This window comes from Typha angustifolia, chromosome 1 (genome assembly GCF_048772165.1).
Source record: "Typha angustifolia cultivar Huaian chromosome 1, ASM4877216v1, whole genome shotgun sequence".
In the NCBI taxonomy this organism is placed as follows: Eukaryota; Viridiplantae; Streptophyta; class Magnoliopsida; order Poales; family Typhaceae; genus Typha; species Typha angustifolia.
Window position 1 is genome coordinate 5707371 of NC_133239.1, and position 72089 is coordinate 5779459.

The following is a 72089-nucleotide window of genomic DNA, read 5'->3' on the forward strand; positions in this document are numbered from 1 at the left end:
TTTTTTCACTATTTAAAGTCATCAATCTCTTTTGTACTATCTCTCAGTCACCTTGCCTTCATCTATAAGAATTTACAGACGTGGATTGGGCTGGAGATAAAGCTCACTGTCGTTCAATTAGAACTTACTACATTTACATGGGACAAAACATAATCTCATGAAGTTGAAGAAAAAACCTACCGTTGCCTGCAGTTCCACTGAAGTAGAATAAAAAGGTTTTGTCAATGGTGTTGCTGAACTACAGTGGCTTTGTTACTTGTTATTTGAATTGGGATTCACTCAACAATCCATTGCTATCCTGATAATATTGATGCCGCTTACTTATCATCTAATTCCGTCTTTCATCCTTGCACAAAACATATCGAGTTGGATTTTCACTTTGTTAGAGAATAAGTGTCAAAACAACACTTGGGAGTATGGTTCATTTCTAGTATAGAGCATATGGCAGATGTTCTAACAAAACCTCTCTCTACAGTTTGCTTTGAATTATTACATTCTAAACTCAATGTTACACCTCTATCATTGAGTTTGTTGGAGGCGTATTGAAGTTAATGGTAAGACTAAGTTTTCTAAATTTGATTTATTCTCCACTTTAGAACACTTCCTAACATCGCATAATTTCGCTGCAAGGCTGGAGTGAAGCCTGTCACACTAACTTCTTGCAATGAATGACAAGCTATGAGCATATCAAACCAGAAATTCCACCCAACTAGGCTCACTAGATCCTGTGAAAAGCCAACAAATTTGAGATTAGCACAACTAAGTGGATGGTTTGTCCCATCAAATCATGGGACTTGTAGAGCTAGAGTTCTTGGTTAGTGTAAGTTGTTCAAAATATTTATAAGTTAAATTGTGGGATTTTCTCCAAATATTTTAGAGAGGTTCTCATTCACAATTGACTGAATATAACATCGCTCCATCTTTTTTCATATTAGCCACGAAAGCGTCGCAAGGAAGGCCCAAAGAATGGTTCTATTTTCAACGATAAGATCCCCATCTTCAGAAAATTATATTTGTGAGAAAATATGGAAAGGGATTAATAGATATGTACTACATGACGGAATAGGCAATCTTGGCAGAGATGAAATGTATGCCAAATCTATTTGTCACCATATATTAAAAATGAAAATCATGACAAAAAGATAGTAGTTAGCGAACTGCATAGAGTTGAAAACCAAGTTAACAGGGGGGACACATTTTTGAAAAAGTAGCGTGCTTTTAACTATGTCACTTGGGTTCAGCTCTAAAAAACAATGAGAAAACTATTGGTACACGTTAACTGCCTAACTTTGTAATCATCATTAATTTTAAAAGGCGTTACATCCTTTTTAAGAATAGAACCCTCAAATAAATAATCTCAGATGCAGGAAGATATAGATAAGGAGAAAGGACACCTCCTTGGTGAATCCCCCTCTGAAGCACATTAGTCTTCTCAGCGAAGTGAAGATAAATGATTTACATGTGTTGCTGACGGGTGGCCACATGAATGTTATTTCCATGAACAAATTAGTGATATAGTTTAGAATTAAATGCATGCATACACACTCTCATGTGCATAAGTCTAATGCAGCTTACCAAGGTTTAGCTGTCAGGTAAAGAGGATGCTTCCTATGCACTGTAAGCCCCACTTCCTCCTCTAAATCCAAGTTTTCCTTTCTCATACCAAATGGCAACTCCCAGTCAAAACAATACAAAAGATTAGCCAACACTAATTCAACTATAGCTACTCCAAAATTAATGCCCGGGCAGCTCCTTCGGCCAATTCCAAATGGTATAAGACTAAAATCTTGCCCTCTAAAATCCACATCATTGTCTATGAATCTCTCAGGCCAAAAATATGTTGGATTTCTCCATGCATTTGGATCCATTCCAATGGCCTTCGCGTTGATGAAGACTCTTGTTTTACTAGGGATTGTGTGTCCTTTAATCATGCAATTCTCTATGGTTTCTCGTGGAATTAGCAGTGGAGCAGGTGGATGTAATCTCAAGGCCTCCTTGATGACTAGCTTCAAATAGTTAAGATGTTCGAGGTCATGTTCTTCTACTTTCCCTTTATTCCCAATAATACTTCGCACTTCTTGTTGTGCTTTGGCCATCACCTCTGGATTTCTCATGAGCTCGGTTATTGTCCATTCTAGTGTTGCTGACGATGTATCACTTCCAGCAATGAATATATCCTGCAATTGGAATGAATTATAATAGCATTTCTTTCATCTAAGCCACTATATATTTTTCACAATTCACGAAGTTGATCTAATGGTGATGTGAAGGACCCAAAATACTTGTAATCATCTAAGCTATCTTAATTACAGAAGCGTTCCTGGTTCTGTCAAGTAAAACAGTAACTTATGTGGTCAATTCAAATGAAAATTGCCATTCATGCATAATTTGGAATTTGTACTTAAACAAAACGAAAGCTGTTTATATGCTTTGAAATATCTAAGACTAATTATAAGTTTGTAACTTTAGATAGTTTTTGACTGTTCTAGATGTGCATCCAAACAATGTACCCTATTAATTTACTCCACTAGTTGAGTTTTGGTTCACATGAATGCCATGCAGGATATTTATACATATATACAAACAATTAATGTATGAACCAGCAATTTTATTTAATATAAATTACTTTTTCCGTAAGCAATTTTAGGTACATGTAGAAAGAATAACACTACCATACATATAAACCGCTCAATAGTGTAGTAATTGCTACATCTACATTTTAATTCCTAAAAGTACTACATTGAGTAAGCAATTTTTGTTAAACAAAGTCATTATATCAGAAAATGATTCTCTTTACCCTGGAAAAAGTTCTGGTGGTACCCTAAAAGGAGTTCGTTACTTACGTGGTGGTAAGGTGGATTGGAAGTAATCTAGTCGGGTATTACCATGAAAAAAGTTCCCAACTCTACCATTCTGGGTACAAAATTTGGTACTACAAACTTCAAATATAGTTGAATTGCACTTTGAGAAAGAAGACAATTAACCTTTCGTGCTCCTACCATCCAGACTTTAACGTTCACCTATCCCCATGGCTTTCTCAGACAGGGAGAATGAATGAAAGAAAGAGAGACGAGGAAGACAACTAGCTAGCTTCTAGTCCTAAGTAATTAATTGTAAGAGGAAATTAAATTTTATTTTACGTGGTTAGATCGCTTTTTTAATATAGTTATATTCAAACTAATTTTTTTTATAGTTATATTCGTACTAAAATTATAGGAAACGATGCGCATGATTTACTCAATTCAAATCCTTTAGCATACTGTTAGAAACCTAATCCAATCACATGAAACTAAAATTTTAGAGAGAGAAGCATAGAGAGAGAGAGAGAGAGAGCCACACCGTTAGGATACCCTTGATGTGATTCCTGCTACTGAAGGTGCTCCCATATATTGGGTCCTTGTGCAGCCTAAGTAAAACATGAACCAAATCCTCTTTCTGAGCCTCCCCCGCCCTACTTGCATTACTATGCTCCTCAATTACTTGATCATAGAACTCATCCAACTCTTTAAAGTTCCTCGCCAACCTCCCTCTCATACCACTCACTGCATCTATCCACCCTAACCATGTGAAGTAATCTGCCACCCAGAATCCTCCCAACAACTTCTGCGTCTCTATTAGTATCCTACTGAATCTTCCACCACTTCCAACGTGATCTCCGAACGCAACGCGCAGTGTTATTTTATTCGTCAGAGATATCAACATCTCACTGAAGTCGAAGGGAGCGTTGGAAGAAGACATTCTTCTGATGTTGGTGACTAGCAACGCGACTTCCTCTTCCCTTATGGCTCGAAAAGATTGTACTGATTTCACGCTGAGCAATTCCAAGACGCATATTTTTCGCGCTTGTCTCCAATACTCGCCATAGTTTGAGAAAGCTATGTCGAGGAAGCTGTAGGAGAGCTTCGATGCGGCATACAGTGCGGGCCGCCCGGAGAATGAGATATCGTGGGACTTGAAGACCTCGCGAACTGCGTCGCTGGAGGAGATGACAAGAGATGGGATGGAGCCGAGTTGGAGAAACATGAGATGGCCATGCTTGATGGCGAGCTCATGGAGAGAGTGGTGAGGATAGGAACCGAGTTGGTGGAGGTTTCCAATAAGGGGAAGCCTCCTTGGTCCTGGGAATGGGGGTGAATTCTGTTTCTCACTAGCTAACTTTCTAGAGAGAGAAATGACTAGAAGAACAAAGAGTAACACTAGAAATATGGGCAAGAAGAAAGGACTTTGGAGAATCATTTGTGGTTATATATGGTTCGGATCGTCTGAAGGAGTTCTAGTGAGAGAGAACGGAGAAGAGAAAGATAACTAAGAAGAAGAGGTCTGCAGCCTGTAGGGAAGGATGGAGAAGAGAACAAAGATTATAACTTAATTTATTGAAAGATATAATCATGTCTCAAGGTGAGAAGTGCCCATACGCTAGCTACTTGTCCTTAGGCCAGAGCATCACGTAACCATTTTTTCAAACCAATTTATTATAGACCAAACGTGGTACTCTCTTATTCCTAACATTTTATAATAGTTAGAATATTTTTTCATTGATTAGATTAAAGTTATCTTACCAAGATTTTCTTATTGATTAAGATAAAAAATTTCTAATGAGATGAACGTTTATTTTTAATTTAGTAACTTATAGCCAAAGCTTGATAGGAGCTAGCTAGGCTATATACACTAGATTTGATCCTTAAGCTTATTCACACAATTCAAAAAAATCATACCATCAAACTAGAGTGTTTGAGAGTTTAAAAAATCCAAAGCTAACTCGAGAAAAATCATAAGTTTTGAAGTGTGAATTTGAACACTAATAGCTGGAGATATGATAATCTTTTGAGTATTTAGTTTTCAATCATTTATAGAATTTAATTTCATAATTTAGATCATATTTTTTTATTCTAACATTTGGTATTAGAGCTAAGTTTAATTTTTGCCTTGGTGTTTATGAATAATATCTATGTTTTCTCTATTTGCGGCCAAGATTTTTGTCATACATTAAAGTTTCATTTTGAGTTGGTTTTGATGCAAAAATAAAGTTAGAAATCCTTAAGACATTGATTATATATATATATATATATATATATATATATATATGAGAAAAAAAATTGCATCAAAACATTGAATTTAAGCCGAGTTTGGTGCTGAAATTTTCGGGTCTAAACTAGGTCTGTGGAACCTGAATGAATATTGAAGATGGTCATAATTTGTAAAAATGATATTTCCTATCATTTTGTGATAATACAATTTATTTTCTGCTTAGGAAAATAATTGCTTTGAGATTTATTTAATTGCATAATTTAATTCTTATGTATTATTTTATATTGCTCGCATATGTTATTTATTTATGCTTAGAATAATATATGTAATTTTAAGATGAATTAAATTGTGCAAATTGATTGATTATCCTCATTAAGTATTGCATGGATTAATTATTTATGTTCTAATTTAGTACATACAATTTTGAGATGAATTTTGAAATTATTTAATATGCATAATATACGCAAAATAGAAATATTATGGTACAACTTTAAAATTTTCAGAAATTAAAAAAATAAATGTCTTATAAGTGATTTATATGATTTTATTTGATTAAACGATAGCCACAGGGTCTTTAATTAAATAAAATTATATTTTATAATTTTAAAGATCAGATAAAGTATTTTAGATATTAATTATAGTTAATTATTTAAATATAATAAATTTTATCCCACAGGAATTTTTATTGTATTTAAGTAATTAATTATGATAGAATATCAAATTATTCATAACTTACTCACGAGAATTATGAATTAAGTGATAATTTGATAGATTTATTATAAAGTTTAATTTAAAAAATAGAATATATCAAACTATGCTCTAATATACTCATAGAATTATGAATTAAGATAGTTTGAGAAACTCTATCATAAAGAATAATAAATCTTACTGAAATAAAATTTAGCCCACAAGCAAATTTTATGTCATTTGATTCATTTTTTTATAAGTGTGATTTACATTGGTAAAACATAATATTATTTATACCTTAATTTAACATAAGCATGTAATATTAAATGTGTAACAACCCAGCCCTAAAAAAAAATTTTAAAAAAACCACGACGCGACCGGCACGAGGTCGGCAGGTGAGAACTTTTCTCACCTGCCGTGGCTGGCTTTGGGTGCACCATGCGCACCCAACTAAGGCCAGCTGGGTGCTGCGGGGCCCGCAGCCACGGCCAACAGCCCCCCACTGCTTCTCTCTCTATTTTTCTTCTCTTCCCTCTCTCTTTCGGTCTCTCTCTCACTCTCCTCTCTCTCTCTCTCAAACATTCTCTCTCTACTACCACCGCCTCCTCCACTGATGACAGTGAGCCTCTCTCCTCCTACTCTCTCTCTCTCTCAGGTTCGTCGGAACCGAGCCACCGTTACAAATATATATATATATATTCAGTAATATAATTATTAGCTAATTATAATTAGTACAATTAATAGTTATTACATTATAGACACCTAATTGTACATATTATTTACATATGGTATTACTTGCATATAAAAGATTAATACTTAGCCCAATCAATTATAGTCATGAGATTTATAAATATACCCTTCATTATATATATATAGTGAAGGGTATATTTATTATTAGCTAATTATAATTAGCTAATAATTATATTACTATATATATGTAACGTATTTCTAGCACCTTATTGATATATATACTATTTTGTATAAAAATAAAATACTAAACTTTAATAATTATTTTTATATGACTGGATAATAAGTATTTTACCTGTATTTAGCGATTATTAATGTAAAGAGTAAGAACCGCAAACATTAACTATAATTAGATTTTATCTATAATTATATTTTTATAATTATATATAAGCCTCTTATTATTATTTTTTAATTATATACTTAGACTATTATATATATATATATATATATATAAAGAAAAGAACAAATATTTTATTCTTATTTTATAACTAGCATTTTATAATAATGATACGATCTCTCCTTTTGGCTAAGGTTCGATTTCTTCCAATTCTGAGATCTGGATTAGATTTGGCACGAAACTTTGTAAATAGATCCCGAAAGATGCCACCGTCGGATCGATGTGAAACTTTGATATATTGTAGCCCCAAAAAAGAGCTTTCTAACAAATCAAGTTTTAGGCGAATCAGATGTGGGAATATCGAGATATAATCCAATTAGTGTCAGGGTAGTATGATTAGGATCCGTGGATAGAGGCACGAGATCCTAGATGATGGTGGTTGGAGGCGAATCGGCGTTAATGGGGTGGCACTGGTGAAAAGTGGTGGTGGAATGGTTATGGTTGATGGAAGGGTTAGGGCAACTGTTGGATAGATTGGAAGAAGGGGTAGGAGAGGGCCGCCTCTAAGGGTCTAGGGTGATTGGCCGGTCGAAGGAGGTTAGAAGCGGCGTCGCCGGGGATTGAGAGAACGAGAGCGAAGAAGACGAAGGAGGTAAGGCAAAACTCAATTCTTCAATAATGACTCTCTGATTGCCATCCACATTCCTTTAGAGGCTAACCAAACAACTCAAAATTAACCCTAAACATATATTTTCACTGACCGCGTTCGAACGTGCCCGATCACGTTCGAACGCACCAAGTTCGCTCTTCTCTGGATTTGTGAACGCGATGCAGGCATTCAAATGCGCGACCGAACGTGCCTGTTTCCCGCTTATTTGGGTTTGCAAACGCAATGCAGGCATTCACAACGCGTTCGAACGCACAATGTACACTCTTACAACCACGTTCAATACCGCGTTCACAACCGCATTCGAACGCACTCCACCAGCGTTCGAACGCGACTTACAGAAAACTTATTTTCTTAGGAATTAAACATTAAAACAAGAAACAAAAATACTCCTAAAGTGTATCTATGCTCGAGAAGACATCAGTGAAGTTCGAATCGTATCAATCCACCATGCTTCCACAACCTTGTCCTCAAGGTTTGAGATTTGGGAAGCAATCCATGATCTAACTCTAGCTCCCATGTAGACTCGTTAGTAGGTTTGCCCAACCACTCAATCAGCACTTCAGTCTCCAATCTGGATCCATGGCGTCTTCTCCTGCGGCCTAAGACTCAGATCGATTCAGTGGGGCTATTTTCCTCCATTGGTTCGGGCAAGGCCGAACCCACCACATGGTTGGACCCGATCTGAGCCTTCAATGCCAATACATGGAAGACCGAATATATCTTGGTTCCTTCAGGTAGGTCCAACAAGTAAGCTACTGGACCGATTTGTTGTAGCACTCGGTACAGACCATAGTACTTGTAACCCAACTTCTGGTTCCAAATTGGCCTCAATGTGGACTGCCGGTACGGTTGAGCTCAAATGAACACCCATTGATCCACCTCAAATTCTCGTTCACGCCGGCCTTTGTCATGAGTTTGCTTCATGCGGTTTTGGGCTATTGCTAGGTGAATCTTGAGCCGTCTCAATGTTTCATCTCAATTGGCAAGTTCCAAGTCAAGCTCAGTTCTATCTCCCACCGCGAGTTTATCATAGGTACGCAAGACCAGGGGAGTGCGCCCATAAACCGCCTCAAAGGGGGTCATTCCAATGCTAGAATGATGAGCGATATTGTATGACCACTCGGCCCATGGAAGGAATTTGACCCAATCCTTTGGTCGGTCTGCTACAAAGCATCACAAGTATTGTTCCAGTCCTCGATTCACCACCTCGGTTTGTCCATCCGTCTCTACGTGATAAGTTGAACTAAGGTTGATTCGTGTCCCTTGCAATCTGAAGAACTTGGACCAAAACTCACTAATGAAGATGCGATCTCGGTCTGACACAATCATCCTAGGCATCCCATGCAAGCGCGCCACTTCCCAAACAAAAATTTCAGCAACCTTTTTCGCTGAAAACGGGTGAGACAATGCTATGAAATGAGCAGCCTATCTACCACAACAAACACCACCGATTATCCTCAGACCTCCAGCAGCCCTTCGATGAAGTCCATGGATGCGATCTCGGTCTGACAACAAACACCATCGATATGTCCTTCGATGAAATCCCCTACACTGGCTCTCTGCAGATCTGAGAAAAAAAGAAAAATAGGTGCTGAGAAAGATACGAGCTCACTTGCATCCCTTACACTTGGAAGTTCATTCAACTGTTGATTTCCATCCTGCAGAACTCTCTGGTCATTTCTCCAAAATGTCATGGAGAGGTTTGTAAAGTCAAATGTCATGGGCCCCAAGCTTCGAAGCTATTGGGTCCCCAAAATAATATTGGCACCTCGCAAGGCCAACGGATAAAGATCCAATGTGAAAGTTTGACTTTGCACCTTCAATTCCACACCTCCACAATAAAATCTGCTCGTAATGTGGTGCCATCTCCAATCGTCACATCGAACCCTTTCGTGGGTTCCGACTTGAGCCCAATCTTCCTAAGAAGTCTCTTGTCAATAAAATTATGGGTGGACCCGATGTCAATCAAGATTCTCACTATGGTTTTTTTGACTATACCGTTCACCTGCAAAGTCTTTGGCGCAGCTGTGCCCAAATAGGCGTGGAGGGAGATTTTGGCTATCATGTCCTCCACGGGTTGCTCCTTAGCTTATTCTCCTTGATGTCTAGCCACACCTTCATTTTCAACTACAAACTCATCCTCCACATCCTCCAATCCATCTATTAGCATCACCGATCCCATTGGTTTAGCGCAGTGATGCCCGGGTACATTGTGCATAGGGCTGCACCGACAAATGTGAGGCCATATCGGTATCCACATATGCAAAAGCAAGTTATCTCAAAGATGGTATCTGAGATGTTAGAGCAAGGCCTCAGTCAACCAAGTCATAGATCTTACTAATCGCCCGTGCTATTGGTGCAAAAAAAGGATGAGACATGGTGTTTTTGTGTTGACTATCGGGCACTAAACGCTCTTACCGTTAAGGACCAATACCCTATTCTGGTTATAGAGGAGTTACTAGACGAGCTTGCAAGAGTGACTATATTCAGCAAGCTTGACTTGAGGGCTGGGTATTATCAAATTAGAGTTCACTCGACGGATATGCACAAGACTGCATTTCGGACTCCAAATGGGCATTACGAGTTTTGTGAGATGCCTTTTGGTCTCACCAATGCTCTAGCTACTTTTCAAGGCCTCATGAATGATATATTTTGACCTCTATTGTGAATGTATGTATTGATATTCTTTGATGACATTTTGGTATATAGCAGGACTTAATTGGAGTATTAGCGGCATTTAGAGAATGTGCTGAATTTGTTGAAGCAAAACCAGCTAAAGATCAAGAAGACCAAGTGACTACGGAGAGTACAACAAGTGGAATATTTAGGTCACATCATCTCAGCGGAAGGTGTAGTGGCGAATTCTGATAAAGTAGTATGTATGTCCGCTTGGCCTATTCCTACCACGACCACAGGATTGCGAGGATTTTTGGGGCTGACCAGATATTATCACCAGTTCATCGCCGAGTATGACAAGATCGCTACTCCTCTCACTTCTTTGTTGAAGAAGGACTATTTTAGATGGACGGATGAAGCCACTACAGCCTTTGAAAAATTGAAAACAGCAATGACGATTGCCCCCGTTTTAGTGCTATCGGACTTCACCAAAGAGTTCATTATGGAATGTGATTCGTTGAGAGTTGGCATAGGAGCTATACTAATGCAAGGAGGACATCTTATAGCCTTTCTTAATAAGGCTTCATCACAAAAATCTCAGCAATTATCGACTTATGAGAGAGAGATGTTGGCAATTATGCATGCGATGATAAAGTGAAGACCTTATTTGATAGGTAGGCAATTCATTATTCGTACCGATCAAAGGAGCCTTCCATACCTTATGGGACAACGTATACACACTCCAACACATCAGAGATGGGTCACAAAATTGCTGGGTATATTATGAAATTCAATATAAGAAAGGAACAAAAAATAGCGCAGCAGATACATTGTCACGCCAACCCGATACCGTTGAGCTTGCATCCTATTCTTCTCCCACTTTTTCTTTTCTTAATGAGCTGAGGTATGCTTGTACATCTAATCCAGGTGTTTTGAGATTATTACAGGAGGTGACGGATGATTCGGAGCACCATCTAGAGTTAGAGAATTCAGGTGGTTTGTTGCTGGACCGTGGATGCATTCGGGTGCCCACAAATGATAGATTGCGGCAGAAATTGTTAAAGCATTTCCACCAAACTCTAGAAGCTAGTCATGAGGGTGTTTCAAGGACTTCTAGGAAGATATCACAGAGTTGCACAAAGCCAGGATTGAGGTGGGATGTGAGGAGTTTTGTCCATGTTTGCAAAGTTTGTCAAAGGGCTAAGACAACCACATTGAAACCAGTCGGATTACTTCAGCCTTTACCTATATCAGACCGTGTTTAGGAAGACATTTCTATGGATTTCATAGAGGGTCTTCCATTGATAAATGGTTATTCCGTTATCTTTGTAGTGGTTGACCGATTGAGTAAGTATGTGCACTTTTTGGCATTATCACATCCATTTTCGGCCAAGTCAGTGGCTGAAATTTTTGTTAGAGATGTTGCTCGGTTACATAACATGCCACGCATGATTGTCTCGAATCGTGATCATGTATTAATGAGTGACTTTTGGATAAAGTTTTTTAGATTGCAAGAGACTCGATTGAACTTCAGTTTGGCCTACCATTCACAGACGGACAACCAAATTGACAGGTGACCTTGCATCCGTTGCGAAACCAGAAATTAACACATTGCTACTTAGGTCCGTTTCAGATGTTAGAATGTATTGGTCCGGTTGGATATTGTTTGAAGCTGCCAGAGGGGTCGAGAGTGCATCCTGTCTTCTATGTTTCATTGCTGAAGAAGCAAATTAGAGATCATTAGGTCGTTGGATCAGTTCTACCGGAGCCATTGGAGGATAGAGATCGTACAGCCAGTTCGTGTATTTGCTAGGCGCCGACGACGACATGGTCCCAGATTAGAGATGGAGATTCTAGTCGAATGGTTTGACAAGCCATTCGATGAGGCGACATGTGAGTTGGAGACTAATATTTTAGAGTGTTTCCTTAACTTTTCACCTTGAGGATAAGGTGGGGGAAGCATGGTGGGCTAATACATTTAATTAGGGTATTTTCTTATTCCATTAGTTATATATTTTTATTATAATAAAATTCCTATAGGTTGCATTCGAACCTGAAAGGGGTCGCGTTCAAACGCCCTTGCGAATGCTTGCATTAGGTTCGCAAAAGTAGAGAACGCAAAATGTGCGTTCGAACGTAATCGGGCGCGTTCGAACGCCTACATCGCGTTCGCACATACAGAGAACGCCTTTTGTACGTTCGAACGCAATTAGGTGCGTTTAAACGCGATCGGCGGGAATCTTCTAGAATTAGGGTCAATAATTATATTTTGGCTTGTTGGCTAGTCTCTATAAATATGTGGATGACAGCTAAAATTATTATGCTATTAGATTATTAATTTCTTCCCTCCTATCTTCTCTCTATTCTCTCTACCATAATCTTCCTCCTCCCTCTTCACCAATCTATCACCTCTACCATTGGCAACGTTTCTCCTAACTTCTAATCTCTCTCGTTTATCAAGTCCTCCCTCTTTCTTGGGATCTTAACAACTTCTTCCCCTTCGTCTTTATTTCTTAAACAACATCAACTATCCACCCTCATCTCCATTATCATTTATAACCCTAACATCCACTTCACCTGTCACCACCACCATCATTCTTAATATATCATGTTTTCATCCTAGTTGTAATTCGAATCTGCAAAGGGAGTAAATACGGTAAACATAGATCAGTGAGATACGGATCGATTTCAATTGGTTTCTTAATTTACTAACTATAGGAGAATATTTGGTGAATATTTTTCTTTGATTGCGCAGACTGTTTCCTGCAATAAATCCATATCTTAAAGGAATCGTTCCGTAGCTTATCAATTTGTCTAATTTATTAGATAAATTTGTTAGACTGTTTAAGGAGCCAAACTAATGGCAGACCATTGCATAGAGATTGTGCTTGGGGCTACACCAACAAATATGAGACCATATCGGTATCGACATGTGCAAAAAAAAATTATCTCCAAGATGGTAATCGAGGTGTTAGAGCAAGGCCTCAAACAACCAAGTCATAGCTCTTACTCATTGCCCGTGCTATTGGTGCATAAGAAGGATGGGACATAGTGTTTTTGTATCGACTATCGGGCACTAAATGTTGTAACCATCAAGGATCTTTATCCCATTCCGGTCATAGAGGAGCTACTGGACGACCTTGCAGGGGTAACCATATTCAACAAGCTTAACTTGAGGGCCTGGTATCATCAAATTAGAGTTCACCCGGCGGATGTGCACAAAATTGTATTTCGAACTTCAGATGGACACTACGAGTTACGGATGATGCCTTTTGGTCTCACCAATGCTCTAGCTATTTTTCAAAGCCTCATGAATGATATTTTTTTATCTCTATTGCTAAGGTATGTCTTGATATTCTTTGACGACATTTTAGTATACAGTAGGACTAAAATGGAGCATTGGCGGCATTTGGAGGATGTGCTGAATTTTTTGAAATAAAACCAACTAAAGATTAAAAAGTCCAAGTGCCTATGGAGAGTACCGCAAATGGAGTATTTAGGCCACATCATCACAGCAGAAGGAGTGACAGTAGATCCTCAAAAGGTGGCGTGCATGACCGCTTGCCCAATCCCTACTTCAATCACAAGATGGCGAGGATTCTTGGGGTTGACCAGGTATTATTACCGCTTCATCGCTAAGTATTGCAAGATCGCTGCTCCTCTCACTTCTTTGTTAAGAAGGACTATTTTAAATGGACGAATAAAGCCACAATAGCCTTTGAAAAACTAAAAACAGCAATGACAACGTCGCCTGTTCTAGCTCTACCGGTCTTCACCAAAGAGTTCGTTGTGGAATGTGATGCATCGGGAGTTGGCATAGGAGCTGTACTAATACAAGAAGGATGTCTCATAGCCTTTCTCGACAAGGTTTTATCATAAAAATCCCATCAATTATCGACCTACGAGAGAGATGTTAGCAATTCTGTATGCGGTGATAAAGTAGAGGCTTTATTTGATTGGTATGCGATTCATTATCCGAACCGATCAAAGGAGGCCTTCCATACTTTATGGGACAGAGTATTCACACTCTGGCACAGCAGAGATGGATCACAAAATTGCTGGGGCATAATTACAAAATTCAATACAAGAAAGGAACATAAAATAAAGCAGTGGATGCACTATCGCACCGACTTGATACCGCTGAGCTCGCTGCCTTTTCTTCCCTTATTCTTGACAAGCTGAGATATGCATGAACATCTGACCCAGATGTTATGAGATTGTTATAGGAGGTATTGGATGATCTGGAGCACCATCCGAGGTTGGAGAACTGACGCGGTTTGTTGCTAGATTACGGATGCATTCGGGTGCCCGCAAATAACGGAATGCAGCAGAAATTGTTGAAGCACTTCCACCAAACTCCAAAGGCTAGTCATAAGGGTGACTTGAGGACTTATAGGAGGATACCACAGAGCTGCATGTGGCCAGGACTAAGGAAGATATGAGGAGTTTTGTCCGTGTTTGCAAAGTTTGTTAAAGGGCAAAGGCAACCACATTAAAACCGGTCGGATTACTTCAGCCTCTACCAATATCGAGTAGTGTTTGGGAAAACATTTCTATAGATTTCATGGAAGGTCTTACGTTGGTACATGGTTATTTTGTTATTTTTATCGTAATTGATAGATTAAGCAAGTATGTGCACTTTTTGTATTGTCACGTCTACTTTTAGCCAAGTCAGTGGCTGAAATTTTTGTTAGAGATGTTTCTCGGTTACATGGCATGCCACGCATAATTATCTCGAATTGTGATCGTGTATTTGTGAGCAACTTTTGAATAGAGTTTTTCAGATTATAGGGGACTCGATTGTATTTCAGTTCAGCCTACCATCCACAGACAAACGGCCAAACCGAGGTGGTCAATCGAGGCATTAAGTGGTATTTGTGTTGCTTTGTTGGAGAGATGCCGAGATGATGGTTGGAGTTCTTACCATGAGCGTAGTGGTCTTACAACACCGCCCACTACAGCAGTATTGGCACGACTTCATTTGAGGTGGCGTATGGGTGCACGACTCCAGCATTATGCGTCTATGACCTAGTGGCATCTACAGATCGGATGAAGGTAGATTTAGCTTTGATGGATATAGACACCACATTGAGGAGGTTGCGTGCTCATCTTAAACTTGCTCAAAACTGCATGAAGTAAGTTTATGATTGCAGCCATCGGGAGCAGAAGTTCGACATTGGCAATTGGGTGTCCCTTGATAATCAAAGCATTGTACAACTTGAAACACACAATCTGTCGGATCACCGCCTTGGAATTTTGGAAAGTCCAAGCGTGTGGTTCTCCCTTGGATAGCATTGTCGGGTTCACGAAATATCATTGGTTCAGGTCTAAACCTTTGTGATTGATGATGTCCTTCGCTAAATCCTCGAGCACGTCCATCACCATCTCCGAAGGGATCAACATCACCCTCTATGTGCTAATCCTCTTCATCGACGAAGCGCATCGGTGCCACATGCCTCTCGGGTTCTACCACCGCCGATCTTGGGTTGTGTATCAAAGGTAGGGGATGATGTGTAGGAATAGGTAAAAAAGGATTATTGATATTAATATGTCGCACTTGGACCTGTGGGGTATCAATTCGGTATGTGAAAAAAATAAATCCCTAGACACACGTATGTATCTAATCTCTAGGCAATGATATTTCTCGTTTGCTTAAGTAAAAGTCAGAAGAAATATTTAAAACGAAAGTAGAGATGAACGCCAAGATTTTAACGTGGAAAACCCAAACGGGAAAAAAAAACCACGGATCCAAACTCGGATCAAAACCAATCACTATGACAGTAGCAGTTACAAGACTGACTCACAAAACAACCCGTCGATCCAAACGACTTTGTTCCTCTCAGTCTTGATCGCTAGAACCCATGATTCACTGCTTCTTGTGATTGAAGTCCAATCTCAGTAGCCCTCGAGATTGATCTTTCGTCTAGATCACCCTTAAGACGAAAGATTAAGATTTGTAGATGCGAAGGGCCTTGTTTGTTGAAGAACCGATGTAGCCTCCAAAAAGTCTCCTTCAATAATCTTCTTCAACCACCCTAGGTTAGGGCAACACTATCCTTATATATGATCTCCAAGATAGAGCCAAATCCAAGTCATATTCGTACTCACGAAAATCCAATAACTTGCAAACTTCACATGTGCGTTCGAACGTGGCCCGAGTGCGTTCGAACGGCCTAACTTAATCTCAGGTGCGTTCGAACGGGCCCAAGTGCGTTCGAACGCGACAGCTTGAATTCTTCAGGTTGCGTTCGAACGCGTTTGTGAACGCTGCTCTCGGTCTGTGTGAACGCAGTACCCGCGTTCGAACGCGTTTGTGAACGCGGCTCTCTGTCTGTGTGAACGCAGTGCCCGCGTTCGAACGCGTTTGTGAACGCGGCTCTCTGTCTGTGTGAACACAGTGCCCGCGTTCGAACGCGCTTGTGAACGCGGCTCTTTGTCTGTGTGAACGCAGTGCCCGCGTTCGAACGCGTTTGTGAACGCGGTGAGAACGCGAGGCTTTTCTCCAATGATCTTGCAATTCTTCACACCAGAGATATTCTAGACTTGTGTAAAGCTCAAATACATGAAAGAATACACTTAGAATATTTTGTACAAAATTGCCAATAAATAAAAAACCTAACAATCTCCCCCTTTGGCAATTTGTGACAAAACACTTAGGTTACAAGATATTACAATGACTTCAAACTGAGCAATCAACAAGTCTAGAATATTTTGCACATCAATCCCTGCAAGGAAACATATACCAATGCAAGATCAAGTGAAAATAACTTGAAATAAAAAAATCAAAACACAAGTTATTACAAGAGCAAATATTTAAACAGACAAAGATTAAACACACGTTATCATAATTACTACAAGTTAAGTTAAGTTTCAAATGCCAAGTTCAACCATCAAGTAAACTCCACTAAACTCTCCCTATGCCCATACTCCCCCTACACACCTAGACACTCTCCCCCTTTTTGGCACAAATGCCAAAGACTAGGAACTCGGAGGAAACTGACGATGAAGAATCGTCAACACGGAATCAAGTACAGTTCCCTGACGGACTTGCTCAGTACGTAGATCATTCACCGCGGAATAGAGATCCTGCACTTGAGTACTAAGTTGATCGAACCGGTCCGAGTACTGTGGTAACTCCCCCTCAGTGGGAGATGAGTCATCGGCAGAGCTATCATCAGAACTGTCGAGATGCGATGACCGACCAGCGGCGGAAGAGGACGGTTTGAGAGGAGACGTCTGGTCGTGAGCTTGACTCCGCTTCAGAGTAATCCGATCCAATGGTTTCTACGAAGTAAGAGAAGGTTCCGAAGCATCTACTCGCACCCCACTCTGAGTGCACAAAGTGGTAAGAAAAATGCCAAACGGTAATCCCTCACGAGGTGCTTCTTTCTGTGCAGCTGAGAGAATGGAATCATAGATCACGGCAGCTAAGTCAATAGAGACTCCCGATAACATGGCATGAAGAAGGAACGCACGATCCAAACTAATGCTGGAATGGCGAGTCTTGGGGGTGACATTGTACAGACAAAAGAGGTGAAGCATGCGAGCCACAGATGTCAGCCTTGCATGCGGCATCATGTTACCTTTCCAACGTTCCCCTTTGATCAGGACTGTACCGGCATAGTCATTTATATCAGGGAGTGGAGCAGACGTCGGATACTGAAACTCACCATCAGGCAAACTCAGTTTAGCACGAATAATATCGGAATCCAGGTATATAGATACACCACGAACAGTAGAACGTATATAGTGATCAGAAATCATGGCATTACTAAAGAATTCTCGAACAACTTCCACATAAGCAGTCCCGCTCATCCGACACACTGATAACCATCCACGTTCAGTAAAGATCTGTTCAATCCCCAACTCAGAAAAATCAGATATAACTATGGGTCTTTCACAGATAACAGGACGGGTGCCAAAATTATGCTTGTAACGACCCTCAGCCGTTGATGAAGCAAACTTGGGAGCCGAGGATGGCGAGGAAGGCGGCCTTGGTTTCTTGGTCACCGTCGTTTTCTTAGGCATTCTTGAAAAGAAAACACGTTTCAATATTCAATACATCTCCGAAAGCAACCAAAAAAAAAAAATAGCAAGAAATCCAAAGAAAAATGGGAAAAACCATGAAGCCCCAAAAGGAAAAACATCTTGCACTTGAAAAATGCTAAGATATCACGTTCAATCTCACAAGAATCATCAAGAGTTGAACATTAACGTGATCAAAAGTTGAGAACGCACAAATCACTCAAAATCAAACAAGTTTATTGAAAAAGAATAATGGATGATCATACCTTGCAAATGTGGGGAGAAACTCAAAATTTTGGTTGAAAGACACTAGATCCGGAGGAGATCGACCCCCAAAAAGGATTTGAAGTGAAAAATTCGATGAAAAACACCAAGATCTTGAAGATTTGAGAAGGGGAAATGAAGGGTTTTTAGGGTTTGGAGAATGGAAGATGAAACCCTTGGGTTCGGACGCAATATTTAAAGAACCCACGCGTGCGTTCGAACGCACCAGTCCGCGCGTTCGAACGCGCCGCGTTCGAACTCAACAATCCTCGTTCGAACGCCCCTTTTTTTTGTTTTAAACTAAAAACAAGGTAAAAATATTTTTGGAGATGCACTTCTAGAATTCCAAAATATAATCAAGACATAGAATATGACAATCAAATGAAATAAGTCATACAAGATCAATCAAATCATCAAAAGCATATTATAATCAATTCGAATGCATCACTCAAAATTACATTAATCTTGATTGATCATAACGATATACATATGCAAGATGAGCATAGATAACATGAACCAATCTTCTTAAACAAACTTTACTATATAAACAATGATGCAACACAGTAGTCAAACCGACTTAGTATAGAAAGTTTGCACTTTTCGACTTATTCTCCATAATACAGCAGGAATTTTTCCTGTAATTTTTTATTGAACAATATATGTGCAATGATGGCTTTCACACATGAGTAGGTAGCCCTTTTCTTGTAGTACAAATCAAATGATGTGCAAGAAGAAATTCACATATATCATTTTTTTTTAAAAAATTTGCAAATAATGTACGGAGTCAAACTGGACTCGAAACAAGACGGCTTTCACACTAACTCATTGTAGCCCTTTTCATTGATCTTTTATAAAAATATATTTGATAACTAAGCATGAGGTCAAACTGTGCAAATCAAAGTTAATAGAGAGCTATTTAAAAAAAATATTCATGATATCATGCTCACTCAAGAATACACATACGTTATGAGGCATTAAAAATTTATTATTATAGAAGTTGAGGGAGTGACAAATTCAAAATTGAAACAATATACTACAAAATGACAAAATTGACTATAATAACTCATAATCAAGAGAAAAAATCATATTTTTATGTCAAGAGGATATTATTGAATCTAGGAGTGCATCAATTTTTTTGTTTTTATTTTTTTTTATTTTTATTATTTATAACAAAAACTCTCGATAAATCTGAAACTAAAACCAAAGAAAATTTCAGAGTAAATGAAAACCAAAAAAAAATGAAACAAAAGAAACTCGCAAACTAAAAAGAACACACATCCCAATAAAATCAGTCCAAAGCACAAATCCCTAAAGAAGTACGAAGATACTCAAATCTCTGTAAATCCAAAGGTTTTGTAAACAAGTCACCCAACTGTTTCTCCGTCTCAACATGTTCTAGTGCTATTGTTTTGTCTTCAACTAACTCGCGTATAAAATGATGTCGGATATCAATATGTTTTGTACGCGAGTGTTGAACAGGATTTTTCGATATATTAATAGCACTCATGTTGTCACAATAAAGCACCATAGTATCTTGTTCAATGCCATAATCCTTGACCATCTGTTTCATCCATAGTAATTGAGAACAACAACTTCCTGCTGCAATGTACTCGGCCTCTGCAATAGATAAAGATATCGAGTTTTGTTTCTTACTGTGCCAAGCAACCAGATTGTTTCCAATATAAAAGCATCCACCTGAAGTACTTTTTCTATCATCACATGAACCTGCCCAGTCAGAATCCGTGTATGCCGATATGATAGCACCCGAGTCATAAGTAAACCAGATACCTAACTCAACTGTGCCACTGACATATTTTATGATATGTTTCACAGCAAACAAATGTGACTCCTTGAGTTCAGACTGAAACATAGCACACACACCGACACTAAATGCAATGTCAGGTCTACTAGCCGTTAAGTACAAAAGGCTACCGATCATGCTCCTATACACTGTCTGATCAACACTTTTTCCTGACATGTCCTTACCTAGTTTGGTAGTTGTACTCATAGGAGTTCTAGCATGTTTTGCATTTTCTAAACCAAATTTAGTCACAAGATCCTTAGCATACTTGGTTTGAGCGATAAAAATCCCTCTCTCCAATTGAGTAATTTGAAGCCCTAAAAAGAACTTCAACTCACCCATCATACTCATCTCAAAATGACTGTGCATGAGATCAGCAAACTCCTTAGCTAATAATTGACTCGTCGCCCCGAAGACAATGTCATCTACATATATTTGTGCCACAACTAAACTCTTGTTTTCACGTCTGATGAATAATGTCTTGTCCACTCCCCCTCGAGTGAACCCCGCATCCACTAAAAAGGTGGTCAACTTCTCATACCAAGCTCTTGGAGCTTGTTTTAGCCCGTAAAGAGCCTTTTTCAATTTAAAAACATGAGAAGGAAATTTTTGATCTTCGAAACCCTTAGGTTGTTCCACATAAACATCTTCATTCAGGATACCATTTAAGAAAGAACTTTTAACATCCATTTGAAACAATTTAAATTTTAAATGATAAGCAATGGCAAGCAGTATACGAATAGACTCTAATCTAGCAACAGGAGCAAATGTCTCATCAAAATCTATACCCTCAACCTGAGTGTATCCCTATGCTACTAGTCTGGCTTTATTTCGAACTATATTGCCATGTTCATCACTTTTATTTTTGTAGATCCATTTTGTTTCAATAACGTTCACATTCTTAGGTCTAGGAATTAAATACCAAACATCATTCCTAGAAAATTGCTCTAATTCCTCATGCATAGCATTTACCCAAGAATCGTCTAACAATGCTTCCTTCACATTTTTAGGTTCAAAAGAAGATGTATAACAAGTAAATGATACCTCACTTTGGATTTGTCGTCTTGTCTTAATTGGTCCATTCAAGTCTCCTATCACTTGTGACAGTGGATGATTTGATTTCACTCTAGCAGATGGTTCCGGTACGTTGCAGTCATTTTTGTTCATTTCAACTTTGTCCTCGTCCTGATTCTCCATTTCCAGATCAAGCTCCTTTCCTATTTCTTCGTAATATGTATCTGCAGAAACAGAAATAGAAGTAGCTTTAGTTAAGTCAGTCGAGAATTCATCTATCATAACATTAGCAGATTCCATAACAGTAGAAGTTTCAAGGTTAAATACTCTATAGGCTCTACTATTATTCGAGTACCCCAAGAAGATGCCTTCGCTACTTCTAGTGTCAAATTTAGTCAAATATTCTCGATCACGCAAGATATAACATTTACTACCAAAAACTCGAAAATACTTAACACTAGGTTTCTTACCTTTCCAGATTTCATAAGCAGTCATATTTGTACCTGGTCTTAGATAAACACGATTTATCACATGTACCGCTGTATTGACTGCCTCTGCCCAAAACCTTTGAGTAACCTTTTTAGCGTGAAGCATAACCCTAGCCATTTCCTACACAACTCGATTTTTTCTTTCAACAATCCCGTTCTGTTGTGGAGTTATAGGAGCTGAAAACTCATGTTGAATACCAAGAGAATCGCAAAATATAGAAAAATTTTCATTTTCAAATTCTCTACCATGATCAGAACGAATCCTAACTAGGGTTGTAGATTTTTCATTCTGCAATTTTTAAGCATAGTGATTTAAAAACTTCAAAGGTTTCAGACTTCTCACGTAGAAAGGCAACCCAGGTATATCTGGAGTAATCATCGACCATTAAGAATATATAGCGTTTACCTCCAAGACTTTCAGTTTTTGTTGGTCCCATCAAGTCCATGTGAACTAATTGTAGCACACGGTCAGTAGTAGCTGTATTTACCTTCTTGTGTGAGATACGAATTTGTTTTCCAATTTGACATGAACCGCACACTCTTTTTGACATTTCTTTTATCTTAGGTATTCCTCTTACCACTTCATGTTTGGACAGAGTAAATAATTCCTTGTGATTCACATGTCCAAGACGATGATGCCAAAGATCGGCAATGTCGAAAGACGCACTATTACATTTCAGTTTATGTGAAGTTCCAACGACATAGCAATTATCAGATGTTCTAGATCCATAACATATAACATTACCATCATAATCTAGAACAGTACAATCATTTTTGGAGAATTTTACCTTATAATCTTCATCACAAAATTGACTGATGCTTAGTAGATTTGCTTTCAAGCCCTTAACATAAAGAACATTTTCGAGACGAGGAATCCCTAGAGTATTTACCTTTCCTTTACCTATTACCTTTGATGAATTACCATCTCCGAATGTCACAACTCCCCCTTCATGTTTTTCAAGATTAGAAAATAACGACTTGTCACCCGACATATGTCTTGAACAACCACTGTCTAAATACCATAAATCAGAATTTAAAGCTTTCAAGGCTGTATGCACAACATAACATTTCAAATCACTTTTCTTGACCCATATGGTTTTTGTTTTCATCCCATAAATGAAAGCAGTTCTAGGTTTTTGCAAAAATTTATAATGAGGTCGAATATGCCCTAGAATGCCGCAATGATAGCATGTCGGAACAAACCCTTTTCTACTCACCTTTTGTCGAGGAGTGTGACTAAAGTTTACCTTTGGTGCCGTCAAAGATTCACCAGTTTGTATATTCAACTTCAATTTTGAAGGATTCATCCAGGATTGCTTTGAACAAACGATTGATGGCTTCAGGTATTCTTCCTTTTGTTTACCTGCAGAAACAAAAACAGTTTTATTATTATTTGAATTACCAGTATATCCAACACCATACCTATCTTTTCTAGATATCTGAGCTTTTAGAATCTCGTCCAGTTTGTTCTTCCCTTTTAGAAAAGTAACTTCCTTATGCAATCGCTCTAGTTCAATTTCATCAGCCTTCATTTTATTTTTCGCATTGTCAAGTTGTTCAGAAAGGTCTTTGACACGTTCAAGCTCCAATTTGTACTTCTCCTCAAATTGAATTTTTTCTGGTTCAATTTCCTTGAGTCGTTGAAGTAGTCTAAGATTGCTTTTCTTGAGTTTAAACGACTCCAGGTACAAGTCATTATATGCCTTTTGAATTTCAGATTCATCTTCCTCAGCCGGTAGCATATCAAGATCATCTGTACTATCAGTATCATCAACAGAGTCAGTATTAAGCAGAGAAGAGGCAAAGGCTACAAAGTTTTCTTCGTCTTTATCAGAATCATCATTAGATTCATCTGAATCATCCCAAGTAACTTTCATAGCTTTGCCCTTTCTCTTAAGACGATTAGGGCATTCTTGTGCGATGTGTCCAAAACCAGAACATTCAAAACATTGAACTTTATTTTCAGAATTCTTATTTTTCTGTTTGATATTATTGTTGCTACCACCTGTATTCGAAGTCACAGTATTCTTCTTTTTCACAAAAGTTTTGTTTTTTTTAAACTTTTCAGTATTCAACTTGTTTGGCTTCTGAAAGAATTTATTGAACTTTTTGACAAACATAGCCAACATCTCAACATCTAAATCACCTTTATCTTCAGACTCCTCTAAATTTTGTTCAACAGTGGATAAAGCTATCCCTTTAGACTTCCTCGGTTTTGAAAGACTGGACTCAAATGTTTGTAGATTTCCTACCAATTGTTCAACTTTCATAGAGTCAATGTCCTTACTTTCCTCAATAGCTGTAACTTTCGCCTGAAACCTTTCTGGAAGAGACCTAAGGATCTTACGGACAATTCTATTTTCAGGAATTTTCTCTCCTAGGTTGAAACTGGAGTTGACTATATCACTTAACTTTGCATAGAACTCATCAAATGTTTCATTCTCCTCCATACGTAGGGTTTCAAAATTAGTAGTCAACCTCTGAAGTTTCGAAAGTTTTACAGCCATAGTACCTTCATGAGTTGTTTCTAAGATCATCCAGGCTTGTTTTGCTATTTCACAAGTAGATATTCTTCTAAATTCTTCTGAGGAAACACAACTAAAAATTGCATTTATTGCTTTGCTATTCCAGCCAACTTTTTCATAATCTGTTTTATCCCATGACTCAATCGGTTTCTCAACTAACTCATCATTCGCCATGTACATTGGTGGACTCCAACCGTTCATAATGGCCATCCAAACTCTCTCATCTATAGACTTCAAATAAGCTTTCATCCTAGCTTTCCAATATCCATAATTTGATCCATCTAGAATAGGAGGTCTAATAGATGAGGGTCCATCTCTATGAAAATCCATGCCTATTTGATCTCTCTCAAAGAGTGAGAGAACCTGCTCTGATACCAATTGAAAAAAATAAATCCCTAGACACACGTATGTATCTAATCTCTAGGCAATGATATTTCTCGTTTGCTTAAGTAAAAGTCAGAAGAAATATTAAAAACGAAAGTAGAGATGAACGCCAAGATTTTAACGTGGAAAACCCAAACGGGAAAAAAAAACCACGGATCCAAACTCGGATCAAAACCAATCACTATGACAGTAGCAGTTACAAGACTGACTCACAAAACAACCCGTCGATCCAAACGACTTTGTTCCTCTCAGTCTTGATCGCTAGAACCCACGATTCACTGCTTCTTGTGATTGAAGTCCAATCTCGGTAGCCCTCGAGATTGATCTTTCGTCTAGATCACCCTTAAGACGAAAGATTAAGATTTGTAGATGCGAAGGGCCTTGTTTGTTGAAGAACTGATGTAGCCTCCAAAAAGTCTCCTTGAATAATCTTCTTCAACCACCCTAGGTTAGGGCAACACTATCCTTATATATGATCTCCAAGATAGAGCCAAATCCAAGTCATATTCGTACTCACGAAAATCCAATAACTTGCAAACTTCACATGTGCGTTCGAACGCGGCCCGAGTGCGTTCGAACGGCCTAACTTAATCTCAGGTGCGTTCGAACGGGCCCAAGTGCGTTCGAACGCGACAGCTTGAATTCTTCAGGTTGCGTTCGAACGCGTTTGTGAACGCTGCTCTCGGTCTGTGTGAACGCAGTACCCGCGTTCGAACGCGTTTGTGAACGCGGCTCTCTGTCTGTGTGAACGCAGTGCCCGCGTTCGAACGCATTTGTGAACGCGGCTCTCTGTCTGTGTGAACGCAGTGCCCGCGTTCGAACGCATTTGTGAACGCGGCTCTCGGTCTGTGTGAACGCAGTGCCCGCGTTCGAACGCGCTTGTGAACGCGGCTCTCTGTCTGTGTGAACGCAGTGCCCGCGTTCGAACGCGTTTGTGAACGCGGTGAGAACGCGAGGCTTTTCTCCAATGATCTTGCAATTCTTCACACCAGAGATATTCTAGACTTGTGTAAAGCTCAAATACATGAAAGAATACACTTAGAATATTTTGTACAAAATTGCCAATAAATAAAAAACCTAACAGTATGGTCCCATCGCTGGTCCTTTTGAGGCATCGATCTTCGTCGAGGAGATGACGAAGCTGATCGGTTCAGGACATAATCCTTTAAAATAATTTGATCATTCTACATTGTGTCAACCCTATGCAGCAAGGTTTAGAACATACTCCTAAGTTCATCCGCCAAACCCATGTTCACACCCATAGACGTTGGTTGACTCGGTCCTACCGTGGTCGCTCTAAAGGAATCGGCCTCAGAGTTAGGGTTATCGTGGATTGAGTATTCCCTTATCGGTGTGTTCTCCATTGATCTCCTTGTGATACACTTAGTTAGGATCTTTTCTTATTACATTAGGTGTTTATTTTCATTAAAATAAAATTCCTATAGGTTGCGTTGGAACGTAGGTGGAGTTGCATTTAAACGCCTTTGTGAACGCCTTGGGAACACCCACGTTTGAACACAGTCGGGTGAGTTCGAACGCCCGCGTTTGAACGCCTATGTCACGTTCGCAAATCCAGAGTAGGGCTTTTTTCAGTGCGTTTGAACGCGATCGAGCGCATTCGAACGCGATCGACGAGAATCTTCTAGAATTAGGGTTTCATATTGTTCCAAGACTTGTTGGCTAGCCTCTATAAATATGTGGATGGCAGCTAACCTCATTATGCTATTGGATTATTGATTTCTTGCCTCATTATCTTCTCTCTATACTTCTTCCTCCCTCCTCACCATCCTTCCACCTCTACCGTTGGCAAGATTTCTCCTTGCTTCTAATCTCCCTCGACTGTCGAGCCACCCCATTTCTTTAGGATCTCGACCACTTCCTTCCCTTATTCTACTTCCCTTAATCACTTTCACAATCCACCATCATCTCCATATCCATCCATAACCTTAACATCCACTCCACCCGTCACCACTACAATCACCCACGTTATTCCTTATTTTCGGCCTTGCTACAGTTCGAATCTGTGAATGGCGTAAATATAAAAGTTGTAGATCAGGAAGTTATGGATCCAACCTAATTAGTTTTCTAATTTTCTAACTACCAAAGAATATCTGACGAATATTTTCCTACAATTGTATGGACTGATTCTCATAATAAATTCATATCTTGAATTAATCTTAGCGTAGCTTATCTTTGGTTCCAGATCCTATCAATTTGGTATCAGAGCCTATCAATTTAGTATCAGAGCATATCAAATTGGTATTAGAGTCTATCAATTTGGTATCGGAGCAGGCGAACCTCAGACCTCTATTAATGGTGGAAACAAGGAAGATGACATCAATAAGGAGACCTATAGAGAGCACACCGACAACGGAGGACTCAATGCACGATGATCCTAGTCATGAGGTCGATTCCTTTGGAGCGACTATGGCAAGACCGAGTCAACCAACATCCATGGGTTCGAATATGGATGAACTTAGGGGCATATTCCAAACATTGTTGCATAGAGTTGACAATATGCAAAAGGATCACAATGATTCAAGGAATATGTCGTGAATCGATTGGGTTCGTCATCTCCTCGATGACGAACGGTGGAGGAGCGAATAATGAAGGGCCTTTGCTTTCGATGTGATGAGCATTTCACCGTCGATCATCAGTGTTCTAAACTGATTGGAAGTGTGATGCTTATCGATGATCTTAAGGAGGATGATAAGGTAGTTGATGATGGAGAGTGTCCAGAGGAGACCCATGAGAAGACTATTGAGGAGGGCGTGGAGGAAGATATCCAAGCTGAAATATCGATGCATGCATATTCAGGTACTTCCACGCCGAGGACGTTACGGATAGATGGACTTGTTAGAAAGTATTTTGTGCACATCCTCATTGATTCGGGGAGTACACACAACTTTCTAAACGTGAGGCTAGTGAGGAGATTGGGTTTGGATGCCAAACCGGCTACGAGGTTTGACGTTGCTATTAGAGACGGCACGAAGCTTAGGGCGGAGAGCTTGTGTCACCAAGTCGGTATACGGGTGTAAGGACACGACATCATTGTGAACTTGTATCCGTTGGCGCTGCGAGGAGCGGACATCGTCCTTGGTGCTCAATGGTTACAAAGTTTGGTACCCGTCACATTTGATTTTCAAAGCATGTGGATGAAAGGTAAACAATGAAACAAAGATGTGCGAGTTGATGGTGTTCGGTCTTCGCCGATTCCTACGATGCAGCCTAAGGTGGGGTTGCCTTGTGCGTATGATATGACCTATCTTCTTCAATTAGGACCAATAGGAGATGAGCCTCAAATGAGTTCAGGTATTACCATTGAATTGTCTAATTTATTAAATAACTTTTCTAGACTATTTAAGGAGTCGCAAGAGTTGCCATCGAGGAGAGCGGTGGACCATCGCATAGAGATTGTACCCGGGGCTACACCGGCGAACGTGAGGCCATATCGGCATCCACATGTGCAAAAAGAAGTCATCTCAAAGATGGTAGCCGAGATGTGAGAGTAAGGCCTCATACAACCAAGTCATAGTTCATACTCATCCCCCTTGCTATTGGTGCAAAAAAAAGGATGGAACATCGCATTTTTGTGTCAACTATCGAGCAATAAACGCTATTACCGTCAAAGACCGGTATCCTATTCCGGTTATCCAATGCTCTAGCTACCTTTTAAGGCCTCATGAATGATATATTTTGGCCTCTCTTGCGAAGGTATATTTTGGTATTTTTTTTACGATATTTTGGTATTTTTTTGCGAAGGCCTCATGAATCATATTGTGGAATGTGATGCACCAGGTGTTGGCATAGGAGCTGTAATAATACAATAAGGACGTCCCATTGCCTATCTTAGCAAGACTTTATCACAAAAATCTCAAGAATTATCGACTTATGAGAGAGAGATGTTGGCAATTCTGCATACGGTGACAAAGTGGAAGCCTTATTTAATCGGTAAACGATTCATTATCCGAACCAATCAAAAGAGCCTTCCATACATTATGGGACAGCGCATACATACTCCAACACAGCAGCGATGGGTCACAAAATTGCTAGGGTATGATTATGAAATTCAATACAAGAAGGGAACGGAAAATAGACTGGTGGATGCACTATCTCGCCAACCCAATACCGCCGAGCTTACAACCTATTCATCTCCTACCTTTCCCTTCCTTAACGAGTTGAGGTATGCATGTATATCTAACCCATATATTTTGAGATTGTTGCAAGAGGTGATGGATGATTCGGAGCGCCATCCCGAGTTAGAGAATCGAGGCAGTTTGCTGCTTGACCGCGGATGCATTTGAGTGCCCGCAAATGACGGATTGCGATAGAAATTGTTGGAGTACTTTCACCAAACTGCAAAGGCTGTAAATATAAAAGTTGTAGATCAGGATTTACGGATCCAACCCAATTGGTTTCGTAATTTTCTGACTACAAGAAAATATCTGATGAATATTTTTGCTTGGTTGCGCGAACTGATTCCTGTAATAAATTCAGATCTTGAAGGAATCTTAGCATAGCCTATCTTTGGTTCTAGATCCTATCAATTTGGTTTCATAGCATATCAATTTGGTACCAGAGCCTATCATTTAGTATCAGAGCTTATCATGTGTACTCCCGGAATTGATGAGGATGTGCACACAATGCTTTCTAACGAGTCCATCTAGTCGTAACGTCCTCGGCGCAGAATTACCTGAATATGCATGCATCGATATTTTAGCTTAGATATCTTCCTCTATGCCCTCCTCAATGGCCTCCTCATCAATAATGTCCATCATCAACAACCTCATCTTCCTCCTCAAGACCGTCGATGAGCATAACACTCCAAATCGGTTTGGACCACCGATGACCGAGGGTGAAATGTTACGATCCTTCCTCGGCTATAGGCTCTGATACCAGATTGATACGACCCTCTTTTGGTGCTATGGCTCTGATTCAAGATTAATGACCGAGGGTGAAATCGCTGTGAAATTTTGGTATGTTGTAGGCCCATTCCCCTTCGCTCTTCGCTCCTCCACATGGGCAGGTGTGAGAGTTAGAACGGGGGTTCTTGTGCCTCTTCTAACATCGAAAGAAGGTCTCAAAAGTGGTCATGGTCTAGTGCTCGCAGCCACTATTTTGAACCCATAGAATTTTCAACCAGCGTTCTAGGCACAAACCGTCCATCTCGGTTGCCTCAACTTGTTTTTGTTGCCATCTTGAGAGCCTTATGCTTTTGCTCCATCCTCACAGCCTTCTCAAAGGCCTCCTCAAGAGTGGTTGGACAAAGAGCATATCCACTTGTATCTCTTGTAGCCCTAAAATAAATGTGCTCATCAATGTCGGTTCGGGCCAAGGTGGCTCACAACGACTACTAGCTCTTTCAAATTCAACTTGATACTCCAATACGGTCATTCTCTGAACTATCTTGCTTAATGTGGCAGCAAAATTTGCATATGCTGCTATTCCAAATCTGCATATAATCATCCTACAAAAGTCAGGCCAATCGATAAATCCTCTACCACGAATAATTGATCTATACCAATGCAATACCATTCATTTGAGATGAAAGCTTGCCATCTAGACCTTTGCGTCCTCCACTGTCCCTTGAAAATCAAAGTACTGATCAACTTGAAACACCCAATCCATTGGATTACCGCCTTGGAATTTTAGAAAGTTCAAGCATGCGGTTCTCCCCCGAATAGCATTATCGGGTTTGCGAAAGACCCTTGGTTCAGGTCTGAACCTTTGTACATGTTGATCATCTTCAATAAATCCTCGAGCATGTCCATCACCATCTCTGAAGGGATCAACCTCATCCTCTATGTGCCAATCCTCCTCATCGACAAAGTGTGCTATTGCCACACTCCTCTCGAGTTCCACCACCGCCGATCTTGGGTTTTGTAATGGAGATGGGGGATAATGTGTAGGCATGGGTAAGAGGGGATCATTGACACTCACATGTTGCACCTAGACCTATGGTGTATCGGTTCGATGAGGTCCCACCGCTGGTCCTTCTTAAGGCACCGATCGTCGTCAAGGAGATGACGAAGTTGATCGGTTCATGACATATTATTTTAAATCATTATGATCCTTTTGCATTGCATCAACTCTATGTGGCAATGTTTGGAACATGCCCCTAAGTTCATCTGCTAAGCCCATGTTCACACTCATGGAAGTTGGTTGACTTGGTCCTGCCATGGTCGCTCCAAAGGAATCAGCCTCACGGTTAGGATTATCGTGGGTTGAGTCTTCCCTTATTAGTGTGCTCTCCATTGGTCTCCTTGTTAATGTCATCTTTCTTATTTCCACCATTAATGGAGGTCTGAGGTTTGCCCGACTCTGATACTAAATTAATGGGTTACGGTACCAAAAGATCGGCTATGAAACATAACCTTTAAGATTTAAATTTATTACAAGAATTAGTTCGTGCAACTTTGGGCAAATATTCACTAAATATTCTTTTGTAGTTAGAAAATTACAAAACTAATTGGATTAGATCCATAACTCCCTGATCTACAGTTTTGGTATTTACTCCCTTTGTAGATTCGAAATACAACTGGGATAAAAACATAAAAGAATGCGCATGATGGTGGTGGTGACGGGTGGAGTGGATGTTAAGGTCATAGATGATTATGGAGATAAAGATGGATGGCGGATGTGGTTAGGGATATAAACGAACATGAAAAAGTGGTCGAGAACGCAAAGAAGAGAGAGGACTCGACAAACGAGGGAGATTTGAAGTTAGGAAAGACCTTGCCAACGGCATAGGTGGTAGGTTGGTGAAGAGGAAGGAGGGAAAGAGAATAGAGAAAAGATAGGAGGCAAGAAATCAATAATCCAATAGCATTCTAAATTTGGCTGCCATCCACACATTTATAGTGGCTAGCCAATAAGCTCTAATAATAATAATTAACCCTAATCCTAGTGCAATCCTGCCGATCGCGTTCAAATGCGCCCGATCATGTTCGAACGCACAAAAGATGTTCTCTATATGTGCGAACGCAATGTAGGCGTTCGAACGTGCCCGACCGCATTCGAATACACTTTTCACATCCTCTGTATTTGCGAACCTAATACAGGCATTCATAAGGGTGTTCGAATGTGACCCCTCTTGCGTTCGAACGCATCCTACAAGAATTTTATTTTAATGAAAATAAACAACTAATACAGTAAGAAAAGATTCTAACTAAATGTATCACTCCTCCACTTGGGCAGGTATGAGAGTTTGAACGGGGGGTCTTGTGCCTCTTTTATCATCGAAAGAATGTCTCATAGGTGGCCGTGGTCTAGTACTAGCAGTCGCTCTATTTGAACCTGCAAAATTTTCAACCGGCGTTCTAGGTGCAAACCGCCCATCTCGATTGCTCCAACTTATTTTCGCTGCCATCTTGAGAACCTTATGCTTTTGCTCCATCCTCACGACCTTCTCAAAGGCCTCCACAAGAGTGGTAGGACAAAGTGTATGAACATCTGTTTGTATCTCATCCCGCAGCCCTGAAATGAATGTGCTCATCAATATCGGTTCGGGCCAAGGTGGCTCACAATGACTACTAACTCTTTCAAATTCAGCTTGATACTCCAAAACAGTCATCTTTTGAGCCATCTTACTTAAAGTGGCAGCAAAATCTTCATATGCCGTTATCCCAAGTCTGCATGTAATTCTCCTATAAAAGTCAACCCAACCGGTAAATCTTTCACGATAAATAGTCGATCTATACCAATGTAATACTTTTCCTTAGAGGTGAAAGCTTGTCATTTGAACTTTTCCATCCTCTGCTATCCCTTGACAATCAAAGTATTATTCAACTTGAAACACCCAATCCGTCGGATCATCGTCTTGGAATTTTAGGAAGTCCAAACATACGGTTCTCCCTGGGGTAGCATTGTCGGGTTCACGAAAGATCCTTAGTTTAGGTCTGAATATTTGTGCTTGTTGATCTCCTTCTCTATATCTTTGAGCACGCCCATCACCATCTCCGAAGGGATCAACATCATCCTCTATGTGTCAATCTTCTTCATCAACAAAGCGCATCGGTGCCGCATGCCTTCGGGTTCCACCACCGCCGGTCTTGGGTTATGTATCGAAGGTGGGGGATGATGTGTAAGAATATGTAAAAGATGATCATTGACATTAACATGTCGCACGTGGACCTTTGGGGTATCGGTTCGGTGTGGTCCCATCACTGGTCCTTCTTGAGGCACTGATCTTCGTCAAGAAGATGATGAAGCCAATCGGTTCATGGCATATTCTTTTAAAGTATTATGATCATTCTGCATTGCATTAACTTTATGTTGAAAGATTTGGAGCATGCCCCTAAGTTCATTCGCCAAGCCCATGTTCACACCCATAGATATTAGTTGCCTCGGTCCTACCGTGGTTGCAACAAAGGAATCGATCTCATAGTTAGGATTTTCGTCGATTGAGTCTTCCCTTGTCAGTGTGCTCTTCATTGGTCTCCTTGTCGATTTCATCTTCCTTGTTTCAACCATTAATGGAGGTCTGAGGTTTGCCTAACTCTGATACCAAATGATAGGGTATGGTACCAAAAGATGGGTTCTGATACCAATGATAGACTACAGAACAATTCCTTCAAGATATGGATTTATTATAGGAAGCAATCCGTGAAACCAAGGGAAAATATTCACCAAATATTCTCCCGTAGTCAAAATGTTACAAAACCAAGTGGACTCAATTCGTAACACCCTGATCTATGATTTTTGTATTTATGTCCTTAACAGATTGGAACTATAACTGGGATAAAATTACGATTTAGTGCAGATGATGGTGGTGGTGATGAGTGGAGTGAATGTTAGGGTTACGGATGATAATGAAGATGAGGGTGGATGGTAAATGCTGTTTAAGTGGTAAAGACAAAGGGGAAGAAGTGGTTGAGATCCCAAGAAAGAGGAAGGACTCAACAGACGAGGGAGATTAGAAATTAGGAGAAACCTTGCCAATGGTAGAGATGGTAGGTTGGTGAAAAGGGAGAGTGATGAGGGTAGAGAAGATAGAGAGAAGATAGAAGGCAAGAAATTAATAATCCAATAGCATAATAATTTTGGCTACCATCCACACCTTTATAAAGGCTAGCCGATAAGCCAAAATAATAATGATTAACCCTAATTCTAGAAGATTCCCACCGATCGTGTTCAAATATGCTCGATCGCATTCGAACGCACAAAAGGCGTTCTTTGTCGATGCGAACGTTGTGCAGTGTTCAAACGCACATTTAACGTTCTCTATTTTTGTGAACCTAATGCAGGTGTTCACAAATGCGTTCAAACGCGCTCTCAACCGCATTCGAACGTGACCTATAAAAAATTTATTTTAATAAAAACAAATAACTAATGCAATAAGAAAAGACTCTAACTAAATGTATCAGACTACCATAGAGGAGCGAGCTTCTTTATTAGGGATGATAACAATGACATGACAATGGTAGCAGCTAAGCTTACCGTTAAGGAGATGCCTAGCTACTAAGAAGCTTGGGCCATCCTAATGGAGCCCCCATAGCTGCATAGGGAGGCTTAGAAGGGATGGGACATGTTCACTGTGGAGACTAATGGGAATCCTTGATAAATATTTTAGAGGAGAAGAATTAGACCATAGAGATTGAGTCTGCTAAATTACACATGAATCACTGTGGAGGCTTATCTGGTGTTGCTACGGTGGTAGTAGTAGGAATAGACCAAGCGGTCATACATGTAACCTTTTGAGAATCCGTCACTACACCATCCATTAAAATGATGTGGCCTAAATACTCCACCTTTGGTACTCCCCATAGGCACTTGGGCTTCTTGATCTTCAATTGGTTTTGCTCCAACAAATTCAGAATGTCCTCCAAATAACACCAATGCTCCAATTCAGTCCTGCTATACACTAAAATATCGTCAAAAAAATACCCAGCCATACCTTCGCAAGAGAGGCCAAAATATATCATTCATGGGTCCTTGGAAGGTAGCTGGAGCATTGGTGAGACCAAACGGCATCACTCGGAACTCGTAATGCCCGTCCGAAATCCGAATGTCGTTTTGTGCACATCTGCCAGGTGAACTCTAATTTGATGATACCCGGCCCTCAAGTCAAGCTTACTAAATATAGTCGCCCCTGTAAGCTCGTCCAGCAACTCCTCGATAACCGGAATGGGATATCGGTCCTTGACGATAATAACGTTTAGTGCTTGGTAGTCGACACAAAAACGCCATGTCCCATTCTTTTTTCGCACCAAAAGCACGAGAGATGAGTATGAGCTATGACTTGGTTGTATGAGGCCTTGCTCCAACATCTCGGCTACCATTTTTGAGATAACTTCTTTTTGCACATGTGGATACCGATATAACCTCACGTTCGTCGATGCAGCCCCGGGTACAATCTCTATGCGATGGTCCATCGCTCTCCTCGGTGATAACTCCTGTGGCTTCTCAAACAGTTCAGAAAAGTTATCTAATAAATTGGATAATTCAATTGTAGTACATGAACTCGTTTGAGGCTCATCTCCTACTGGTCCTAATTGAAAAAGATAGGTCAAATCATACACACCAAGCAGCCCCACCATAGGTTGCATTGCAAGAATCGACGAAGTCCGTACACCATCAAGCCGCACATCTTTATTTCTTTGTTTATATTTCATTCACATGCTCCGAAAATCAAATGTGACGGGTTCCAAACTTTGTAACCACTAAGCACCAAGGACAATGTCCGCTCCTTGAAGTGCCAACGGATGCAAGTCCACAATGATATCGTGTCCTTGCACCCGTATACCGACTCGATGACACAAGCTCTCCGCCCTAAGCTTCGTGTCGTCTCCAATAGCAACATCAAACCCCGTAGTCGGTTCGGCATCCAAACCCAATCTCCTCACTAACCTCTCGTCTAGAAAGTTGTGTGTACTCCCCAAATCAATGAGGATGTGCACACAATGCTTTCTAACGAGTCCATCTACTCGTAACGTTCTCGGCGTAGAAGTACCCGAATATGCATGCATCGATATTTCAACTTGGATATCTTCCTCAACGCCCTCCTCAACGATCTCCTCATGGGTCTCCTCTGGAAACTCAGCTGTGGCGGCTGGCTAACAGAGGTAAGAAAGAAGGAAGAAAAGAGGTCGAGCTAAGGAGAGATACGGAGAGAGAAAGATAAGTGAACAATATTGTAGAAGAGGGTCGAAGGTGGCCCTGGGTGGAGCCATGGTGGTGTCAGTGAAGGGGGGAAAAAGGGAGGTTGCTAGTGTTGGCGATGACCGAGGGGAAGGTGGTGACAGTTATGGTGAGTATATGATCCAACTACGGGGGATCGAGTTAGTCGAGTCTAGTTAGTCTAATTTGCTTATTATTTTTAATTTTAAATTAAAGTAGATAATTTACATGTGGACCTGATCCACTAGTACTTTATCCCTATAAGTAAGAGTGGTCATGGCTTAATTACGAATAGGGGAGTGATTATTGAGTTAAGTGATTTTATATTTGAGTTATTATTGTTTATCGTAGTCGTAGATCATCTTTATCTTTGTACGAGTAGATATTAACTTTAGATCTATTCAAAGCATCCAAACCCTTGTCACCCTTCTCATCCACGAGCCACCCTACTTTACAACTGTCCATCACCCTCCAATAACTGCCGTAACGTTGGATATTTACCAATTTACCCTATTCTGACATTTCTTCATTCCTTTATTTTTAACTTTTCATCCCAAATTCAGATTTATATGAAATTAAAGCTATTAGATTTGTAAGTCGTGAGGCTACCAATATGTTTTCTTATATCCAGATATGTTAAAATTTGGTTCATGATAGAGAGAGGGTAGTACAAGAGAAGGATTATAAGAAAGAGAGAGGGAGATCGAAGGAGAGATAGTGAGGGAGGGAGGTCTCACCCAAGGAGTTGAAAGGGTGGGTGTTGCTAGCACAGGTGGCCTACAACAACATGAGATGAGGAAAAAGATTTGAGGTGATAGGAGGGGTTAGGATGGGATAAGAATGAGTGGAAGGAGAGAGAAGTTGATTTAAAACAAAAAAAGTTAAGTCGACAAGAGGAGAGAGAAGAGCAAGAGAGGAGCAAGAGAGGGTAGTACAAAAAAAAGGGAGGGTAGAATTACCCAAGGAGTTGAAAGGCCAGTGTCGATAGCATAGGTGGCCAGCGGTGATGTGGGATGAAGAAGAGTTGAGGAGCTAAGTGAAGCTGGGATAGAATGAGGACGAGAGGAAAGAGAGAAGTTAGTTTAAAACAAAACCCTAAAATCTCTGTTCTATGGGATAAGAATTTCTTTATACTAATAGTAACTAAGTGGCCATGGTAATTCATATTTATCTCTTCTCATTTTATACTACTAAATTAATAATAACAAATTATATATTTGTCCTTAAAAAGAAAATACTTGAATCAATTGTCATTTCACTATTATACTCTCTCTTTCTTTCAAATGTCACATTAAATATACTTTTCTCTAGTTTTCATTTTCAATCAAAGAATTTCCAATATAAGAAATAAGAGAGTTTTTCTAAGCCTAAGCAACTATATTGAGTAACATACTTTTAGTAGAAGATTAAAATATTTGCTAGTATAAAAATTATATAGTAGCAAATTTTAACTTTGTAGCTATTTTTTTACTCTACTACGATATTTCGATATAATAGTTTTCATAAGTAAATAAAGTAGTGGCGTATAAAGATATGTTGCTATTACATTTGTTTTAGTAACAATTCTTTATATTTTTACTGACGATTTACATACGCTACTACCTGCTCTTATACAGTAGCAATTATACATTTTTAGTGATGATTTCCAAATGTCATTATTTGTTCTTAGATGATAGTAAATATATTTGATATATATACTCTTTTAATTTTTTTTAATTATATATCCTTTAATTAGAAGAAGTGTAACTTTATAAAAATTGGGTGAATATTAACCCACAAAAACTAAAAAAATCCTCATTGATTATTCCTCCTATTCTTTATATACTCATTTAATTTATTTAAATTCATGTTTAAGTAGAAGAGGAAATATACATTTACAAAATAAATGAGGTGAGAATATCAACCCATCAAAATCTATCGGGTGAGAATATAAACATAGATCAAGATCCAAATCCATTAAGATGAGTTCCTAAATATTTCTTCCCATAAACCCTAGCCTAAGCCAGTCCAAACACCCTAAAATTCCCAAAGTTTCTTCCACAATCCTCTCTGTGATCTCCTTGGCGCGTTGGTCTCCTTGTCGTGGTCCCCTTGTTGAAAAAGTTAGCATTCCTCAATACCTCATGGTCCCCTCCTTTGCCATGGTCCCCTCTCCTCTACTATGGTCCCTTTCCTGTGGTCCCTTTTCCGTGGTCCCTTTTCCGTGGTCCTTTTACCATGATCCCCTCACTATGATGAGCATTTTTATCATTAAGGTTAGGGCTTGGGTAGAAGTAGTGGTGGTATTGGGCTTGGAGGAGGGGGGGTGTGTGGAAAAAGTTGTGAAGGCGTAATACCATGCGAGAATAACTAACCATGACTCTGTGACCGCTGAATGGAATTGATAGCTTTAATGTGGCTTTTTAAGGAAGTAGAGAGCATTGATTGACAACGTAAAGATGCCAGAACATCAAATGGTAGAACTGAATCAGAAAGAGTTCCAACAACTAAAGCAAAGAGGAAACATTGATAGAACTAGTCAGATTGTAATAATTGAAGAAAAAAAAGGTCTTCTAAAATTGAAGCTTCCATAATATGTTTTAGTATCAAATGACATATCACATCATCATAAATAAGACATTGTGATTAATTATTTTAAGTATGCTAAATGCTCTTTTTCATTGTTTGCTTTGATGGTTTAACATGTTGACTGACACCATTATGTATTTCTAGTTAGACTTGAAAATCAGCTTTTGTCTCTCTTCTTGATTATCTTATAATACTAACTTATATTTTGTATTACTTCCTAAAATTGATGATGATATAGAATGTTTCAACTATCTAAGACATATATGACACATATAACATATTACGACAAGGTCTGTATTTTGCAAGGGTTAGAAACAAGTCATGTTGGTGTAGGTTCCATCGCCCATGAAAGAGAAGTGTCCGAAGAATCTGCCATTTTCTATGTTTACTAAATATTTTATGACTGTGTTAATAGTTCTTTAGTTTATTAGTTATATCATAAAGTAGTAAAATTCATACTCTAGAAGTAATTTATTTCGTAGCATGCCATGATTTAGCGTTGTATGATTTAATGCTATTATGTCACTAATACATTACATTTTGCTTTTGAAGAGTACTTCAAAAAATTCATTACTATTTCTACTTTAAATTTGCAAACTTTTTCAAAGATTAGCTAGATGGACAAAAATTGGATTAACTTTTCTAGGTACAAAAATGATGCTTCCTTGTACAATTTTATCTAGACATTTAAAATTTTTCAAACTAACTTTTTTACATTATTCAAAATGATAACATAGGAGGAGCAACGAATATCTTAAAGGAGTGGAGGATTTTCTTGATTTTGCATTTAGAAATGTGAATCCAAGTGGTATGATATTATATCCTTGTGAAATTTGTGTCAATACCAAATGGAAAAAGCGGGAAGATGTGTTTGAACATTTGTTATGCATTGAATTTCTTAATGGATATACACATTGGATTTTCCATGGAGAGACTGACTATATCATAGAGTCTATCTAATGATACCACTGCTAATGACAACCTTGTTCAGAACGATGATATGCATGAATTGTTATATGAAACATTTGGTATAGTAAACAGTCAAGATGGACAAGAAAATTGCAACGCTGAAGCTAGGAGTGGGCCTAATGTTGATGCAAAAAAATTTTATAATTTGGTCAGGGATGCCGGACAAGAATTATATCCAGGTTGCAGAAAATTTACTAAGTTTTCCTTTATAATTCGCCTATATCATATGAAGTGTCTTTATGGATGGAGCAATGAATCATTTACTATATTACTAGAGTTGTTGAAAGAGGTACTTCCAGAAGGTGTGACACTTTCTAAATCATTTAACAAGACCAAGAAGATGATAAGAGACTTGGGATTGGGATACGAAAAATTTCATTGCTGCCCTAATGATTGCATGTTATAATATAATGACTCGATTAGCAAATCTTCATGTGATGTATGTGGTGCTTCTCGATGGAAACAAATAGAGAAGCATGGAAATATTTATGACGACGGTGATGATGACAATGATAGTGATAGTGAGTTCAATTCATCTCATAAAAATTAAAAAGTTTTGGCCAAAGTTCTTTGTTACTTCCCTTTAAAACTGAGGCTTTAGAGATTATATATGTCTTCAAAAACTGCTTCACATATGAGATGGCATAATGAAGGTCGTACAAAAGATGGAATACAGAGGCATCTAGCAGACGCTGCATGGAGTACTTTTGACGTCGTAATGTTAGGCTCCGGTTAGCAGGTGATGGTTTTAATCCTTTCAAGACTAGAAGCGTTTCACATAGCACATGATCATTTATTTTAATTCCGTATAATTTACCTCCATGGATGTGCATGAAACAAGAATTTTTTTATATTATTATTAATTATTGATGGTCCAATTGCTACAGGAAATAATATTGATGTTTATTTACAACCACTAATAGAGGAGTTGAACGAACTATGGATAGATGGGGTAGATACATATGATGCCTCAGGTAATCAAATGTTTTGTATGCGTGCAGCATTGCTATGGACTATTAGTGACTTTCCAGGATATGCATATTTGTCTAGACGGAGTACCAAGGGACGTATGCCTTGTCCATCTTGCAATAGTAATACATGTTCTAAGTACTTGAAGCATGGTAGGAAGTTTTGTTATATGGGACATCAACACTTTTTAGAGCATGGTCACAGATATGATAGATGTTCTTTTGATGGTGATATTGAACTCAAGGATCCACCTCCTCTACTATCTGGTGCATATGTCAAAAATCAGTTACTGGATATTAATGTGACATTTGGAAAGCCAATAAATGAAAGAATTGGCAGAAAGAAAAAAGTTTGGAGATCCATAAGTTTTAGGTCATAATTGGAAAAAGAGAAGTATCTTCTTCCAATTACCATATTAGGAAAAACTTTTAATAAGGCACAATCTAGATGTCATGCATGTAGAGAAGAATGTAAGTGATAATGTGCTCTGCACGCTATTGAATATTGTAGGAAAGTCAAAAGATAATGTGAAGTCTTGTCTTGACCTACAAAAGATGGGTATTAGAGAAAAATTACATCCAAAGATGACCAAGGAAAATAAGACATACTTACCTCTGCTTGTTTTTCAATGACACCAAATGAAAAGAGTATTTTCTGCAATGTATTGAAGTGGGTTAAAGTTCCAAATGGCTATGCAGCAAATATATCAAGATAAATCAACATAAAAGAACGAAAAATTTCAGGACTCAAGAGCAATGATTGCCACATTCTGATGCAACAACTTCTTCCATTGGCTGTACGGAGAGCTCTACCTAAGAATGTAACTTCGGTTCTCATAGAACTAAGCAATTTCTTTAGGAAGTTATGCTCAAAAGTTGTTCGAACAAAGGACTTTGATAAGTTAGAATCTCAAATAGCAATCACACTTTGCCATCTAGAAAGGATATTCCCTCCATCTTTCTTTGTTGTGATGGTGCACTTACCTATACATCTCGCTGGAGAAGCTAAGATTGCTGGACTAAATACGCTATCGATGGATGTACCCAATTGAAAGATTTGTTGTATAATTTATTATATAAATATAATGCATGCTAACTAATTATATTGGCTTATCTTAGATATTTCTATAGGTTAAAAGTCTTATGTTCACAATAGAAGTTGTCTAGAGGGTTCAATTGTAGAGGAATATCTCACGGAGGAATGCTTAACATTTTGTGCACATTACTTGCAAGGTGTAGAGACTAGGTCAAGCAGACAACAAAGAAATAATGATGACGGCATTACTAGATCACATGATTTATCATCTCTTTCTATACAATCTGGTCATCCTTTAGGGAATGGTGAGATGATAAGTTTGGACCACATTTCATGGGCACAAGCACATCGATATGTTCTATTCAATCACGAAGTAGTTGCTCCATTTCTTGAGTAAGTAAATTGATAATATCATACTTCTTAATTTTCTTGTTTGAATAAAAGTAATATGTAGAGCTACTTGAAAGGAAACATATTGATGTCATTAAGCAACAACGATGGCATGCAAAAAGAAGAGAAATTGATAGGATTCATAGTGAAAAGTTTCCTGATTGGTTTAAAATTCACTTAAGTAATAAAATTAGATTGCATGTTTATTAATTATTATTTTTGACAATTTAATGTCTTACTAACCCTTTTTTGTTTTATTCAAATAGGTTGATCAACTGATCAACACGAATCCTGAGCTTATAATAGATGATGTCAAGTGGTTAGCATTAGATACAAGTGATGAAGCAATAAGATATACCGGATATCTTATCAATGGATTCAGATTTCATATAGAAAGACGACAAAGAAATAGAACAACTCAAAATAGATAAGTAGTTAAAGTTGGGAAATTACAGGAGATGTTACATATTATGGCAAATTAACTGAGATTATTGAACTTAATTACTATGGACATTGTAAATTTATTCTATTCAAGTGTGGTTGGGTGGATGTTAGATCAAAGAATAGAGGAGTAAAGATGGATGATCTTGGATTAACTCTCATAATTTTTAAGAGGCTACTGAGTATTCAACATATATGTGATGAGCCTTTTGTATTGGCTTCTCAAACAGTGCAAGTATTTTATGCGAGAGAAAAATTGGCATGTGGTTGTAAGAACAGAACCTAAAGATTTATTTGAAATGCCTGAAGATATGTCACCAGAGAATATAGAGATGTTTGTTAGTGATAACCGATTAGATGGTACAACGCCCGGAGATGATATTACTTATGCTAGAGATGATGTTCCAGGAACAACTATCAATACTCCACTCTTCAACCAAATGAGACATGAAGATGATTCTGATAGTAATAACAATGTTGATGATGATAGAGACAATATAACATATATGCTTTGAGTTCTTAATAGGTATAAAATAATCACTTGTGTTATTTCTTGTTAGGACCAATAATATATCATTTATATTTATCTGTATTTAATTTCTTAGATTTTTTTTGTTTATATACTTCATGACTGTCAATATAGCATTTATATCTTTATATTCTAATAGAAACTTTATTTATTGCAGATGTCAAGTGGTAAAACTAATGGAAGGTATTCCTCTGGACAAAATTTACCGCAAAATGATGTACTAATTCCAGTCAATGATGTAGATGTATCAAATGAGGAGATACATGCTCTCTTTGATGATATCGAGAATGGTAGACTGCATATTATCATTTTTTATTTATATCTATTACATATGCTTAACACTAAGAAAATGTAATTCATGTATTCTTTATCTTATTATTTTATATAGATTCTTCTAATAAGCAATATGATAACTGACGAGGTGACACAAGGATGAAACACGTACTGAAAAGAAAATACAAGGTAGTTGTCGAATTAAATGAGCATTTTCAGTCTATTGAGAAACTACTATAGAAATTAGGAATTTTCTTGGGACAATAGCTAGAAATGAAAGATTATTATCTATAGACTACAAAGCTTGAAGAGTTGTTCCAAATGAAACTAAAGACAAAATATGACTAATTGTGAAGATAAATATAGTGTTTTGCTTAGATATTTGAATGTAAATATACTTTACTTTTTATAGTTACCAACTATGGTTCTAATTTAATTCTATGAAGAAATATTATCTTATTGCGGAAGAAGGTAAATTTTGGGTAATGGAAAATGTATATAACCATTGGAGAAATTTTAAGTGTTCATTAAAACGAAAGTATTTTAATAAATATAACACGCTAGAAGAAAGATTTGGCCATTATGATGAAAGGGTAGAACAAGATCAGTGGACATCCTTGGTTACTTATTGGAGCTCTTCACAAGACTAGGTAATATAATAAATTGATCAAAATACTATAGTGCTTTGACATATAATATTATAAATGGTTGCTTGTGTTGTGTTGCTCTTTTTAGGCATATAGTAGTATAAACAAGTTAAATCGTGCAAAATTAAGAACAAAACATATCTCTGGTACGAAAAGTTTTGCATGAGTTCGCCAAGAAGGGATAATTACTGAATATATATATATATATAGGTTATGATATTTTTCCCTCTTATGTATCACAGAAAAATAAAAGAAATAGCAAGAGTCCAACAAAAATTGATGTTTTTATAAAAATGCATACTTAAAAAAATGGGAAACCAATGGATGCTTACTTAGCGGAGAAAATTGTAAGTTTTAAATTCTTAAATTCTCTATTTAAAATTATCTAATATTTTTATCTAATATTTTCATGATTACCAGATGAGCTTAATTAACGCAATAGCTAATTAACGGAGGATCCACAAAATGCCATTGAAAAAGATAAAATATTTTCTGATGTATTTGGAGTGGATAAACTTGGGTATAACCGTACATTTGGGTTGAGTCCAACATTTTATCAACTCCATGGTAGGCTCCCTACTCATACCCAATATTAAGAGCAACTAATAGAAGCTAAAGAGGCGTTAGAAGAAGAAAGACAAAAGATGATAACTAACATGAAGCAAGAGATGGAGCAATTTCGAAATAATATGCTAGCAAAGATGAAAATATTAGCTAATGCAAATGTTGCTCAAAAGCATAAGGATGATAATATACAAGAAGTTAAAATTCATAAACTTGAACATTTGCAAAGACAACAAGTAATTTATTTGTGATCCAAAAATATTTATAGGTCATAAGAAATACTTCACTTTATCATATTGCTCAAATAAGAGGCCACAAATAAGAATCTATTTGAAGAGATAATTGTTATAGTCAATTTATTTTGCAATCGAGAGGTAAAATATCAATCTAAAAATATTCTTTTCCTGAAAAAGTGAGGTTTTTATAATTTTTTTAATCAGTTTTATATCATTGTATTTATATATGCAGAAAGTACCAATAGAGCAACCAGAAGAATTTCTGGACACTATCACTTGAAATAGATGCTTAAATATAATTTATCCTAACATATTATTTTTTTTAATTAATGACATCTAGAGGGTCACCACAAATAATTGGCTTGAAGCTTTATACGATTTTGGCCAAATGAATAGTACCCATGTAAAATACTTTATAATGTTTTCTAGGTGTACATATTTAATTATGTTAAATGATAGCTGTAAAAAGAAAGAAATTAAAATAGAATGAGATAGTTGTATATTTCATTAAGATGGATCAAGTACATAAATAGGAGGAGATTACAACAATCTCTCCTACAATTAAGCTTGTCTATCCAACAGATTAGGATAGAGCTGTTATATATAAGAAAAGTAAATAATAAACAAGTTAACCAAATCAATAACAATAGTAATAAAATCTGATTTCGATATCTCTTTCCAACACTCTCCCTCAAGTTGGAGAGTGGATATCTTGCACGCCCAACTTACGCACCATAAATATAAATATTTCCTTTCCCAAAGGTTTAGTTAACAAATATACTAATTGATTTGTTGAGCCAATATACTTGGTAATTATTGAACCATCTTGAATCTTGTCTCGAATATAGTGACAGTCCATTTCTATGTGTCTTGTGCGTTCACGAAAGACTGGGTTTACTGCTATATGCATAGCAGCCTTGTTATTACAATATAAGGAAGCAGGTCCATGGTGAATAAGACCTAAGTCTCCTAATAGGCACCGAAGCCATGTTAACTCGCAACAGGCTCCAGTCATTGCGTGGTATTTTGCTTCGGCTGAAGACAATGATACAGTTTTCTACCTTTTTGATTTTCATGAAATTAGTGAGGACCCAAGGAAGACATAATACCCTATAGTGGATCGTCTGGTGAGAGGACAACCTCCCCAATCTAAATCACAGTAGGCCCATAATTTCAAATCATTATTTGAAGAAAAGAATTGATCTTGACCTGGGGCACCCTTTAGATATCAAACAATGCATAAGGCTGCCTCCATATGATGTCTTCTGAGTTAATGCATGAACCTACTCAAGATATGAACAGAATAGGTGATATCATGCAACCAACTTATCTTCTGTATCTGCCTGGATCTTTAAGCAATTCATTTTTATCGGACAGTTTTAAGCCTCTTTCCATAGGAGTGTCCACTAGAGAAGCATTTAATAGGCCTACATCTTTGATTATTCTAATGCATATTTTCTTTGTAACATAAAAATCCCATTCCTAGATGTAGAGATTTCTATTCCTAAAAAATATTTCAACTCGCCAAGGTCTTTAAGATTGAAATTTTTATGCAAATGCTTCTTGATGGCAGCAATACTGTTTGGATCATTTCCAGTGATCAAAATGTTGTCGACATAAATTAGGAGAATGGTAAAGGACTTGCCTTTCTTTTCAGTGAAGAGGGAGTAGTCAGTTCATGATTGTACAAAGCCAGCGAAAGTGATGACAGAAGAAAACTTTGAAAACCACTAGCGGGAGGCTTGCTTCAATCCATAGAGCAATTTGTGTAGGCGATAGATGAGATGTTCCTCCCTTGTCTCTGAAGCCCTAGTGGTGGAGACATGTAAATTTCTTCAGTCAGGTCACCATGGAGGAATGCATTGTGGACATCAAGTTGATGAAGTGGTCAGCCTTGGGCAGCAACTAAGGCAAGAAGACAGCGAAAAGAAATAATTTTTGCTATGAGAGAGAAAGTCTCGTGACAGTCGATGCCCTCCATTTTGGTGAATCCTTAGGCAACCAAATGCATCTTATGTTGCTCTATTGTGCCATCAGAGCGACGTTTGATCTTGTAAACCCACCGACATCCTACGGGTTTCTTGCCAGCCGAAATAGAGGTCAGACTCCATGTGTCGTTGGCAGCAAAGGCATCTAACTCAAGCTTCATTGCATCACACCATTGAGTGTTGGCGATAGCTTCATTGTAAGAGGTCGGCTCTCGCTCTTAACTGATAGAAGCAATAAACGATTTGTGTGTAGGTGTATAGCGATGATAAGAAAGGGAATTGGTCAGTGGGTACCTTATCCCTTTGTGCGAATTTGGAGAGGAAGAGGTGACTGGATCAGAAGGAGGATGCGTAACGGCGGAGCAGAGGTAATCGCTTAACCTAACAGGTGGATTAGATTGTCGAGTGGAGCGGTAATATTGGTTGGTGGTGGTGGATCGGGTGTTCTGGCAGAGGGAATGGTGGTAGTATGGCAAGGTGGTGGTGGCGGGAAGGAAGTAGAGGGGAGAAGGTTCATAGGTGAATAAATTTCAAGCGGTTGTAGGTGTGGTGGTGGTGGAGTTGTGGTGGAGGGTGGTGAGATGGGTGGGTTAGGTTCAAATGATGGTGATGTGGTTGAGTTGGTTCAAAAGAATGGTCATATGGGCTTATAGGACCTGTATCATCTCCTCTTGATGGGCTTGTTGTTTGGATCAAAGGAAAGGGTAGAGAATAGGTATTATTTGAAGAATAAGGAGAAATATCTTCTTTAAAATGGACATCTCTGCTTGTGAAAAAAAAATTTGTTAATAAATCAAAAAGTTTGTAACCTTTTTGACCTATCGGATATCCAATGAAAATGGAAGGTGTAGTTCGGTAGTCAAATTTATGAGAGGTATGGATGTTTGTGGCATAAGCCAAGCAACCAAAAACTCGTAGATGGGAAAAAGTAGGAGGTTTTGAGTAAAGAAACTCAAATGGTGTCTTATCGGCTAAAATTGGGAAAGGTAGCTGATTAATGATGTGAACAGTAGTAAAAGCACATTCTCCCCAAAATTGGGAAGAAAGATTAGCTTGAAATTTTAATGCTCTTGCTACTTGAAGAATGTGACGGTGTTTGCGTTCCACAACCCCATTTTGTTGAGGTGTGTATATGCAAGAATGTTGAAAAAGAACACCGTTATCTTGAAAAAAAGAACGAATAGAAATAAATTCGCCACCATTATCACTTCGAACAATTTTAATGCGAGTTTCAAATTGAGTAGAAACATAACTAAAAAAACGTTTTAAAAGCAGTTGTATTTCATCTTTATGTCGCATCAAAAATATCCAAGTAAGACGTGAAAAATCGTCGACAATGGTGAGAAAATAATGAGAACCAAAAAGGGAAGGATGTCGATAGCGACCCCAAATATTACAATAAATAACATCAAATGGTTTAATAGAGAAAGTATTACTAACATTGAAAGGTAAATGACTTTGTTTGGCAAGTGGACAAATAGAGCAAGATTTATTGGAATTAGCAAAAAAATTTAAGAAATTTTGGGCAATAAAATTCAAACAGGAAGATGATACATGCCCTAAGCAGTTGTGTCAAAGGTCGATAGGTGAGATGGTGAGATTATATGTTGGTTGGTTTGAGGACGTGGCTTGTTTAGTGGTAGACTTTCCTGCTCCTAATGCCACAAGATAATAAAAGTCTGTCACGCATTTCACCCAAACCAATCATCTTCCTCATATCCAGATCCTGCAAAATACATCAATAAGGGAAAAATGTAGCTGAACAATTTAAACATTTTGTCAATTGCCCTACTGACAACAAATCAACTTTAAATGTAGGAACAGATATCACATTATGCAATTTATAGACAGAATTCAAAGGCATGGATCCTTTTGTAATAGTTTTGGTCTTCTCTCCACTAGGTAATAATACGAGTGACAATGAGTAACCTTTGTCTTTATGCAGTATTTTTGATGATGAGGTGATATGATGTTACACCACTAACGATAATCCAATTTCGACGAGCTTATTGAGATAAACCTAATTTTGTGACTGCATTTGCCTAAAGATTAGGGGTACCTTCTGCCTGATTATTGAGAAGTTCCATAATCTATTTTAATTGGGCCTCTATGAATGTGGTGTTAGGTCCACCTTCTTCACAACTTGCCTAGTTGACTGCAAAGTAATTGGGTCAAGCAAAGCCTGAGCCTAGATTGGACTTGGCCTTTGGATGGCCAAGGGGTAGCCATGTAATTTGTAACACTTTTGGACCCAATGTCCATCGACATCACAATAGGTGCAGTGGGGTCACACCTTTCTAGAATTGGGTCCATTGCGTCTGTGATTAGAATCAGGACGATCGCTCCTCTCGTTCTTCCCTGGTGATGGCGGATAAAGCTTGCGGACAGCCATGGCAGCAATCGAGGTCAGCTCGGTGGAGGAGGAAGCAACTCCTAGATGGCATTGTTTATCCTCTTGAGCAACGAAGGAGTATGCTTTGCGAACTGAAGGAGAAGGTTTCATTAGGAGGATCTGGTCGCGGATTGGACTGTAAGATTCATTCAAAGTCATTAGAAATTATATTACCTTTTGTTGCTCCGATTATGGTGTTTCATAATGCATCTCTAGCTCGTCCCATAGGGTTTTCAATCGAGTGTAATAGGTGGAGACAGAGGTAGTTTCTTGCTTATGGAGGGCGATGTCCCGTTGGATCTCAAATATGCGGGCTAGATTGCTCTAAGAGAATCGAGTGTCAAGGTCCTCCCAAGCCTCTCTGGTAGTAGAATAAAAATTCACATTATCAGCAATTTCTGGATCATAGGTGTTGACTATCCAAGAATGGATAATGTCATTACATCTTGACCAAATGGCGTGACCTTTAGGATCATCTGCTTCTGAAGGAGCTGAGATAGACCCATTGATGAATCCGAGCTTATTTTTTGTATTCAAGGCTCGAATCATAGATCTTTTCCAACTGGAGTAATATCTCCATTTAGGGATTTGAAAACGAGAACCAATCCGGAATGATCGAAAGGATAGATGAAGTAAGGATTGGAGAGGTCAGTAGAGGATTTTTCTTTTTCCCCTACCTTTGATGGATTTGGTATAACAATACCTTGGGAAGAAGAATGATTATCTTCGATCATTGAGGGTAATAATGGTTTTGTTGTATTAGAGTATGACTGCAATAGAACTTGGTTGCTAGGGTTCTAGCTCTAATACTATGTAAAAATAAAAAAATTAGAATAGAATGAGGTAATTGTATATTTTATTAAGATGAATTAAGTACATAAATAGGAGGAGATTACAACAATCTCTCCTACAATTATGCTTGTCTATCCAACAGATTAGGATAGAGCTGCTATATACAAGGAAAGTAAATAACAAACAGATTAACCAAATTAATAACAATAGTAATAAAATCTGATTACGATATTTCTTTCCAACAATAGCTAACTTGGCTTTATACTACAACTTTATATAGATGCCCTCAATGCAACAACCACTTAATAAAATAGATGTGTTACGATCCTTCCTCGGCTATAGGCTCTGATACCAGATTGATACGAACCCTCTTTTGGTGCTATGGCTCTGATTCAAGATTAATACGATCTTGCACGGAACTTTGAGATCAGATCCCGAAATATCCCGCCGTTGGATCGCTGTGAAATTTTGATATGTTGTAGGCCCGGAAAAGAGCTTTCCAACGGATCTAGTTTTAGGCGAATCGGAGATGGGGATCTCGAAATATCGTTCGTTTAGTGGACAAACGTCAGGATACTCTGTTTTTGGATTCCGTGGATGAAGGCACGAAATCCTAGGTAATGGTGGATTGTGGAGGGCCGGTGTTGATGGGGTGGCACCGGTGTAAAAGTGATGGTGGAAGGGTTATGGATGATGGAAAGGTTAGGGATAGCGATGGATAAATTGGAAGAAGGGGGAGAAGAGGGCCACTCCTAAGGGACTAGGGTGATTGGCCTGTCGAGGGAGATTAGAAGCGGCGTCGCCGGGGAGATTGAGGGAATGGGAGCGAAGAAGATGAAGGAGGCAAGGCAAACTCAATTCTCAATAATCAATAATAATTTTGGTTGCCCTACACATACTTTTATAGGCTAACCAACAACTCAATCTTATCCTAAAACACAATCTTATCCTAAAACACAATCTTATCCTAAAACTCAATCTTATCCTAAAACTCAATCTTATCCTAAAACTCAATCCAAACTTGAGACGATGTCGGTGAAGTCCGAATCGTATCAATCCACCACGCTTCCGCAACCTTGTCCTCAAGGTTTGAAATTTGGGAAGCGATCCATGATGTCTGCCTCTAGCTCCCATGTAGACTCGTCAGTAGGTTTGCCCAACCACTCAATCAGCACTTCAGTCTCTAATCTGGATCCTTGGCGTCTTCTCCTACGACTTAGGACTCGAACCGGCTCAGTGGAGCCATCTTCCTCCATTGGTTCGGGTAAGGTCGAACCCACTACATGGTTAGGCCCGATCTGGGCCTTCAATGCCGAGACATGGAAGACGGGATGTATCCTGGTTCCTTCAGGTAGGTCCAATCGGTAAGCTACTGGACCGATTCGTTGTAGCACTCGGTACGGACCATAGTACTTGTATCCCAACTTTTGGTTCAAAATTGGCCTCAATGTGGATTGTCGATACGGTTGAGCTCGAACGAACACCAATTGATCCACCTCAAATTCTCGCTCACGTCTGCCTTTGTCATGCGTTTGCTTCATGCGGTTTTGTGCTGTGGCTAGGTGAGTCTTGAGCCGTCTCAATGTTTCATCTCGATCAGCAAGCTCCAAGTCAAGCTCAGTCCTATCCGTCGCTGCGAGTCTATCGTAGGCACGCAAGACAGGGGGAGTGCGCCCATAAACCGCCTCAAATGGGGTCATGCCAATGCTTGAGTGATGAGCGGTATTGTATGACCACTCAGCCCAGGGAAGAAATTTGACCCAATCCTTTGGTCGATCCGCCACAAAGCATCGCAAGTATTGCTCTAGTCCACGATTCACCACCTCGGTTTGGCCATCCGTCTCGGGGTGATAAGCTGAACTAAGATTGATTTGAGTCCCTTGCAATCTGAAGAACTCGGACCAAAACTCACTTATGAAGATGCGATCCCGGTCTGACACGATCGTCCTAGGCATCCCATGCAAGCGTGCCACTTCCCGAACAAAAATTTCAGCAACCCTTTTTGCTGAAAACGGGTGAGACAATGTTATGAAATGTGCGTACTTGCTCAGTCTATCCACCACAACAAACACCACCGATTGTCCTCGAACTTCCGGCAGCCCCTCGATGAAGTCCATGGAGATATCCTCCCAAATACGCTCTGGTATCGGTAGTGGTTGCAGTAGCCCGCTAGGCTTGAGTGCCTCTGATTTGGTTCGTTGGCAGATTTGACATTCACGCACATACTTCTTCACGTCCGTCTTCATCCCAGTCCAAGTACAGTTTTGGGCCAGCCGCTTGTAAGTACGTAATACCCCTTCATGACCTGCTATAGGAGTATCATGGAAGTGTGCCATCAATAGCCTCCGTAGCTCTTTGTTTCGGGGTACCTTGATTCGCCCGTGCTCTAGTACTAACCCATTGCGCTCCTCGTGCTCGGGGTTGCTTGAGGGGTTCTCTCTCAACTCCTCCATGAGTCGGACCAGATCACTATCCTCTGCACTGGCTCTCCGTAGATCTGAAAAGAAAGGAAAAGTGGGTGCCGAGAAAGAAGCGAGCCCCCTTTCTTTTGGAAGTTCAAGCAGCGGTTTACTTCCATCCAACAACACTCTCTGATCATCTCTCCAAAAAGTCAATGTGAGGCTTGTAAAATCAAAGGTCACGGGCCCCAAGCTCCGAAGCCATTGGGTCCCTAAAACAATATCGGCACCTTGCAAGGCCAATGGATAAAGATCCAATGTGAAAGTTTGGTCTTGCACCTTCAATTCTGCACCTCCACAAATAGAATCTGCTCGTAAGGTGGTGCCATCTCCAATCGTCACATCGAACCCTTCCGTGGGTTCCGACTCGAGCCCAATCTTCCTAAGGAGCCTCATGTCAATGAAGTTGTGGGTGGACCCGGTGTCAATCAAGATTCTCACTGTGGTTTTCTTGATTACACCGTTCACCCGCAAGGTCTTTGGCGCGGCTGTCCCCGAATAGGCGTCGAGGGAGATTTCGGCCTTCGTGTCCTCCACGTGTTGTTGCTCCTCAACTTCTTCTCCTCGATGTCCAGCCACATCTGCACCTTCAGCTGCCATGGGTGGAAGATCGTGGCCTTTTCCTTTGAGTTGTAGCTTGGCAGGGAGCTGCAACGTCATCACCGGTGACGAAGCTGTCGTGGTCGACTGTCGATTGACCGAGGAGAATGGTAGAAGATCGCTGGAGGCCATATGCGATTTCTTCTTAGTTGCCGACTCACGGTGGTTGCAAAGGGAGCTGGTGAAAGGCCGCCCAAGTGTCGAAATTCGCGGTTTCGGATCATCTCCTTCACCACCGATGAGGATTCCTGATGAGGGATATCCAGCGACCAGGTGTGGCGTAGCCAGCACTTCGCGATTTGTCGACAAGGTCTCCGGTGCATGGGAAGATGTGGAGGTTCCGAGGGCTGCTACAATGGTTGCAGATCTCATTGTAGTTGGTGGTAGTTCGTTGCGGCTGACCATAGGTCGAGGTGTAGAATCTCGCTCTTGCCGGATAGCCGAACTTTCCCCTATTTTTGTGATGAACGGGGAGGCCGTGGAGGATGTTGGGTATGTTGTGGAGGGTTCCCAATGCTGTCTTGTGATTGCCTTGCTTGTTGAAAAAGGTTTCGTCCATGCCCGTATTTCCTGCATCATCTCCATCATTATTTGCTTGTTGATGGCAATCTGTTTGGAAATAGACCCCAACATGGATAGAACGCTAGGTTCTTCCGTATTCCTATTAGATCGAGTGATCGTCATTGGAAGCGCTTGTCCGAGGAACGGTGGCTCTGATACCAGATTGTTACGATCCTTCCTCGGCTATAGGCTCTGATACCAGATTGATACGAACCCTCTTTTGGTGCTATGGCTCTGATTCAAGATTAATACGATCTTGCACGGAACTTTGAGATCAGATCCCGAAATATCCCGCCGTTGGATCGCTGTGAAATTTTGATATGTTGTAGGCCCGGAAAAGAGCTTTCCAACGGATCTAGTTTTAGGCGAATCGGAGATGGGGATCTCGAAATATCGTTCGTTTAGTGGACAAACGTCAGGATACTCTGTTTTTGGATTCCGTGGATGAAGGCACGAAATCCTAGGTAATGGTGGATTGTGGAGGGCCGATGTTGATGGGGTGGCACCGGTGTAAAAGTGATGGTGGAAGGGTTATGGATGATGGAAAGGTTAGGGATAGCGATGGATAAATTGGAAGAAGGGGGAGAAGAGGGCCACTCCTAAGGGACTAGGGTGATTGGCCTGTCGAGGGAGATTAGAAGCGGCGTCGCCGGGGAGATTGAGGGAACGGGAGCGAAGAAGATGAAGGAGGCAAGGCAAACTCAATTCTCAATAATCAATAATAATTTTGGTTGCCCTACACATACTTTTATAGGCTAACCAACAACTCAATCTTATCCTAAAACACAATCTTATCCTAAAACACAATCTTATCCTAAAACTCAATCTTATCCTAAAACTCAATCTTATCCTAAAACTCAATCCAAACTTGAGACGATGTCGGTGAAGTCCGAATCGTATCAAGATGTAAATCCTAAAACGACTATGAGAAAGGTAAAGTTTGTGAAAATTAAGATTATGCAGAAAAACTAGAGTAGGATCTAATCTGAAATATGCACTCTATATTGTCATGCAAGAGACTCGAAATAAGTATCGACCTGAGGCAACAATCAAAAATGTCTGTGAAAAATAGCAAGAAAAAGGTAAATTATTTTTGATGATATCTACAAACATATGCTTTCAAATATTAATCTATAACTTTTGGTGGTAGAGTTCTTTTGAAGAGAGAAGCACCCAATATTTAGATGATTTTGCCAAATCTCATAGAAAAAGATAGGTTAGTAAATTTTCTTTTCAATACATACTTATTAGCTTATGCAAAATTAGATATAACGATAATTTTTTACTTGATATTAAAGGTCCCTAATTTATTTACTACTACCCATGAGGACGATACAAATGACAAAGCATAATCTTCTTCATATTCTCATAAAGTTGAAAATTATAAGGTAGTATTTGCATGACCTTCTTTTACTATTATATAATGCACTGTGTACTTATGTATAACTTTTAAAGTGTATTACAAATTTAAAATTATTTGTGATATTTTAATTATTCATTTGTGAACTGTGGGTTGTATGCAGGTTGGATCAAAGATTCTTCTAAAGAGTTGCAAATACCCTCATGAAAATTTTGTAGTATGTGGGATCTTATTGAGTCGTGACCCATCATCTAATGTAGGAGGAGAGCTATTAGAACCACAATTTTAGAAAGTATATATCGATGTGGCAATGATAAAAAGTGAGCTATTAATTAAACAATACGGACGGTTTAAAACTATCGATGATGCTGCTACTGGATTCTCTATTGCATGGCCATCTGCATATATAATTATGCTAAATCCTTTCATTATTTTATTTTCTTATATTAGAAAATTTACATAACTAAAGATGAATTCTGTCTTCTATTTTTGTAAGGTGATTACGTATAGTGCAAGACAATGGCTATTTCTATCTATGGACATTGACTTCTATCTATTGCTCTTTTATTTTGGATATGTTGAGAAAAACCAAGATACTTGTAGCAGAGTATGTTAATTTTCTTTTCTATATGTAATATAGACATTTGAATTTGATACACTATGTGAGTTTTATAATATTTGCAAGATAAATTATGTTTTGAAGGTATCATCTATTGTGTGTGATATTTTTATTTTTGGATGTAATCAAATTGGATAAATATGTTAAATAGGAGGATACAAAAATATATTGTTCTAATGTTTAATTGTATTTACTTTTACAAAATGACCGTAGGAAATCAATGTTCCAATATAATCAAAAAACAAATTTTTTTATTGTCTAACTTTTAGTAGCAATTGTGTAAGCTACTAAATAAATATATATAAATGATAGATACATATGTAGCAAATACATTTGAAATTCAAATTTTTAGTAACAAATATAGTTGTTACTAAACAGTTTTCAATGACAAATAGTATTTGCTAAAAGTAGATAACATGTCATAACTGATAAAAGTATATAATCCTCGATAATGAATAAACAGATCACCATGTCATACTATCATCATAACTCTCTCTTAAATATGACACATAATACATGCTAATCATGACCATGCTATTATACCAAATACAACCATACGTGATGTATATTGACCACTCGATAATTAGGTAATATCTGATAATGAAATCATATGCATTTCTCAACATCTCAGTCATTAATGTCAGCTCTATATGTCATGATCATACTAAACTACTATACATAATCAACACCTGGTACTCAATCTCAACATCCTACCCGTAGGCTCAAAGCATACCCTGTCATACGCTAAGGGTATTTCAGTTATAATCATACCTTGTCATACGCTAAGGGTATATCAAAATCCATCCAAATCGGGTACCCCACCGGTTAATAGAAATCACATGAGGGTAACTCGCCACACACATGCCTTAGCGAACGGTAGGTGTCCGATTGTCTTTGCGCACAAACTCAACTGACCTCGGGCATGGGCCATGAGATATTGCATATCCGCAATCATAATCATCAATCTAGGCACCCTTAACCCTAGTGCCTACTCTGGTACCCACATGTTTTTTCTATTAACTCTCCTATTAATGAGATTTATGTATTTCCTTCTATATGATAGATCACGTGCATATATTTAGTACTATAACAAGTTATGCATATCAGGAATTTAAATGGTAAGGAAGTCCGCATCGATAAGAGAAGGAGAGAAAGAGAGAGTTCGAGAGAGAGAGAGAGATGATTGCGAGAGAGAGTGAGAGAGAGAGAGAACAAGAGAGTTTAGAGAGAGATAGCTATAGAGAGAGAGAGAGGACTTGAAACACCCACTTCCAAAAATTCACATGTTCCTCACGTGGAGAATTTCCACGTGATTCTCCCGTGACCTGTCAATGAAATAATCTCACCAAGTATTTGAATAAGTAAAAAAATACCATAATAATCCAACAAATAATTCAGAGTTACAATATCACAAGCCTCAACAAGCCTCTAGGAATACAAGTCCAACACAAACTTTAAAACATAAATACCCTCGCAGGGGCTAAGTCCAACTAAAAATAATAGAATAAATAAATACTAAAATAGAGGAATGAATCTGCTACTCCTCGATATATGCATCCTCCATAAACAGCTCTGAAATATTTCTACCAAAATGGCGGTGAGCACAGGGCCTAACAAATAAAATCCAATAATAATCTAAGAATATTACATGATAAATAGAAATGCAAACTCATAACAAGTTAGGGAAATTGTACATTATGACTTTTATTAACTTTTATCATTATAGCTCATTTTACACAGAAATCCACACAGAAGTCGAGTCACAATGACATATCTCACAAAGCACCATAAAATCGAGGGGGACTAATCAACTAGCGGTATTATCGCCCATACATGCTTGGTGACGTTGCATATGACCGGTTGTCTATGGCCATCAGACTAAGGACCTTAGTCGTAAGCCATCAACACCGCTCTAGTAATCATCGCACAGAGCGGAATCATCACATACGGAGGATAAGAGCACATAGCTCGATAGACGCCCTGACCCTATGTCCTCGGGTACCGCTAGAACTACAATCCCTGCCTCTCAATCATCTTTTCTAATATCATACTAGACTAGTCTCCAACTAAGGCAGTGTAATCACCTAAATGCTTCACCAGCTACCGACCTTAGGTGTAGACCGCTAATATAATACTATATAATACACTCTACCCTTAACCCCGGGTTGAGTGGGTGAAAGGGCACTGCCTAGCTGGGACTTGACTAACAGTGATACGTGCACGTGGTGCCATGACTTCTATTATTTATTTAACATAATCATCACAATAACAGGTATTATAAACAAGCATAGAGTCATCATACATGTGCATTAAGTGATAAATAATGCAAATAAGAATTGACATGTAATTAAATGCAAATATGAAATGTCATGTAATTTTCACAAGTAAGAAAACGACATTTAATTAATACATGTAAGAAATGACATAAATATGCACTTTTCATAGACTATTATAGAATTCTACTCGCTTGGGATATTTTTGGAATCCGTCTTACTCTCCTAATCAGTCAGCCCTTCTTGAATTTCAAGATCCTTCCCGCACAATAATGAATCTAATAATTTATAAATAAAATAAACATAAGATTAATGGACTTATAAACTAACTATCTTGTTGTATAAATTTAAGTTTGATTTTCTAGGTCCGAGATATTATTTGTCTTAATTAAAAATAACAATGGTCATTTAGAGTCATTCACATTGTAAGTGTGAAGATAAATGAAAAGACTAATAAATTCAAATACCTATTTTGATTTTGTATAATTCATAATTTTATTAATAACATGGTTGAGAAAATTATAATAATTACAATTTATGTAGCTAACAGAATTTTAAGAAAATTAACATACTCATAATAAATTAGTCTAGGGTTAAAATGTTAAAGATTGGGCTGGGCTCAAGGCCCAGCAAATTAGGTGAGAAAGAGAGAGTGTGTGGGCTGCAGACCTACATGCAGCCCACTGGACTAGAGATAGTGGACTGGGCTCAAGAGCCCAATCCAACAGAATGAGGAAGTGGGCCGCAGCCCACCAGGTTCTAATGCGCTCTGGACTAGGCTCAAGGGCCCAGTCCAGCAAGGTGAGATAGTGGACTGGGCTCCAAAGCCCAATCCGACAGAATGAGGAGGCCTACCGCAGCCCACCAAAAACTAAGGGAGTGGACTGGGCTCCAGAGCCCAGTCCATCAAGACCTTAGAGAAGGTCTGAGGACCTGGGCTACAGCGCAACCCATGCCACAGCCTAGCGGTGGGGGTTGGCCCAACCCCCACCTTCTCCTCGCCAGAGAAGAAGAAGTAGAGGAGAAAGGGTGTTGCTGCCGGTGATCCCCATCACCAGCAGTCCCCAGCTTCGACAACTCCTCCTCAAGTCGACTAGGTTGACTTGGGTGTAGGAGTGATCAGAACCTCCGGCCAGTGTGGCCGGAGGGTGAGAGTTGAGGAACTCCATGGCCAGCGGCCATGGAGCTTCCGACTCAGTGCTAGGTGGACTCAAAGCCCTCATCTCGGGTACCTACCTCTTCCAAGTGAAGAGGTGGGTCAGTCAAGGTTGACGAGTGAGGCCACCACCGCCGATGGTGGCCGCTTGTGCCAAAGAAACCCGGCAGTGGGAGGCAACATAGTATCGCCTCCTTCATGCCCCGTCGGTACCCAATTTGTGTACCCATAGCAAGGGGTTGAAGCGGGGAAACTTCCCGGACCGGTGGGTTGTCGACCCGAGGTCGTCGGCCGGCGAATTTCTCCGGTGAAGGTAGACGTAAATAAATTCCTAATTACGCATGATTAACTAGGTTATTTTCAAATTAAACTAAAGAGGGGATGGAGGCTAACCTGAGGATCGAGGTGAGGGGGTTTTGGTTGACCGGTGACTTGCTGCCCGCGACGAGAACTTCGACGGCTCGAGAGAGAAAAGAGAAAAGGGAAGAGCGAAGAAGAGGAAATTGCGAAAGAAGGGAACTCGAGGGGAAGGAGTGGAGTTTAAATAGAGAAGAGGTGGAGAGGGCAACGGAGTGGAGTTAACTCCACTCCGGCACACTTCTCTCCCACCTCTCGCAACTGAATGCGAGAAGTGGGGGAGGGGAAGAAGGAGTCAGCGCACGCGCCAAGCGCATGCGCTGCTGTTAGAGTGCACGCGCATGGCGTGTGCGCTAAATTTTTTTTTTTAAATACAAGTGTTACAAGACTATAGAGAGAGAGATGATTGAGAGAGAGACAACAAGTTATAGAGAGAGCTATAGAGAGAGAGGGCTATAGAGAGAGAGAGATGTGGTGAGGAGGGTGCAGCGGCGATGGCAACGACAACGGCAGCAGGCCGATGTCGGTAAGAGGAGAGAAAGAGAGAGTTCGAGAGAGAGAGAGTTGATTGAGAGAGGGAGTGAGAGAGAGAGAGAGGTGATTGAGAGAGTGAGAGAGAGAACGAGATATTTTAGAGAGAGAGAGCTATAAAGAGAGAGAGGTGGTGAGGGGGTGTAGTGGTGCCGAGGCCCACCGCGCCAGCTGCCCCGGCCAGGTTGGCCGAGCCAACAGCATGGCGCCCTCAGCTCGCTTGCAACTTGCATGGCACGAACTCGTGCCATGCAACACAATTTTTTTTCTCTCTTTTTTTATTTAATTGAATTTATATATTATCATTATTATATTATTTTATTATTATTGTATTATTATTGTTTAATTTGGGTTATTACACATATAATCTTATTTGAGATTAAAGAGTGCATTACTTATTGTACTATAATATATTACTATAAATTTATAAACAGATAATATATATTGAGCTAATTCGAGCCAAGCTTGATTCATTTAGAGCTCAGGCCGAGTTTTAGCCAAGCTCCCGACCTTTATGAGTTTAGTGAGCATTTTTGATAGACCTATTCTGAACAAGTTTTAATTGAAGTTTTCTCTTGCTTGAATTTTTCTCTTCGATGAACTACATAGTAAAAGAAAATTCCTCCTTGTTTGCTGTCCTTGACTCCATATGAATCGCTCATTGAAGGTAGTAGATGTGTCCGATATCTTTTAAGCTCCTCTCCTGATTCAGTATATGGTAGTTAGACTCCAAGAAAGTGAACTAATGAACTCTTCTCACTTTGGTAGAAAAAAGATTCTCCAGGAAAATAGAATTTTCAAATTATTGATTTTCTCTTTTGTTAGAAGCGAAATTAAGGAATTAAAAAGACTATTTTAAATCTCATATTTGAAGAAGTTGCCATAGATATCATGCCACTTAAGAAGAAGATGAGAAGATATAGAAGAAAGACAGACATTTTTTTTATCTATATATTAAATTAGTTAAAAAATTTACATTATTTATATTGAAAATTCTCATAAAATATTAATCGAGAAGTGTACCAGTCCATTTTCTTTCTTCTTTTTTTTTTGAAAGAGTGAAAGTGATACCGAATAATAATCGATTGGATCCTTTCTTTCACACATTTAAGACTTTTCTAAGTTTTTCAACATAAAATATGGAGCCTAACTCATAATTTTAACCATTTTAAAATAACATAGCTTAGCGTTGCTCCCTTCTCTAATTCAGTGCAAGGCCAAATTATCCCACGTCAGAATGAGTCCTATATTGAGTCACCATGTGAGTCAATCAGACCAAAACAAATCCAGAATCCCGAAGTGATAAAGCAAGCGAGCCATATCTGACATGGAAGTGTAGAACTGAACAATAAATCCACTGCGCCTGCTTGAATTTTATTACGCCATCAAAGATGGAAGCCCTTGGCCACAGCGTCACCTCCGCAATCACCTTCTCCTCTCCAACGCGGAGGTCAGATAACCCTAAAAATGGCAGCAGGGTGCTCTTCAACCCGAGCATTGTCCAGAGGGGCTCTTTGTTGGATTCCAAGGTGGTTATCTTGTTTTCATTCTTCAATTTTCTTTCTTTGCACGTATTAGTGAGTTTTGGCAATTGGGTCTTCGTTAGAAAGAGGGATTATTCATCTTGCGGTGTTGAATTTTTGGTATCAGAGGTCGTGTGCGGTTGTTAGGATGGGAGCTGTAATGGGTGGAGAAGAGCAGGAGACGAGGCAGGCTAAGGAGATGGCTGCAGCTAGGAAGAGATGGGAGACTCTGGTATTATTCTACTTGTTATAATCTTTTTTTTAGTGTTAATATTAATTTAATCTTTGCTCTTATTTTCTTGGATTTGAGAATGCGAGTATTAAAAGAAAGAGATATCGACAAATGGGTAATGTGAATGTTTGTGCAATTGTATTACTATCACATCATATTCCTATTGTGTTGATCTGTTGTGCAACGTTGAAAGTGAAAAACCTTTGACAAGTGTGTGATTCTTATAATTGTAAATAAGTACAAAAACTTTATTGTTTATTTTGTTGTGATGTATTTGAAGATTAGGGAGCAGAAAGTTAAGGCTCTTTTACCAAGAGAAGCAGGCTATGCAATTCAACTCTCAAATAAAATCCTACTTGATGTTCGTCCTTCTAATGAGCGCAACAAGGTATCCATTTATGGAGTAGATCAATAATTTTATGCAGTTTTTTTTTTTGGGTGTTTTTAGACATTGCTTCTCACTTGTGTTCATATCAACTTGAACTTCTTTTTGTAGGCATGGGTGAAAGGCTCCGCTTGGATACCCATATTTGACATAGATAATGCAGCTGATTTTGGAGCCCTTTCCAAGAAAATCACAAGCTTTGTTATGGGTACGTGTAGAAACAATTTTCCGTCATATCCTATTTATATGACGGATGCAATGCAACATTAGTTTCTGCTTGACAATGAATATGTAGTAGCCTCCTAAAAACAAAACTCTAGCTTTAGTATAATTCCTCTGGATTTAATCTTTTATGTCCTTCGACAAATTAAAAAGCAGTCCCCTAATGTGAAGCTTCTTGCTTGCCCTTTCTATTTCTTCCTTGTCAAACAATCTAATGTAGCATGTATTTGCCAATCTACCCCTGTATTCTTGATCAACCCTACAGATTATGGGTAAACCGCGTTGAATGCAAATTGCAATATCTTCATGCAAGTGACTAGGGAAATTTAGTTGTATGCTTTTCAAACTGGTCACTCTCTTTTGCAAACTAAGCTCGTAGGAACGTTTGTTATTATCTTGTATTCTTTGTGAATATTTCATCTATTTGATCAACAATAAGAAGAATTAGAAATTTAGAATGCAAGTTATTTATTCTTAGGCTATTAATGTTGCATATTCTTGAATGAACTGAAAATCTTGATAGTTAATGTTATAATTTTTAACAGATAATGATGTAGTAGTTCTTTCTTTTCAATTGATCAAAGAAACGATGTAAACAGTCAAGTCAAAAAATGTACATGATGGAAAAATAAGGGCAAAAACATTAGCAAAGCAGTCTAAATGAGTATCATAGAAAGTTAGCAGAGAGCCAGAATAAAAATTCAATGTATTTTACGTATCTTTGAATAAGTAGAGAGGAAAAGGCATTCTGAGCTTATAAATATCTGTTCTACTGATAGTAATGAGTCACCTAAGTATGACCAGAGGTAAAAAAGAATCAAGAAATTTGAAGATGTTTAACAGTCATTTTGAAAAGGCAACAGTTAGTAGGATCTACAGATTGAAAGATATGTAAACTTGGTCGACTTTGAAATTTCCTGAACCCACTCTCAGACCGTAAGTTGGCAATCCTGTCTTAATCTACCACAATCAACGACTTAATTCCCTAAATTTTTTTCTAATAAAAATGTGAAAGAACATAGATTTTACTATCTGAGATCAAAACTATTGGTATATAAATCATAGTGCAGCTAAACACAATATAACAGGATGTCCTATATATATGAAACAATGCACATGATTCCATTCTGGGCGTTGGACTCCTTTGCCTCAACTTCCTTTCAGCAGAGCTCTATGAGCTCTTTATTTCTTCTCTAACATTTTCACTTAAGTATTAAAATGCTTAATCTTATGGTAAATGTTGAACAGGAGGGTGGTGGAGTGGCAGTCCTACACTGGCATATGATAAGTATGTTTTTCATAATATACCATGCATAATTTACTGCTTAGAGAGACCTAAGATGCCAATTTTAAACTATACTGGTTTAGGACTTTCATATCAAAAGTTGAGGAGAAGTTTCCCAAAGATACAGACATTATTGTCACATGCCAGAAGGGATTGAGGTAGTATGTTCAAATCTTCTTATTGGTGATATATATTTTTGGAGAATATGTCGTTTTGAGCATGTTTCCTTATAACTACTAATGTTCTTATATTGAAATTTGTTTGTTTTCTCCCCATATTACATTCTTGAGATTCCTTTGTGTAAAACCCTCTCCTATTCTGCTGGTCCTGTGATAATGAACCACCCTTTTCTGATTTCTGGTAGAATTGGACAGTTCAATTGCTGTCAATACATTTCTTTTACCTGAAAGATATATAATAATGTAATGTTCAACTTTGTCCCTATAACTACTAGTGCTCTTATATTGAAATTTGTTCGTTTGCTCCCCATATTGCATTCTTGAGATTCCTTTGTGTGAAACCCTCTCTTCCTATTCTGCTAGTCCTGTGATTATGAACCACCCTTTTCTGATTTCTGGTAGAATTGGACAGTTCCAATTGTTGTCAATACATTTCTTTTACCAGTTACAATTGTAAATATGTGACCAATTAACTGAAAGATATATAATAATTTAATGTTCAACTTGGTCCATAATTTAAATAATGTTTTCAGTTTATTAAAGAATTCACTGAAGATGTTGTCTTGTTTCAAATTCCAGAACTGTTAATTAGCTGTTACTAGTAATATGAAAAGGTCTGATTTGTGGCCAAATTATCTATATATATTTATATTTATATGCACACCTCTCTTTTTTGGTGAGATGCAATGTGCAAGTAAAGTTAACAACGAAATTGATGCAACAGTTTACTTCATCATTATCAGATTTGTCTTTTACTTCTCCAGTGAAACCTGTCTTGTTTTCTTCTAGTCTATTTCAGTAACAAATTAATCTGATATACTACAAAATGGTGTGTTGGATCTCCACCTTACTTTAGGGGCTCATAGACCATGGAAAGCAAACATCTTCTATGTTAGTAACAAATTCATGATTGTGGTCATTGTTTTGGATCAGCCTTAACACCTTACAGCTTCAGCAACTTGATTTTAACTCTTTGTTCAACTAGGTTAATTGGCCACAGCATTGATTCTGCTTTATCCTATGACTTGTTTATCTCAAGTTCCCTACATCTCCAAGTACACTAATTCCTAATCAATATTTTCCTTGGTTGTCTTGACAATAAATCTTTGCCCCTGTTATGGCTTCAAATTGTTAGCAGGATACTATCAGGACTTGCTCTGGTTATAGATATTGTAGATTCCTTTTCTATTTAGCTGTGATCATGCCTTGTACTACTAGTAGTTATTGATTGGCAGTTTTTTGTTACGAACCAAATTTGGATAGATCCGGACGTAAGAAAATTATGAAAATTTAGATAGTGGTAGCTTCGTGAGTTAAGGTTCTAATGGCTCTAGTTTTACGTAAATCGGAGGTCAGGATGAAAAGTTAAAAATAAAACAGTGGAGATAGATCAGAACAGGGCAGAACAGTAAATATCCGATGTTGCAGCAGTCGACGGAGGGTAGCGGATAGCAAAGGGTGGTGGTGGATGGCCGTATGATAGGGTGGCTGCTAAAGGAAAGTGGTGGCTAGAGTTTGAAAGCTTTAGAGGTTCTACGGCTATGATTTACTCCTAGAAAGGTAAGGACGACCTAACAACTACGATAGAACGATAAATACGGTAATAAAAAAATAATTAAACTCAATTAATTCTTAATACTTGGATGCTTGGATTCTTAAACAAAAAAGCTCAGCCCTCTATATAAAGAAGTGGGGTATAATGAGTCTTACTCGGACTTAGCCTTAAAGGTTTATACGACTAGAACTATAACTGACCTTAGAGGCTTATATGACTTAATTGAACTTACCTTAGTAGTTTATATGACTTACTTGAACTTGTCTTAGTGACTTACTTAACTTAATTGAACTTGTCTTAGTTGTTTACATAATTTAACTAGACTTGTCTTAAGGGGTTACATAAGCACGAATTAATTAAAAGATAAATAGACTTGATCTATCGAGCCCAATGTCCTCATGATGCGATCTCATTTGACCCAGTTCGCATCAATCCACCATGCTTTTGAATACCTTGTCCTTAAGGTGTCTATGGTGGTTTCCAAACCTTCGTTCGCTCTCGAACTTTATGTCCTTGATCTCTTTGTGCGTCCCATCTACCACATGGAAGGGGGCCCCATGGTAGTTTCTTTTCTAGGGCTCGCTGGTTTGAGCCATAGTCCGCCCTAGCCGCGGTTGGCTACCAAATCTTAGCTATGGGTGGTTTGAGCCAAGGTCTTAAGTCATGCAATTTAGGCCATGGTTTGGGTGTGGCTGGTCCAAGGAAGATGCTGACATGGTGGCTTAGACCGAAAATGCCTGGATCACCATCAATGGAGGACTAGGATTTCGACCTTTATTTTCCACCACGACCAGGGTTGTCGCTCGGGGCTACTCTTGCATCACGTTGGTGGTGGAAACAGTTTATAGAGATGGTAGGAGCTCCACCATAGCAGAGGTGGTGCTTTAGTCGCAGTTTGGGCGAGCACTTCCCCTCCCTCATGGTTTGGACTTTTATGCTATGGGGAGGTTGGTTTTGCTATGGCCGACGGCGGTGGCAGTGCAAGGAGGTGGATAGCGGCTAGTAGGTCCTCTGTCAAGGCCTAAAACAAGTCCTTGAGGGCAATTTGAATCTCCTTCGAGTTCTCTTTCAATTCGGCCGAAAGTTCTTTGCATAACGCCTTCGCCCATGTTGGTGGCTCATCATTGGGGTTGCTGGTGGTGCCGAGGAAATCTCCATAAGAATGGAGACGAGTTCTTGGTCCTCCATAACCATGATTTCTCCTAGGTTAGCTTTGAATCACGTGTTCACCATTGTTCGAGGAATGTCAGCTCTGATACCAATGTTACGAACCAAATCTGGACAGATTCGAACTTAAGAAAATTATAAAAATTTGGGTAGTAGTAGCCTCGTGAGTTATGGTTCTAATGGCTCTAGTTTTACCTAAATCGGAGGTCAGGATGAAAAGTTAAAAATAAAATAGTGGAGATAGGTCAGAACAGGGCAGAACGGTAAATATCCGACATTGCGGCGGTCGACGGAGGGTGACGGACGGCGAAGGGTGGTGGTGGACGGCCGTAGGGTACGGTGGCTACTGGAGGAAGGTGGTAGCTAGGGTTTGGAAGCTTTGAAGGTTCTACGGTTATAGTCTACTCCTAGAAAGATAAAACGACCTAATGATTACGATAAAACGGTAAATACGGTAATAAAAAATAGCTAAACTCAATTAATTCTCAATGCTTAGATGCTTGGATTCCTAAACAAAGAAGCCCAACCCTCTATATATAGAAGTCGAGTATAATGAGTCCTACTTAGACTTAGCCTTAAAGGCTTATACGACTCGAACTAGGATTTACCTTAGAGGCTTATATGACTTAATTAAACTTACCTTAATAGCTTATATGACTTAATTAAACTTACCGTAATAGCTTATATGATTTAATTGAACTTGTCTTAGTAACTTACTTGACTTAATTGAACTTGTCTTAGTGGTTTACATGACTTAACTAGACTTGTCTTAAGGGCTTATATAAGCATGAATTAATTAAAAGATAAATAGGCTCAATTTATCGAGCCCAATGCCCTCATGATATGACCCAATCTGACTGGTTCGCATCATTTTCAAAAACAACCCTCGTTTGAGATCATCTATTTTTAGAATAATTGGTAGTCAAGTAATAGGACACAAATGATAGTTCTTAGCAAGGATTCTGGTTTTGGCCGATCGCGAGTGGGATCAGCCGAAATGGATCGGGATCGGCTATCCCGATCCAGGCCAAAACCACCCGGTTTCGACCTGTACAGGCGGCTGCAAGTAGCCGCCTGCTGCTAGCCTAGCTGTAGCTGCTGCTGTCAGCAGCAGCAAGAGAGAGAGAGAAAGAGGAAGAGAGAGTGAGGGAGAGAAAGGGAGAGAGGGAGAGGGAAAAAAGAAGAGAGAGTGAGGGAGAGGGAAAGATAAAATAAAAAAAAAAGAGGGCATGAGAGAAAGAGAGGGAAAAAGGAAGAGAGTGAGGGAGAGGGAAAGATTAAAAAAAAGAGGTGAGAAAGAGAGAGAGAAAAAGATAGAAAAAAAGGAGTGTGGGAGAGAATGGATACTTTAGACTAACAGTTAGAGGGATAGAAAAGAAGAGAGGAGGAAAAGAGATTTTTACTTTTTAGGTTTTATATGTGAGTAATTATTATTTCTTATTTTCTTATAATTATTTTCTAAATTTTTAGAAATTTCTCAATATTTTTAATAACATTTAGAATTTTATTTAATTAAAACAGTCTAATCCGATACAGGCGGCCGATACGGCCGATATGGTCGATACAGCCGATACGTATTGTTTTTCCGGACGGCCGATCCCGATCCCGATCCCGATCCCGATACCGATACCGATTTTTGAAACCTTGGTTCTTAGGACTAAGCTCCTTGCTGGAAATGAAGTATCTCATTGAGGATCTAATACTTCCACTATTCGATGTATTTCCAAGAGGCCCTTCTTGACATAAGCCAAAAGATAGATCCAGGCAACAGAACTTGGAGAATATCTATAGTAGGTCTACACTTTGTTATTAAATGATTAGCAAATTGATAAGTCGTGCTGATGAGATAAATGCTTGGAATATAGACCTTTGAATTTCAAGCTTCTAGTCTTTCATGATGCTAAAAACCTTACGTATTTCAATCTTGGCCTATTTGGTTTTCAACGCATTTTATTAAGCTAACTAATCTGTTATAGATTTGTATTTTGTGCTGTGGTTCGAGCACCTGTTTACAATTTGTTATTCTCATGTTTACTGTGATTCAAACTTGTGATTCTGTCATGAAGAAAAGAAGAATCCATTCATTACTTTTAGAGAACCCCAACTACAGTTACAAGATATCTCATCCATGCGGCAATGTTCCTTTCTAATTATGTATGGTATGTATATGAAGCCCAAGCTTGCACTCGTATAAATCTAACTTAAAAATTGCTCACAGTGTAAGGATATTTTTATTGGTAGGCATTGTCACTTTAAAAGCACAACATGCATATGAGGTATCATCACCTGATCTTTCATGCATTTTCCGATAGTGTAAACTTTAGAGTTTGTCTCCCACTTGTTAATGACAATCTATCATGGGCATACAAGTGATATTGGTTCTTTCTGTGAGATTTTGCATTTTTCCTAAAGAACCAGAGATGCAACTTCATATTTGGTGGGTGACCAATAAAACAGTTAATCTTGGCATAATTTTGTCATTTCTTTTTCTATTTCCCTTTTGAGTTCATTTTTCTATGCGTAATGGGAACTAGATGCATTGCTATAAATCTGTAGTTTTGTCAATCAACAGTTGTCTCACAAATTTGCTTGATACTCTGCAGATCTCTAGCTGCTTGTGAACAACTCTATAGTGCTGGTTTCCGAAACATATTCTGGGTACAAGGAGGTTTGGAAGCTGCTGAAGAAGAGGTAGGAAGATGAAAAATGCAGCAGTGTCCATTTATATTTGAGGAGGGAGATATATCTTCTTTTTCTTTTTATTGGAAAAAGATACTTTTCTCATCGAATTTTTGACACTTGGGTGCCTTTTCATGAACAGGATTTTCAACGGGAAGGTCCCCAACCATTCAAGCTTGCTGGCATTGGTGGAGTTTCCGAGTTTTTCGGGTACCATCTCATGCGCTTAAAAATCAAAATACTTCAACTTATCTATTTCTCTATCCTTAAGATGATTAGCAGAGTGCATGATTCCAAATTCTATATGGTAAAGAGCTAATGGAGGCATAGTAACAGTTCTCGTATTGTTTAGAAATATGAAATGAAACCACTGCAGGGATCCTAAATTGTGTGCTTTGCTTTATTTATTAATTAATCCCTTAATTTCAGTTGGACTGATCAGCAACGTGCTTTAGCTGCAAAAGAAGGATTGGGTTACCGACTAGTCTTCACTGGCCGTTTGGTAATTTCTGTTCGATAATGAAAATTAATTATCAGCTGACCTTGTTATTCTAAAGGGATCTTGATCACACTTTGTTTGGAAATTACAGATTGGACTTATTGTTTTAGTGGATGCCTTGTATCTTGGGGCTCAAAAGCTTGGTCCTCTGCTTCAAGAACTGCAGTCTCATTGAGACAATGACCTCCAGTATTCTGGTACTTGCATGGATGTATACTTTCTGATCAGTTGTCCATGTGAGCTAACTATGTATAGTAGTCTGATGATCTCTTCGGGTTGTCTCAGTTTTGCTTGTTGAGAACTTGGAAGTGTTGGCTGTCTGATGTCAAAATTTTCTTTCAACCTGTGAACCTATATGGTCTGATCTCATTTTATTTTTGTTGTTTTCTTATTAAACTTCATCAGCCTTGCAGAGAAGAAAGAAATACAAAAGAAGTGATGTAGATCTTTATCTTTAGCATTGTCAGTTGCATTGCTCTCTTTTTTTATCTCTTATTTTGGAGGCCACTGTTTCACTCTTTTTTTTTCTTTTTGTGTCTGTGTGTCTGCCTAATATCAGAATCCAACTAGGATGTAATTCTATCTCTTTTGAATAATTGGAGCTCAAAAAAATTAATTTTCATGTTGTACACTGTGCTTTGTTTGTAAGCATAAAGTTTGGACTAGGGAGTTAATTAAAACCAGATTAACCTTTGCAAATATCCCACTATATGATCACCCCTATTTTTTTTCAATTTAATATACTAAATGATCATTTTACTCACAATTTTCTCTTCTTTTCTCTAAATAAAAGGTAAAACAATCCTCAGAACGCCTGTATTTTATTAGATGATATTTTTTAACAAAAAAATAATTTAAAAAACAACTTAAAGAAAGAAGCACTTTTAATGTTTTTTTATAGTGGAGGAGGTCACCTGCACAGCTGCACTCCTCTCCCCCTCATCCCTATCGTTTACTCTGTACCTTCTGCTCTAAGATTGTCTGAGTATATTATGGTTATATTGCATTAGATTTGATTTTTATGGTTATATTTCATTAGATTTGATGGCTATTATGCACTTAAATTTTTATTTTCATATTCTTAGATTATACCTTCCATAATTTTTGTTTTTAATTTGTATATGTGGCATGCACCACTACTATGGGGTTGTGTATTTAAGGCTTGTGTCTCGGGGTGAAAACGGATTAGATACAGATCGACTAGTGCTCAACTCACGTTTGGATCCATATTTTTAGTCCAGATACGGATTCAGATAGATAGCAAAACCTAAAACCGTATCTTAACTAAATGGATATAGATAATTTTTGGATAGAGGATCGGATTTTAAATGGATATTGATCAAATTTTAAACGAATTATGATATTTTATTTAGACATAATTAACACAAAAATATTAAGAGTTTCACAAAAAAATAAATTTTTTGTATATCAAATACATATAAATTAGAAAAATTAATCTCTACAAATAATATATAACACATCATTGGTAATAAAATTAATATTCACTATTTAAATAAGCAAACTAAAAACCGTAAATCATTTGCGAGTAAACGGATCCGATATCCGTAACCGAATCCGAAAATTATATTCGACCCGTATCTGAATCCGTATCCAAATCAGATAGGAATTTTTTATCTGAATCCGATCCAAATCGGGTTGGATAGTTGGTCGAGTCGGAGTTAATCCGACTTGTTTTCACTCCTACTTGTGTCAGAATAATAGTTTGAGGGGTTTTGAAGCATAAAGAGGAAACACAAAACTTGGATGTTCTAGTTAAAAATGTGCCGCTAAAATTCAAATATGAAAATACCCGTATACACGATGAGCTTTTCTAACTATCTAAGCACTATTCTATTCCATTGGCTTAATTTGATTCTTGTTAGGGTTAATTATTTTTTAGCCTTTTCAACTATTACTATATGTCACTTTCACCCTATTAAGAAAAATAGTGAATATATACACCCGTGATTACCTAATTGTATCACTAGGTCTTCTCCATTAGAAATTATGTTTAAAAATATTTAAAAAATTAGCTCATTATTTAGATGAACAAAAATACCTTTATCCCTTTTTTTCGTCTCCTATTATAAGTATATCTTAAAATAATTTGAGAAGATCGGTTTAGAGTTTAATATTCGAGAAGTCATATTATAAAGACCACTAAAGGAAAAGAAGGAAAACTATAAAAGTAAAACAAGAATATTTTTATCCATTTATTAAGTTGGTTAAATTTTTTTAAATTATTTCTATAAAATTTCTAATAACTATAATGAAATAATTAGATAATTCTAAAAGTGTATGTGCTTTTTTTTATTTGAAAATGTGAAAGTGATAAAGGGATCAAAATATAATTAATTCTTATTACTATACTATGTTAGATTCGAATCAGTGCTTTAACACATACTATAACTATGCACATTAATGCACTATAACTACAGAGTACTGCAATTGCCATGACCTAAGCTATTATAGTCAATATCACTAACATATTCTTCTTAACTTTAGAGTTCTTTTTTTTTCTTTTTAAACAGAACCTTTTATAAATCAGATAAAAAATTAGATAAGTTCGAAAGAAAAGCCCCATCTCAAGTGCAACTACAACCTAAAGGTCTATCAACATAATCTATATGACATGTCAATTTCATTGGAGTGAGCCACCTATTTATTATATATTATAATATGAGAGGATGAGGTTACGAAAGCAGAGACACATCTGAGGATCCTACGTAGAATTGGGATTCACAACTAATGCAAGTTAGTCCATACTAAAGAGTACTTAGGACAAAGAGACTGTTCCAATTATATTCCCTGTGAAGAGCTATAGAGTTATATATAATGATAGGGCTATTGCCACCACTGTATAATGAAACTTAGACTATTGCAATTATAAATTTCATGTTTATATTGTGAGTTAATATAGTTTTTGTCATTTGTTGAAATTATTGTGAAC

The 72089-nt window shown here is 38.5% G+C and overlaps 2 protein-coding genes and 2 pseudogenes across 2 annotated transcripts; 3 read left to right on the forward strand and 1 right to left on the reverse strand.

Moving 5' to 3' along the window:
- Nucleotides 1-1260: 1260 nt before the first annotated feature.
- Nucleotides 1261-4319, reverse strand: LOC140767508 (cytochrome P450 71A9-like). The gene is made up of 2 exons (XM_073107478.1): nucleotides 3340-4319; nucleotides 1261-2177 (listed from the first exon to the last, which is right to left on the reverse strand). The coding sequence occupies exons 1-2, from the start codon at nucleotides 4234-4236 to the stop codon at nucleotides 1572-1574; spliced, it is 1503 nt and encodes a 500-aa protein (XP_072963579.1). The 5' UTR covers nucleotides 4237-4319; the 3' UTR covers nucleotides 1261-1571.
- A 34570-nt stretch (nucleotides 4320-38889) lies between these two features.
- LOC140759988 (uncharacterized) lies at nucleotides 38890-55024 on the forward strand (annotated as a pseudogene).
- LOC140769035 (uncharacterized) lies at nucleotides 41181-42066 on the forward strand (annotated as a pseudogene).
- A 5673-nt stretch (nucleotides 55025-60697) lies between the features above and the next one.
- Nucleotides 60698-69761, forward strand: LOC140764234 (rhodanese-like domain-containing protein 11, chloroplastic). The gene is made up of 10 exons (XM_073103079.1): nucleotides 60698-60942; nucleotides 61064-61168; nucleotides 61449-61556; nucleotides 61665-61761; nucleotides 63024-63063; nucleotides 63144-63218; nucleotides 68565-68652; nucleotides 68783-68850; nucleotides 69070-69142; nucleotides 69231-69761. The coding sequence occupies exons 1-10, from the start codon at nucleotides 60805-60807 to the stop codon at nucleotides 69312-69314; spliced, it is 876 nt and encodes a 291-aa protein (XP_072959180.1). The 5' UTR covers nucleotides 60698-60804; the 3' UTR covers nucleotides 69315-69761.
- The last annotated feature ends 2328 nt before the right edge of the window (nucleotides 69762-72089 follow it).

Coding starts and splice junctions, on each gene's coding strand:
- LOC140767508 (XM_073107478.1), bottom strand. CDS start 4,236: ATGATTCTCCAAAGTCCTTTCTTCTTGCCCATATTTCTAGTGTTACTC. Junction 2,178..3,339: donor ACATCAAGGGTATCCTAACG/GTGTGGCTCTCT, acceptor TTCCAATTGCAG/GATATATTCATTGCTGGAAG.
- LOC140764234 (XM_073103079.1), top strand. CDS start 60,805: ATGGAAGCCCTTGGCCACAGCGTCACCTCCGCAATCACCTTCTCCTCT. Junction 63,064..63,143: donor CCTACACTGGCATATGATAA/GTATGTTTTTCA, acceptor ATACTGGTTTAG/GACTTTCATATCAAAAGTTG. Junction 63,219..68,564: donor ACATGCCAGAAGGGATTGAG/GTAGTATGTTCA, acceptor GATACTCTGCAG/ATCTCTAGCTGCTTGTGAAC.